Source organism: Oncorhynchus tshawytscha, linkage group LG07 (assembly GCF_018296145.1).
Source record: "Oncorhynchus tshawytscha isolate Ot180627B linkage group LG07, Otsh_v2.0, whole genome shotgun sequence".
Classification (NCBI taxonomy): domain Eukaryota; kingdom Metazoa; phylum Chordata; class Actinopteri; order Salmoniformes; family Salmonidae; genus Oncorhynchus; species Oncorhynchus tshawytscha.
The window spans coordinates 5,963,755-6,021,637 of NC_056435.1; the positions used below are offsets into that span (position 1 = coordinate 5,963,755).

A 57,883-nucleotide genomic window follows, 5' to 3' on the forward strand; every position below is an offset into this window, starting at 1 on the left:
GGCTTGATGGAGGCTATATGGCTAACACATCCATCCCATCCACCCCCCGCCATCCACCCCCCACCCGATCTCCCGCCCTCTGAACCCCTCAGGGGCAGCTGAGAAAAATGAATCATTTTTCCAGGTCACTTCCCATGGTTGCTCCTTGCATCGCAGCTGACTTGGCCTACTTTAATTACAAAGTCGACCGGGGGTCAAGGGAATGGAAGGTTGCTGAGAGTCGTAGTGACACGAGGCGGTAAGTGGTCATGGCATGCTTCTTCCCCATCCTCGCCCACACACTAAAGCCTGGAGGCATTGCCTGGCGGGCTAGGAGCCTCAGAGGAGACGCAGTCCTACATATGATAGAAGCTCCAGAAGTACTGGAGAGCCTGCATGCTGCACTGACTAAATGGGCAGAGACTGACGGAGTTCAACGCTGGCTTCCATCTTGGCACATGGCTCTGTTGGGGATGTACTGTACAGTATCTCACTGTACAGTTCATGGCCACTGACATGAGTGACTAGGTCATTGGTTAGCGTCGTTCTATGATCTTGAGATGTATGTTATATAAAAGGAATTGGTGTCTCCTCAATTCTCTCTCAATAGTCAGCTAAATTGCTAAGTATCTTTCCATTTAACTTGCAATACCGTAGTTAACGGTCACACTAGCAGTTTCCTTTCTACTGCTTCATAGCTCTAACAATCTAACACTCATTTAAGTGACAGACACAATACTCACGATGAAGAATATTCTTTCCAAGCCAACAACATAATACAGCATATATAATTCACCAATTTATGGTTGTAAATGTATGTAGTCTCAGGGAAAATATTGTCTGGATTATTTCAAATCCCATTCCATTGCTGCCCAGATACACCCTCAGGGACAGTATTTAGCTGGATGGATTGTGTATTGTCCTATACAAGCCGTCTTCATTTGATTCTGACCCACATTACACAAGAGCCTCTGGGATTGAGGAGGATGGAGGGGAGGATGGTGAAGATGGTCCACAGTTATGAAGGCTGGTGTTGCTCCACATGCAGAAATCGTGTCATGTTCATGTATACTGTGACACAAAGCATTAATGTCATGATCAGGCAGTCTTTGTTCAATGGCTTGTAGGTAACAGCATTGCCCGTGGACACTTTCCCCCATCCATTCCTCTGACACAGACTTGACCCTGAGATTTGTGCTGGAGAGTCATGTTTTAAACTTGACCCCACCACTGACCTGTACCAAAGCAAGCTGTATTACAGTGAACCTGTCACATCCACTTGTATACAAACTACTGCGAATTCACTGGAGGGATGCTATTCTCTCTTTAGAGTTTAGACCTGCCTCTGTTACTTTTGCTCTGACTCTTGGCCCTGGGTTTTGTGTTTTTGGCGCCACTGTGTATTACTGAAGTAGCTCTGAGAGACCATCATTCCTCTGCCCAGAAAAAGACTGCTGCATGTTGTCCATATTAGGACAGCCTCAGTCTCAGCAGGACTACTCTACTTCTGCTGTAATATAGATAAGAACAGCATGTTGTTGATACTTGATTAAAAAGGCTTTGCAAATAAGGATTGACGACCTAAATGTTCCTTTGTCCCTGCCCACCACTCTAAGATTAGCGACCCCCAGTATACGTGTACTATCTTGTCCTTTGGTCTTACTTGATTTAGGAACTTTGTGAGAAGTTCATTTAGGATTCAACTTTCACTGTTTCATGCCAGCAAATCCATTGGTGGTGAACCTCCGTTCCCCCCAGTTTAACCATACCTGATCTATAGGTGGTGAACCTCCATTCCCCCCAGTTTAACCATAACTGATCTATAGGTGGTGAACCTCCATTCCCCCCAGTTTAACCATAACTGATCTATAGGTGGTGAACCTCCGTTCCCCCCAGTTTAACCATAACTGATCTATAGGTGGTGAACCTCCATTCCCCCAGTTTAACCATAACCTATAGGTGGTGAACCTCCGTTCCCCCAGTTTAACCATAACTGATCTATAGGTGGTGAACCTCCGTTCCCCCAGTTTAACCATAACTGATCTATAGGTGGTGAACCTCCGTTCCCCCCCAGTTTAAACCATCTATAGGTGGTGAACCTCCGTTCCCCCAGTTTAACCATAACTGATCTATAGGTGGTGAACCTCCGTTCCCCCCATTTAACCATGATCTATAGGTGGTGAACCTCCGTTCCCCCAGTTTAACCATAACTGATCTATAGGTGGTGAACCTCCGTTCCCCCCTAGTTTAACCATAACTGGTGGTGAACCTCCGTCTAACGATAACTGATCTAGGTGGTGAACCTCCGTTCCCCCAGTTTAACCATAACTGATCTATAGGTGGTGAACCTCCAGTTTAACCATAACTGATCTATAGGTGGTGAACCTCCGTTCCCCATAACTGATCTATAGGTTGAACCTCCATTCCCCCCAGTTTAACCATAACTGATCTATAGGTGGTGAACCTCCGTTCCCCCCAGTTTAACCATAACTGATCTATAGGTGGTGAACCTCCGTTCCCCCCAGTTTAACCATAACTGATCTATAGGTGGTGAACCTCCGTTCCCCCCAGTTTAACCATAACTGATCTATAGGTGGTGAACCTCCATTCCCCCCAGTTTAACCATAACTGATCTTGGTTTGGTCTCTTTGAAGAGCTTTTTTCCAGCTATATTGAATGATCTCTTTTCTCTAACCAGAGCTTGCTTATGCTGCTTGTTTAGCATTTTAGCAATACAAACACTGACCCGATGGTAAACTTAGTGAGTCGTCTTTATCTAGCTAGCCTCTAGAGTACTTCTCAACTGATCCAGCTATCAGATTCCATGTTGCATCCCTACTGTGTAAACCCTATTATGAAAATAACAGTTTTATGTTGGGTGGGCCTATTCTGTTAGCTTTGTTGGGATAAGATTAAACCAACTGTAATCTAACTGAACACATTGTTGGGTTATCTCTCATGTGTCTGCACGTGTGGGTAGAGGGATACTAGCGAAATCAGTTCCACGTCCTGCCTTTGGGAAATTGGGCTGTCTAGTTGCAGCTTGACTATGCTCCTGATCTTGGAAGAGGTTTGCTCTGCTGGCACCGCTATGGGTAATTCAAATCCCCAGCCTGTGTCATCAGGGGGTACAACATATTATTGCTTTTCCCAGATGTCTAAAGCGGTCATTTTGGATATCGCTCCAGAACTACAGGACATTAAGCTGAAACTCTGGTGAGTAATGTTGAACCCCTATTGTCAATCAAACTGCAGGCATGCTGGGGCGGAGTGCGCCTCATACTTCTAATTCCAAAATCCTGCAATCTGCTGCAAAAATATTTTGGCCTAGATTTACCCAGAGGCAATGGCATGTTTTCCAAGTCAGTGGGCGACGCTACAGAGAGCTTGATTATCATCAGGAACAATAAGGGAGACTGTTGTTTGAATGGAAAGAAAACCCCAGCTGATCCTTCTGCCTTCAAGGACTGTCTGGAATACCTCATGATACACACACCTCAAGTTGAGGGAGTTTACACTTTATTTTCAGGTATAGTCAAGTTTACACTTTACAAAAACATACATTTTAAAAAGGTTTACAGTTTATTATAACAGTTCACAGCTAAGAGTTGTTTTATAAGTAGGTTTATAAGAAGCACAGGATAAATGTTCAGAGTTAACAAGGGTTTTAAAAAGGATCAAGGAAGAAGAGCTGGTGCACTGTGTCCACCATGTTTATGAGAAACAGTGATATAGATAGCAGACTTAGTGCCAATGGTTTGTCCTGCTAAGTGTCAACACAATCAGTAGCATCTCCCCTCTGAGGTTTCCCGCTCTTTTGTGTCCCAGTCTGAAGTCAACGAATGGGACAGTGGGAAGAGGGAAGGTGGGGGGGGAGTGGTGGAGGAGCAGGAGGCACAACGCTCAATGTTCCGCATAATGGGAATGAGAGGTCCAAACCACATGATAAAGCACTCAAAGCACTGGTCTCTCCAGCCTGCTTCACGCTCTCCTGAGCAACTTGACAAGTACGAGTCAGGGGAAAGGGGGAAGGGGGGATGAGAAGGAGAGGAGGGGGAGAACAACAGAGAGAAAGAGTCACTGAGGAGGCTTGATCACTCATGTTGTGTTTTGAGTGCCCGTTGGATACGTGGCTCCGTCTCTCTCTCTCTCTCTCTCTCTCTCTCTCTCTCTCTCTCTCTCTCTCTATCGTGCCGTGCTTCATTGTTTTCCCAGGTTGGTCATCCTACGCTTGTCTGTTCTCGGTTGGAGGATCACGAAAGAGTCTTGAATGTAAGTACTTCTTTAATTTGTTCAGGGCCATCCTTGTGAGCTATTGGAATTTGTTTAGTTAGTGGAAGATGCTGATGCACTAAGCTTGGTCAAACACGGGGAGGTGTGTTTTCGGGGGCTCCATGTGCTTGGGCATGGGAGGCGCCTGCACGTGTACGTTGTTGTTATTCTATCTGTGGCTTCAACTCTTCGGATCTGAATTGGACTGGGATAGACTTCTGGAGCATGGCATTGAGATGTACTTCAAATTGATTCAGATTCAGTAACACAAAGTAAATAAAAGTGCAAATACTTTGAGGTAACTATATGCAAATGTATGTCCAAATACAACTTTGAAATTGACTGTTTGGACTTTACACATCAGAGACTACAAATACCATAGATTCAATAATACATTAACCTATTACATTGCTGATTCATTTTGCAGTACAGTTATTGAGAACATTATAACACACATTTCAATGGAAAATGTGACGTCCTACTATTGTTGCTGAAACAGGTAGGCAATTGCTTTACATGTTGAAACAAACATCTAAGTGATGTTAGCTTTCATGCAGAGGATATTTTTCAGATGAATTCGTATTGGGACCATAATTCCAGTCTTGCCCGACTGATGTCTAATATAATGACCCAAGTCTTTGTTTCATTGGAATAAGGCTTTGGTCTATTTTGTATTCTCACAGGCAGCAGCCAGAAGGACTCTGAAAAGGGCAAATACTCTTGGAGCAATCATATCTTGTGCCTTTTTCAAGAGATTTATCTTCAGAGGTTTGCCAGAATCAAACCTCCGAATGACATGCTCACTGCTGAATTGTATAGCAATCTAATACAATAATGTACAGGGTACATTATAGGGCAGTGCCTTCAACTGCGCTCAAGGACAAATGTTTTTCATTTTGCACTCATCTCCAGGATCATGTTGTCAGGCTTTTTCTGAACACCTGCAACTGACCTGGGATACATTTAGTCGTACATGTTTTGCTGTTGATAGTTAACATTTATATTACGTTTAAGTCATTTAGCAGACAATCTTATCCAAAGCGACTTACTGTACAGGAGCAATTATCATCAGATTTTTCACCTATCCGGCTTGGGGATTTGAACCAGCGGTCTTTTGGTTACTGGCCGAACACTCGAAACCCCTAGGCTACCTAACAACAAAGGAACATTGAGACATGCAATTCTGACCTAACTTCTGGTCTTTTTTGGTCAATTATAAAATGAAAGATTGACCCATTTTGAATGTTATATTGTTTTTGTGCACCTCTGAGCGATGTACTATCAATTCCCGGGCTCATTTCATGTATTTAAAAAAAAAAACTTTATTTGGCCAAGATAAAGCAAAGCAGTTCGACACACACAACAACACAGAGTTACACATGGAGTAAAACAAACATACAGTCAATAATACAGTAGAAAAATAAGTCTATATACGATGTGAGTAAATGAGGTGAGAAGGGAGGTAAAGGCAAAAAAAGACCATGGTGGCGAAGTAAATACAATATAGCAAGTAAAACACTGGAATGATAGATTTGCAGTGGAAGAAGGTGCAAAGTAGAAATATAAATAATGGGGTGCAAAGGAACAAAATAAATAAATACAGTAGGAGAAGAGGTAGTTGTTTGGGCAAAAATATAGATGGGCTATGTACAGGTGTAGTAATCTGTGAGCTGCTCTGACATCTGGTGCTTAAAGCTAGTGAGGGAGATAAGTGTTTCCAGTTTCAGAGATTTTCGTAGTTCGTTCCAGTCATTGGCAGCAGAGAACTGGAAGGAGAGGCGGCCAAAGGAAGAATTGGTTTTGGGGGTGACCAGAGAGATATACCTGCTGGAGCACATGCTACAGGTGGGTGCTGCTATGGTGACCAGCGAGCTGAGATAAGGGGGGACTTTACCTAGCAGGATCTTGTAGATGACATGGAGCCAGTGGGTTTGGCGATGAGTATGAAGCGAGGGCCAGCCATCGAGAGCGTACTGGTCGCAGTGGTGGGTAGTATATGGGGCTTTGGTGACAAAACAGATGGCACTGTGATAGACTGCATCCAATTTATTGAGTAGGGTATTGGAGGCTACTTTGTAAATGACATCGCTGAAGTCGATCGGTAGGATGGTCAGTTTTACAAGGGTATGTTTGGCAGCATGAGTGAAGGATGCTTTGTTGCGAAATAGGAAGCCAATTCTAGATTTAACTTTGGATTGGAGATGTTTGATGTGAGTCTGAACCGTCCAGATATTCCTACATTGAGAAATGTGTAATTGAACAGGAGGTCCACCTAATATCTCCTATTTGTCGGCCTCTGTCAATCCAGGGCGCCTTATATGGTTCCGTTGTGAATGTCAGACTCCACTCTGCGAGGCACATTGATCTGCAGGCTGAACATGGTGAGATTGTAGACTCTTAAATAGCCTCCAGATTGTTTAGGCGGTTTTACAGCTAACTAGCTACTCACATGATGATATTGACTTTGGTGTTATTGTATGTAGCTATGTTTGCAGGCCAGCCCATAGAGAGAGTATTGCATTGTGGATTTTGTAGCCAACTTGATCTGGAACAAATTTCCACGATTTTCATGTTGCTACCATCTGTATTATAAAGAAAAAACGTGTTCGTGTTATTTAACACTATAAATTATAGGAATTAGTTGTTTGGGGAGATGTTTCCTTTAGGGGCTGAAGCACTTTGAAACTCCCAGGATAATGTATTCATCAATGCCTAATTGTAAATTCCACATAGAACTACAAATGAATCATAAATGTCTCCGTGACCCTTTTCCACTTGGCTGTCATGTAACGGTTGTCTTCGTCGTCTGACGACGAGTATGAAATATCGGACCAATGCGCAGCGTCGTTAAGTGTCCATGTTCATATTTATTGAAACTCAGAACACTGAACAAAATAACAAAGAGAATGAAACGAAACAGTTCTGTAAGGTGACATACACTAAAAATAAAATAACCACCCACAAACAAGAGTGGGAAAACAGGCTACCTAAGTATGATTCACAATCAGGGACAACGAATGACACCTGCCTCTGATTGAGAACCATACTAGGACAAACACAGAAATATAAACACAAGCACAAAACATAGAATGCCCAAACATACAAAAGGAACTAAGGTCAGGACGTGACATGTCATTATATGCAGGATGCTTTTATCGAGTATTTCAATTCAATGCAACTCAAGGACATTTGAAGTGAGTTTCAGTCAAGACGACTGATGAATAATCCACACGGTGTACATACATTTAAACAATAAGGCCCGAGAGGGTGTGGTGTATGGCCAATATACTACGGCTAAGGGCTGTTCTTATGGGCGCCTGGATACAGCCCTTAGCCGTGGTATATTGGCCATATACCACAAAACCCAGAGGTGCCTTATTGCTATTATAAACTGGTTACCAATGTAATTAGAGCAGGGCTAGACCCACCCAGTTTATAAATATCAATAATACACATTGCACATCAAATAAAGAGTCCGAATTGGTGGCTACAACCTAAGTTTTAATATTCATTATTGGTTGTTTTTCTGTGTGGCTGCTCTCTACTTTCACACGGTTCTGTCCTGGGCCCATTGTTATAGCATGGCAGAATGTGTCCTAACATAAATATTGGATGACAAGATAAGTGTATTGGTGCAGGGGCCTGCTTCCTCCTTCCACCCCTCATCTAAACGTATAACACCATCAGCTAGTCCCAAGGGAGTGATAAGATACATTCTGAAATATTTCTTAACACTTTGAGGTCAGGAAGGTAATATGCTCTTTGGAAACCGATGAAAGGTAGGAAAGCTGTCCGGAACTTTTTATTTACTTGTGAAAAGATGTACTTTCTTATTCAGACTTCTCAGTTGACCTCGAGCTAATGTTTGTCCTCTGAGAGAAACTGTGAAACGGGACTGCTTGGGCTCAGACATATAGATGTAGGATCTTAATTTGATCGCTGTTTTGTTGCTGAGAATCTTCCTGCATAGCAGGAAATTCTAACTTGTAGTGTATTCAAGGTTTAAAAAGGCTCCTAAAGTTAGCAATTTCCACTTTAAAATGTCAAACTTGATTTGCCCTAATGGCAAATGTATCAACCCCTACAAAAACATCCATTACTTATCATCTACATGATAATTCACATTTCCTGTTGCTGCAGGAATAATTTCCTACTGTAGCAAACTGACTCAAATTAAAATTCTACATTTGTATTTATAGATTTGAATAGCTTTCAGTCTGCCCCTGGCTTCAGAAAATTCCTGATTCTAGTTGACACACAGAGTTGAGGCAGTCGTGACAAAGTCAGGGAGTGACAGTTCTGGACCTGAGGCCTGGAACAGAGCTGTGGTTGGTCACACTGCTGAGACTGTTGACATAGAAACACAGAGAAAGTGATGCTGTTATACAAAGGCTTTGTCTTTGTTTACTTGCCAAATAAATTCCATCAGCAAGTCATGGCCATCCCCCAAACAGTAAAAACAAAATGGAGAATGTATTCATATTACCTTGGTGGGATCAAAATCAGTTCAAAAAACAACATGGTCTCTTTAAAATGTCAAAATGGTGATATTTAACCTCTGTACCCAAGCTGACCTATTAGTTATATAAATGATACAGATATTCCTTTACATAGACTGCTATATGTTGTTAGTCAAAGCCTACAAGGGAAGATACCACACTGGTTCGCAGTTGTCAACAAGGCAAAGGCGAGTTCACATCGGACCACAGTAATTAGACTAAAGAGGGACTGTCCCTATTTAGTCTAATTACTGTGGTCCGGTTTTAATAAACCAACTCCCTTGTTGCCATGGTAGAAACACCACCGTTTCTAAGCAAGGCCTTGGCATGGGCGACCAGCAGTGTCTCAGATCTATTCATGGCCAGCCAGTCTCCCAAATTCCTGCTGAAAATCTATCCTCTCCCCCTGCTGTGGCTTCCAGTGTCTGGCAGCCATTCTCTGGCTCCTCCACATCACACAGTTTCCCACTTGAGTCAAGAATGCTGGAGTTTTCAATAGAACTAAAAGTGGTTTGTTTGTGAGGGCCTTTCTCTTCTACACTGTGGGGTTACTGGACTGTGTGAAGGGTGGTTTGTGTTCCGTGTGACCAGACATGACACTAGAACGTACCTCTTGGCAAAGACAGACTAGAGAAAACCAAGCAAATCCAATTTACTGTGGTGGAGGGTGGATATTTAGTTCTATTCTTCCACCCGCACCTACTCATTAAAGTTTGTAGGCTTGGGAATGAGGCAGTGGCCACCCTTTTCCAGCTCTATGCTGAAGACAGTAGCAGAGGACATACAGTCGTAGTATAATTACCTCTGGGATGGCGTTGTGCAAACTTGTCTTTAGCTTCAATGTCATGGCTATTAAACCAGCTATGATCCTGCCACAAACAAAATGGTCAATGACTTTACTCTGAGACCGGTTTCACATCACTATCTAATGAAAGTGCGATGTCAGTCTTTGGGTATGCAGGGACATGATATGAAGCTGCTGTGGAGGTTTGTTGACTATAACACAGTTGTCACCTTCAATATATAGCAGAAATAACCTGAGAGACCTTAGAGCAGAAACTGCAAATACATTTTGTCTTGAACGTCTTGACTTAGGCTCAGGGCAAATCATTGACCTCAGACAGTACCAGTATTAGCCTAATCTGAGTATCTGAGTTGACTTACAAGGGCCTAACGCCATCGTGTATGGTTATTGTTTCTCAAGTGCACACTTGATTTGAACCGGTTGGTTTTAGGCTTTGTGCCAACATGATTTTAGAAAATGTTGCATTGACAAAAGGCGCAGATGGGGTTTGTGGACACAGCTGTCGGCGTTAACTGGATATTCGATTGGATGATGTTTCCAGTCAATGGCACTGCATTTATACAACGGAGCAGTAGATTGTTTTTCAAGCTGCAGTAGGCTAGATGATAGCCCAGGATAAAAGAGAGGAGAAGCGAGAACAGAAAGAGCAGTATTGATTGTCTCCTAGCCTTTCGAAAACACATGTTTACTTTAAAAGGAAAGAAGACAATCAATGTACTTCCCTATTTCATGTTACCACTGTGGTGAAACTGCAGCAAGGTTACACATTTATTCTTACCAGAACCCGAGCACTGAAACATCATCTTAGATAACCTTCTACTTGCTTTTTGCTGCTGAAAATCTGCTGTGCTTTGTAATTATTCGTTGTGTTTGTGGACCCATTTGACCCAGTCTATGGAGGGAGACCATAACAGTACATTGAAATGCAAGGTGCGTGTACACACAGCTAAACCGTGTTTAATCTCATTAATGCAGAGAGGCCACTATTGGTCCTGGGGAAATGTAATTTTGTTATCAATTTCCCCTAATCTCCACTGTGATAGAACAGGCTAAAGGGGACAGTATTATTAAATGCAAGGGCTTTGGTGGGCAGTCCTGGCATATTAGATATATCATTTCCCTGAAGGGCCTAACACCAAAGTTAATGGTCAAATAAATGGTAAATTAGTCTAAAGTAATCCATTTAGAATTCATATGGGACAGGTTACCTTAACGGGGTATATTTATGAAAATCAGGTAACACTATACATTAGGCTGCTCTTATACCCGTGTAGTAACACTGCAATTACACTAGTAACAACATTGCGGTAATGATGATCTTAACGCATACAGTATTTCAGCATTAGTACACCGGTAGAAGATCCACTTATTGCTAAATGTCACAAGAGCATCACAAGTGCAACTGTAATGTTAACACACATCTAGTCCAGGGAGGGTGAGACGTCTAGTCCAGGGAGGTTGACACATCTAGTCCAGGGAGGGTGACACATCTAGTCCAGGGAGGGTGACACATCTAGTCCAGGGAGGGTGACACATCTAGTCCAGGGAGGGTGACACTGTGCTGACTTGATCATGCTTTCACGCCACTCGTTCCACATTATCGACTATGGACACACTCTGTTGTCTCCACAGCTCGATGCAGCAACCACTCAATGTTGTTTTCCATCCACACAATCCATTTGGACTAATTTGATATCCATCCCGTGCATGAGCACACGCTGAGAGGAAGTGTCAAGGTTGCATTGCAAGTCCACCAATCAGAAAGCATCTTTCTTTGTTAGCGGATAACAAGTTGTGAGACAACAAAGCCACGGTGTGCCAAGGGAAGTAATGTGAAATCAGTATGTGGCCTATGGTGAATTCTGTAACGCGTTTCAAGAACAAAACATCACATTCTGTCTCGATAGAGGCTTACAATGCAACGTTTGCTGGACAAAGGCTATGCTGTAGGTGGTTTATTGATTTAGTTTTTCGATGTAAAAAGAATAGAGATAAGGTGCTTAGTTTGCCTTTAGTCTGAGTCAGAATCTGTTAAAGGCCCAGTGCAGTCAAAAATGCATTTTATATATATTTCCACACTATGAGGTTGGAGTAATACTGTGAAATTATGAACATTATGTTAATACCCTTTTAGTTTAAGAGCTGTTTGAAAAGACCACCTGAAATTTTAGCCTGTTTTGGTGGAATGGAGTTTTGGCCTGCCTGGCAACATCAACAGGCGGTAAATTAGTTTACACACTCTTAGAAAAAAGGGTCCTGAAAGGGTTCTTCAGCTGTCCCCATAGAAGAACCCTTTTTGGTTCAAGGTAGAACTCGTTTGAGTTCCTTGAACCAAAAAGGGTTATTCAAAGGGTTATCCTATGGGGACAGCCGAAAAACCTTATAGGTTCTAGATAGCATATTTTTTTCTAAGAGAATTGATCAATTAAAAGGGAGTTCCCCTCCCTACTCAGACCACTCCTAGACAGTCCTAGCTAAATTATTGCTTGAGAAATTTCCCTTTGCTAAGAACTTTTTTCGTTTCTTTTTGACCATATTAATGAGAAATATCACAGTAAGGTTTGATGTTGATTTGATATTGAGATAAAACGGCTGCATTAGACCTTTCAGACTTAACTGTTCAGGGTTAAAACTATTTCAGGTGAAAGAAACCCATTGTTTGACTTCCCATAGAGATCCTTAGAACTTTTTGTTTAGTTTCGACCCTATTCAGAACTTGTGGAATGCAGAATTTAAGGAAAATTAGTCATTCGAGATTTTGATAGGATCCACGACTATAGCCTGGCTCGAGGGCGTATCAATGGATCACGCGACCTAATGGTCGCTCATCACCATGTTTAATTCCTCTGCCATAGCTAGCCCGTGTCCGCTCATGTAAAATGCATGGCTCTGATGAATGTTCCTACGCCTTCATCTCTTAGCCCTGTTATGCATTTCTCTGCCGTCTCTCCCATCTCTCTGTCTTTGATGCCTAAAGATGATACATAACTTTCGTATTAGCGAAGAGCTAAGTGAGATATTCCAGTTCTCAGCGAGCCGAGGGTATAGACCTCTTGCTCTCTGTTTTGAAGGAGAGATAAATCACGTCTATCCCTAACGGGCCGTCACATTACACACTGCATTACTTCTAGCTCCACTGTTAGGGGAACAGCGAGGTTAGAGTGACTGAGTTATTCATGACTTATTCATGACCTTGCATTTTTATACACCTGGATATTTTTGCGTGTGATGTTGCTAGCGAGGGCGTATGGTACAGGTGGTAGCCCGCCTGGGAACTTAGTCTTCTCCCATCCATATTCGTCCTCTTTGGCTTATTCTTTCAAGGCATTATAACAATGTTATAAATTATTATAAGACGTGTAATAACTGTCTTATAAACCGTGTTATATCGTATATATCAGATTGGCTGAACAAACGCCCAGTGCTCACTCCCCCACACTGGATACGAGTGATGCGTTCATTAGATATCATTTCTCTTTTTAATCGTTTCATCTCTAATAACTTCAAGCGTCACAGCTTACATGGGCACTCGACAAATAGTGTCTCCGTACGATGCGTGTTAAAAAAGGATTAGCTGGCTGTCGTAATGGGTTTGGCACATCACCGTTCTGCTGTAATCATAGTAAGTCATAGTAAATACATTAAACATATACAGTATTTATGTCACTGAATTGAGGATGCAGAGGATTATAGCACATCACACCATCACAGGGTCCAAAACCTTATTTCACTCAATATGTCCTTGCCGGAGTCTAGATAGTGTCAGTGATGGCGAGAGCGGAGAGGACCTGTTTGACAGTTTGAGTTCTCGTTGGAATATTGTTCCTATTGTGAGCAATTGGTGATGCTGTGTGACATGCCAGTGTGTATGTTTGTCTGTGCACACGCACGTGTGTGTGTGTGTGTGTGTGTGTGTGTGTGTGTGTGTGTATGTGTGTGTGTGTTTGCCAACACTTCCAGCATCACTGCAAACTGTTTTCACTGTGCAATGCACTGTTCACCGCTGGATTTGATTCAGCATCAGGACGTCTACTGAACCGTATATTCATGATGCTAAAGATATTGATGTTGTATTTACATTCATCTCACTAGTTCGTATCCACTGGCAGAAAGGAGAATGCAGTCATCACTTGTTATAGTCATTATTGACCTCTTAATTCGTCCCTGAGCGGTCATTTCATTCAGTTTGTGTCCAATTATTGGTTATTGCCTAGCAACCACGGCCGGACTCAGAGGAAGTCCATGAACAACATAACACAACAAAAAGAGAGAATGTCTGGTCCTTTCAGCTGATAAATGTTATTTCTCTCTGTGTCTTGTTGAACCACGCAGCCAGGCATACCCGTGGAACTTGGTGATTAGATCTAAAATATTGGGCCATCCCGGAAAGCATTTTCTAGGTGCCTGTGTTGAGATGCCAGATGCAAACACTGGCCGTATATATCACTACAAAGAGTAAAAAATGCTCTTTAAAGGCCCATCTGAACTCAGTTAAAGGGGCAAAAGTCACCAAGTGAAGAAATGTGTTTGGGATTTGCCTGGAGGCCATGACGCCTTAGAGCGTGATGCCCCCAAGGCAGACGCGTACTTGTATTAAAGTGCCCTCCCTTTTCTGTGAGTGCTTTGTCAACAAAGCTATACAGAGAGCTTTAGATTTCCACTCAGCTTTATTAAACTACCACTAACATGTGTAGGAGCTCCCCTGTCAGACCATACCAGTTCATTGCAGGAGGGAGTCGAGATAGATTTGAGAGGTAAAGATATTACGACCAGGGAGGAAGATGAGAGATGATGATAGGAAGGGAGTGTGTGTGTGTGTGTTATCCATAGCGGCAGTGCCCTCTAAAAAATCTGGTAACAGCCCTGGTCAGGCTTATCCCTTTAATGGGCTCACTTAGAGAAAAGAGGCAATCTCCTGAACATTCCAATCATTCCACCATGTTAAAACCACAGCTCCCAGAACGCGTCCGAGAAAGAAATATAGAGAAACCCCAAACAACAGCTTATCATGCTAATCATGTTTGTCAGTTTCAACCAATATAATCGCCCACATCCGGATGAAAGAGCTGGCATTTTGACTTCTACACCATGACTTTGCACGAATGATTCCACAGACATTGTGTAGGTTGATGATATTACTTCCCTCTACTAATTCGATTGCAGTCCTTCCAGGAAGAACAGAGAAAAGAATTGAAACACAGCATCAATGAATAAAATCCTTTACATTGGAGGACGCAAGGAGCGACATTGTAATAAATGACCTTTTTGACTTGTATAAGAGTCTCTTGAACACTGAGGAGGCTGAAGAACGCTGAGCTCTGCCTGTGTGTGCTGAGTGGCATGCATTGTGTTATTACAGTGAGCTGGGCGCTTTCCAGCCAGGCTCTGTGACTGGAGGTCTATTGTGGGCTTAATTAAAGAAAGAGTCTGTACTGTGGGTATTCATGTGCTTTCTGAAGAGGCCTCTCCACCTAACAGCACATCCCAAAGCAAGCAGCAGCAGCAGCTCTCCAAAGGTTGCCCAGAGAACTGGGTTTTTGTTTGATTTTCTTTTTACTCTCAGGGAAATGGAGGATATCATCTTACTCTGGAGATGGGCACTTATTTACTGAAGCTATTCTGGCGTAGTGTTTTTCCCAAAGGTCGAGAAACCTCTCTCCTGCTCAAACCTCCTACATAGTCTTTGTCTTAAAACGTACAACTTTTTTTTCATGTTTCATCAAATGTGCTTAGCTGACATATACTGCAGAATCACATTTTGTGATGATACAAGAACTTAGCTTTTTCCGTTAAGATCTCAACTCTTGTCTAAAACTAACCTTAGATGGAAATGGATTTTCTTGTCTTTCTCAAAAGTACAATTTTTAAACTGTGCCTTACTCATCCGGTTTCAACTCTAAAAATAAGTGTCAGAATCACTGCCACGGTCAGGGTGCTTAACTAGCCCAGCGCCCTGATTCATTCCATTCAACCAAGGTCTTAAACTTCAACTCTTTCTGACTAATACAAGCATATTACATTCTTCTTCCAAACATTTGAAATGCACAGATTCTAGAGGGGATGTGGCAGATTTGAATTTTTCAAGTGACTATGGGGAATGTTACCCAAGATAAGGTCAGTGAGTGAGTCCCTCAATATCATGTAGAAGTTGAGGGAGAACGAACGCCCTACATGTCTCCAGAAGTAAATGACTGCGGACAGAATCTTTAATCTAACCATCTTTCATTTGGGGAGAGAAAAAAGCATGCTACAATGAACTTTTGCTAGTGTGCGTGTATGTATGTGTGCGTGTGTGTTTGAGAGAGAGAGAGAAAGAGAGAGAGAGAGAAAGAAAGAGAGAGAGCGAGAAAGAGAGAACGAGATACCAAGAGAGATACCAAGAGAGAGACGAAGAGAGACAGATGCAAGATTGCAACGAGCGTGAAAATTATAAGTGGGACAATACCAGGAAGGAGAGAAGATTATAAACCATTATAAATCGACACATTTTCATTTCACATGCCATAATCCCACAACAGGCATACTGTACTGTACCAACTGACTGCACAGTGTGGGCTGTCCCTGCTCTAGCTACAGTACCTCCCGATTGGCTCATCTAAAGCAGGGCCGCCCACTAAGCTATTTGAATACAGAGTGGAGGGGGAGGGGGAAGGGGAGGGGGAGGCGGAGCGGTGAGCTAGATTCCCTCCTCCTGCCTGCGTGTTCTCACTGGGCTGGGGAGAGGAGCGGCTTTAGGGTGCGAGTAAATATGCCACGAGAGGCGATGTGACAGCCAGAGACAGACGTACACTGACACAAAGTTCCCCCAGTCGGACTGGAGTATAGCAGGTCGACTATTGCTGCAGCTGGTCTGTTGTAACGGAGAATGAAGGGCCTCTTCTGACCTGACGGTTCAGCAGCTCAGTTCAGCTCTCTCATTTCTTCTTCCTCTCTTATTTCACTTTGTTGATGGACAATGGGATTTTAACCATGTGGCAGGTAAGGTGGGCTGTGATTGATTGTGTGGAAATGTTGTTGTGTGGTCCCTGAGGGTATGGGGTCTCTGGTTACTTAAAGCAGGGGTCATCAGGAGTTCTCTCCAAAGCTCTTTACATTTAGTGATGATGAAATCACAGAGAGAGCTGAGTTCTAATCATCATTAAACGTGATCACAGTTATAGAGCTGATGATAGTATGACCATGAGGTTAAGTAGGCAACATTTCCAGATGGGACTACCACGATATACTTGTGAGAGGAAGTTACTTTAGTGAATATGCTACTGTATCAATATAACTTATTGATCATCAGAATTTGAGTATGATACACTTTACTTCAGCATCTGTGTTCTGTGTTTATGAGACTAGAATAGGTTTGCTGTTTGGGGTTATAACATAAGTAGTTGTCATAGTGCTTTGCATATTCAGATGAGGGGACTGTGATATGTCAAATCTTTTTTGACAGCAGGAACACAGTGGGACCCCTAAGGGTGCACGTCGTGATTGTATCAGTGCAGGGAGTGATGCCTCTGTTCATTTCCACAATCGTTTTCATGTGACCTAATTTTGGGACGCTGATGAGCTCTTGTCCTCTTAGCAGACTTTATGCGAGTGGGTGAGAGATATCGATGGGGTGTTCACAAAGTTAGTGTGGTGTGAGAAACCTGAACTGTTGGGCTTTTAAAAATAAATCACTGAAGAGAATTTGACACACCGACTCCACGGGCGGCATGAGTGGGGAGGCATATTGGGAGGATGGCGTGTGTGCGCGTGTGTGTGTGTACCTGCATGTGTGTATGTATGTGTTTGTTTATGCTATGTTATTTCTGAGTTCCTCCAAATCCTCTCAGCATACTGCCGTCAACATGGTGTGATACTGATCACGCAGAGTAGGAGGGAAGCAGAGGTCACATCTGCCTATTCAGCAACATATCCTTTCCAGCCAAGCACACGTTTGACAACGCTCTTCTGAACCCTAAGCACAAACCTATCATGTTCACTTCCCTTCCCTTACTGTATTGTGGGTCAAAGGCACAGAGATGCCCCTCTAACCTTCTCTCCCCTGGTTCCAGATCTATTTGTCCATGTTTGGCATGACAATGACCATATGAGTTGACAGACAGCACAAACATATCGGATCAGACTTTGCGTTTATTGTCTTTGATAATGAAGGGAGAGCTGTGATTTCAAGATATGGTTGATGCTTTGTCAACCTGTTATAATGCGGTCCACTGTCAACTTGGTCAGTGGAGACGACTGCTTGAGGACCATAGTCTGATAAGCTCTCGTGGGGCCACTTTGACCTGCCTCAGGACATGACAGACTGTGGGAATGAGTCACTGTGACTTGCTCTGTGTTTGTCCCTGGGAATAAATATAGCAACAACAGCATTGTCAGTTTGTCTCTGCTTTCCTGTGTCTTTGATGTACTTCTGGTCATGTTGTGTGTCTTGTTGATATAAGGTAATTAGATGGATGGTGACCAAGCTGTTATCCTGGCGTTAGTTGTGGCATATTTTCAGTTTATTACAGTTGTGCTGTTTGCTAATTGCATTCTGGGTATCTCCCAGCAGGAAATGAACCACAGACATTTTTTTTTCTTCTCTTCTGCGCCTATGCTTATGCGTTCTTTGATTATTTGGTCCAATAGATGCATGAACAATATTTCCATGGTAACTTCTTCTGCAGTGAGCCTTTGACAACGAGAGACTTGTTTGGGATTTTGGCTCTGCCTCTTCGATCAGGGAAGTCGTGTGGACCGGAACACAGTTTTTCAGTTTCCAGCGATCAGTCATAGTCATTCGGCACAGTAGAGCGAGAACAATTGAAATAGGAAAAGTGTGACTTTAGTTTGGTGGTTGCCATTTTGGGGGAAATAATGGAATGTGGAGTGATGAGAGCCGTCTCTCTCAAGATCCAGAGAAGCAGATGCTCCAATGTATAACGATGTGTCTTTCTGCACGTCTGCATTGTTGCCACCAGAGAGCGTTCTTTCTTGAAACGTTTTACAAAGTTACTTTGACGATCATTTTTATGTGTAAATAATGATTTATTTTAATTTATATTTTTTATATTTTATTTTTTTAATTTTTTTAGGGGTGGATCAGCTTAATATTGCGGAAAAATTGTTGTTTCCATCAATGTAATTGTCTGCATAATTTACAATCCCCCATATCATTTTTCGGTAAATATATATATATATATATATATATATATATACATACACGTACATACTCATACACATACATACATACATACATACATACATACATACATACATACATACATACATACATACATACATACATACATACATACATACATACACATACCTATATAGATATACTTTTTGTGGAATTTTCCTTTATTATTCCCCGCAACCCCTACCAAATTGAAGAATTTGACAGTCCTCCCATTCATATCACAAGAATGGACAAACAACACTATTAAAACAGGCAAGAGAATAGACAGGCTAGTGCATTGTGTATGGTACATTGCCCAAAAAACCCTGAAGAAGAAGGCACTACGTGCTGAAACGTTGTTGCTATACCCATCAAATGTTTGGGAGCATAATTAGTGTGCAACTTTCTTTCTTTCTTTTTATAGTTTATTCTGTCCGTTTCTCAGCACTTCGACAAAACATTTTCGGGGTGTGTGTCAGCTTATGTCTTTTACTACAGAAAACTCAATAAAAGGTGTAGTATTTGAAGTGTGAAACATAAACAGATATCACTTACACATAGGCTGCTTAAACACCTCCCATAGTGGGTTCATAGAGCTTCTAACTTGATCCATGTGTAGGGTGTTATGTATGCTGTTATGACCTTATATGACTGTTTACCCGGTCAGGTCAAGCATGCCAAGAATAACCTGGGGTCAGCCTCTTGGGGTGTAACTGATGGAGCAATCAATGATCTGTGGTCTAACTGACATGTCAGGACGAAGGCCCCCAATCCCATGACTGTGTCTGCAGTCTATAGCGACATCTTCTGCTGGTAGAAAAGGATATCAGTATGACTTGATGATGCGTGTCAGAGAGAAGATAACCATACACACACACACACACACACAGTTGCACACACACAGGCGTTCACACACGCACACACAGGCGTTCACACACAGGCGCGCACACACACACACACACACACACACACACACACACACACACGTGCACACACACACATGTGCGCACACACACACACCCACACACAAACACACACAAGTGTATGCACACACTCACACAAACGAGTGCACCCACACACACACCTTTATTACATTCCCACCTCTGACCTCTATGTCTGTTAAACTCAGTACCGTAAGCTTCCTAGCTCCATATAACATTCCACAGACGCCAGGTAAAGTTTTCCCACTCTCCCCGCCCGGGACTGGGTCTTTGACTCTGATGAGTGGAGAGGCATATGTCACCCCTGACCCCTCTCTCTTCCCCTGTCACTGACTGACACTTAGCCATGTCTGTGGAAACTAAAGCTGGGTCTCGAACAGTATCACAGAATCACATCAACAGTCTCAGCTATTATGAAAGGGAGACAATCACACACATTTAATACACTGTCATGTAAACATGCACACATACTTGCATAGTCGCTTCATAAGACATCTCTCTCTTGTCATCTGTCTTGTGATGTAAGGGAGCGGAGCGAGGGAGCGGGGAACGGTCCTATACAGTATGATACATTATAGATGAAGGATTTGTGTACTGTTTACATCACACAGGACATATAAGATGCCTCCACCGTAAACTGGACAGACTCCCACTTTCTACACAAACTCATAACCTCACATATATGACTCGTTTCAGGAAATTAGGCGTATGTCGTGGGTCACTACTTCATGGGAGAGCCATTTTTTATGCAGACTTGCTGTGCAAACATGCACTCACACGTAAGCATGCAGGCACGCAGGCTCGCGCACAGGGCACACGCAACGCACACACACACATATGCTTGCTTGCTCGCACAAAAACGCATACAGCACACACATGCGTCATTGAAACTTTTCCATCTGGCCCTGTCAGCTTTATAAACACTATTATATAAACACATTCTTCCCCAATCTGTCCCCAACACAAATGTAATTTTTAATAACATTTGTTATTATTATTCCATATCTGGGTCAGTCAGGAGGGGGGAGCCAGATGAGGATCATAGCCAGAGAGACCCCCTGAGTCAGATGTGCCAGTTTAGGGTTCCAGGCCCCCCTAATCTCCCGGCTCGCACCCCAGCCTCAAACACAGCGTCCAATCCCATTAGCCGTGACTGACCCGATCTTCAACATGAAAGTCTCTGATTGGTCACAGACACAGTGGCAGGAGCGGATTATGGATAAACAGGCAGGGTGTCTGGGGCCGAAACAAAGACAGGCAGGCCGAGAGTGAGGGGGGCGAGTGGCTAAATGCTAACGCTAATGAGTCCGACGTACGGTCTGGGGCGGTCATTAGAGGTGATTAGGGGGGCACTGCATGCGACGGTCATGGGGAGAAGGGGACACAGAGAGAGAGACACTGGGTAACAATACACTCTATAACTGGTGTCAGAACAGTGGACTGGGGCTGTGGAACTGTAGCTGTGACAAATCCATTTTTATGCCAAGACCAGAGGGTCCAATTGCCATTTATTAGTGGATATTTTCACACTCTCAACAATGACTTTGGAAATATGCCTACAGTATATATTGACAACAAAAGCAGACATCAAAGGCATGAAGACCATGGACCAAATGTTATACTGTGGTTCAAAGGGTGGAGTCAATTTCATAAGCAATAAAAAATGTATAACTTCCAAGTAAATTGTATGAGGAGGTCAGCTCCCGAAAGAAACGTTAGGGTCAGTGGTTCATCTCAACCACTCACTGTGTGTCTGAAAGAGATTGTTATTACTCTCAACAGCCAATCCTCTAATCTGCCTTTAGGTTATTAAACGTGTTTGGAGAGAAGCAAATAAATTGTCAAAAGTCCTAGTCCTAGGTATCTTATTTTTGTGCCCTGGTTAGGAAACTATAGATTATGTCCTGGTATAGGAACTACGGACATGTGAGCGTTGATTCTTATTAGACACTGTATAGGGATTATAAAACCCAGAATTATTCATTTGTATTTTTTTTGTTCCTCTTTTTCAAATCCAAAATAATACTACCATTTGTTTTTACCATTAACAATTGCAAAATAAAACTGATATTGGAATTATGTATCTCACATCTAATCCCCAGAAATTAGGCGAGATGTAGAATATGTTTGTATTTACGCTACCTATAAATGGTTCATACTTTTGCCCTAAAAGTATGAACCATCTCCTCTCGTGCATCTCCTCTCGTTTTTCGCCCGTCTCAGTTCATTTGGAAATGAAAGTGCATATGCATACACACACTGATTATGTTAGGTAGGTCAATGCCTTTGACCTAGTTTGAGCGTTGCGCTCCGTGGGATGCCACAGTCGCTCACGTCAAGCCACCGGATGGACAATATTCCCCTCCATTTTGTTACAGCAGCTTTCTGCTGGTTCATTTATTTTTTTTGTACATATTATTTTACGTTTCAGCTGTTTTGGGATAACAAGCGTGGGATTATAAAATGGTATCCACTGTATGGGATCTCCCTTTTTTGATAGTCCTATTGTACTGAACTGAAAGGGAATCTTGACCACATATTATTGAATAAGGGGGGTTTTGTTTGGCTACTCTAGCTACAAACATTCAGTAGGAGACGTAAGCTTACTATGATAGCATAAGGGCTATTTTTACATCCAATTTCAATATACAGTAGCTTGAAGGTGTTAACTAATCTCCAATTGAATACTTTTCCTTTTTGTCTCAGAGCATCTGACCTTTGCACCCTTATACATCATACATCATTATACATCATCATATGCACCCTTATACATCATATTGTCTTGCCCTTTCATCTTTTCATCCACTCTTCATGAAGTGACTGTTTTTAGAAACGGGAGAGAAAAAGGATCTGTTTAAAATTTATGAGATCAAAGATAGTGAAAAAGCCACAACCTCTAGCAACTGAGTTGATTTAAAGATACAACCAGTACCTCCACAAACAGACAGGATATCCAGCGAGACACAGGGGGATATGCATAGTGCTCTAAATCAGGGGTTCTTATACTTTTTTCAGCCTGGGACCCACATGAGAAATTCTATGTTTTTCTGGGACCCAAGCTCATGAAAAGTGCCTTATCAGAGCAAAACATTTTAGTGTCCCCCCTCTTGAAGGCAGAGAGAACATTTTTTTGTTTTAAAGTTAATTTCCTGCAATTCTACACATTGTGCCATGGGCATGGATAAAATGTTGCTGTTTCAAAGCAATTTTTTCAGCGAATATACACAGTATGCCATGGGGCAGAAAGAATATGTTGCAATTTCATAACACATTTTGCCATGGGGAAGAGATATATATACGTGTATATACATATTTTTTTGCAGTTTTACAGCTAATTTTATGCAATTCTACACATTATGCCATGTTAATATGATATCAGAGTGAGAGTGAACATCAAAATCAAAGGCGGAACCGTGGAATTCAGGGCCCCTGGGACCATGCCCTACAACAGTATTTTGCCACGATAACAACAAGTTTAGATAGCTGGCTAGACTAACTTACCAATAAAAAAATGGTTAGCTGACAAGGCGAATTGAGTGACTGACATAACAAGAGAAGAACTGCTGATGCACAACCAAATTTAGAAATTGCACCATGTATTCTACTATTGTAACTCACAAAAGTAAGTTGACCCCCCCCTCTCATACTTTAAAAAAGGCTACTCTAAATGTTAGTTGGGACCATATAACTTACTCACAGTTCAGGCAAATTTAGCTGAAAGTGATAAAGTTTCCTTACCGGTAAATCCATTTTTTTTTTTGTTAATTGTTAGGTTTCAACTTGGTATAAAGATAGTGTAGCCTCGTCTTCATTGACCATGTTTCAGTCTGGCTAGCTGGCTGTCAGTGTGAGTCTCCATTCTTTGTACCTGTCCCCACCTGGCATCAATTGCCAAGCCAGCAACATTTAACTTTCTCAAACAAACCTGCCTGAGGCACCATGTTAGTTACAACAGAAAGGGTTAATGCCATGACCGTTAGCAAATGGAAAAAATACTGTAATTCAACTTGTGACTCTCTCTCACGCTGTATATCAGCACACTAACATAACTCCACACAGTATTTGATTGATCTTAAAGGTTCAGAGTTCAACTACCAACCCTGGTTAGGCCCTTTGGGAAGGTCATCACAGTCTATTTTTCACAGAGGTCAATAGGAAGAAGAGTCCAAGACTAGTGTCTAAACCCATTACATTTCATTGAACTCCAATGTATACAATGTGTGTTCCTCAGATTTGAAATTCACATGGTATTTTAATGACACGTGTTACATTAGTTATTCTTCTGAAACCTATCCCTGCTGATTTTTCATTGGACCACAGCTATAAATGAGCAGAAGGGAGAGAGAAGACAATACCCTCTCCCTCACCCCCTCTCTGCCCCTCTTCTCTTCTCTTCTCTTCTCTTCTCTTCTCTTCTCTTCTCTTCTCTTCTCTTCTCTTCTCTTCTCTTCTCTTCTCTTCTCTTCTCTTCTCTTCTCTTCTCTTCTCTTCTCTTCTCTTCTCTTCTCTTCTCTTCTCTTCTCTCCCTTCTCCCCTCCCGCACCTCCACTGTGAGGTCTGACAGATTGCAGTGTCACTTTTTTGTGTGAAGTGGGATTGTCCACAGAGCTAACCGCTCTAGTGAACCGCTCTATCTCGTTAACTTTGCTGGAATTGTCGGGACAACTCTGTCCTTTCCTGTTGTGCCTCCGTGGCTCCTGTGAAACTCCTGTGAAACGCTGGTCGGCAGCTACACTAGACGACTTTGCCTATTCAGTGTGTGCGTGAGGAGGATAAGGGCTAAGCAGGCAGCAGAGTGATGCCTGCTGTGGACCGATGTTCCACCCCGCTGTGTCTCCATGCTCAGGGATCTGTCCTCTGAGCTCCCTGCTGCCTGTGTTTCTGATTCGGGCTCTTCAGCTTCTGTAGCATCGTCCTCCTCCTCAGCAGAGATGTCTGCCATGCTGAGTACACGGGAGCGAGATCCATTGGTGGGTACTGAGTGGGTCGGCTAAGAGGGGATCCGCGTGCTAGGGAAGGGCAAAGACCATGGCAAAGTCTGACGGGGACTTCACTTCGAATCAATTCAAATTTTATTGGTCACATACAAGTGTTTAGCAGATGTTATTGCGGGTGTAGCGAAATGCTTGTGTTTCTAGCTCCGACAATGCAGTAATATGTAACAGTAATATCTAACAATTTCACAACCTATACCCAATACACACAAATCTAAGTAAAGGAATGGAATTAAGAATATATAAATATGTGGACGAGCAGTTTTAGAGCAGAATAGACTAAGACACAGTGGAATAGAATACATTATATACATATGAGATGAGTAATGCAAAATATGTAAACATTGTTAAAGTGACTAGCATTCTACTTATTAAAGTTATGACTTGCTTTGGACTTTTCCCAGAGGAATCTATTCAGCTGTTTCATGGTTTATCTGGTGTTATTAGGTTGAGAGCAGACACTTCGACATGCAGTCGCATACTTCAATACCGTACACCGAAGTCAAGGGAGCGATTATCTTCACTGAGTTCAGGGAAACAATTGGGTCACTGCAGGTGTCTCTGTGATAGACAAGTCATTGCTGGTACGGTGCGTGCTACATTGATTTATTCAGTTCTGTATCAGGTCAATTTAGGCATGTTTGGTGTTTGTGTGTTTAAAACGTACAACGCATTACACATTGTATGATCCTTCACAATGAATGTGTTTGGTCACTACAGCTTCTGTCCGATGCCCGAAGGTTGAAGCATTCTGCAGTTGACATTCAGTGAACTCACTGTCCCGAACAGAGGAATTCAGAGACCATTCAATGCTAAATAAGAAGTGTTGTGTCTGTCACTGTTCCAGAGGGGTAGGGGAGTGGCGTTGCTTAGCAGTCTAGTCCCACTTGGAACTAGGTCAGAGAGATGCATAGTACTGTACTTGCTGGACACACAAGTACAGAAAACAGTGACATCTGTTGAAAATACTACACCCAGGGACATCCCTGGAAAAACAGCTTTATTAGAGGTAGGATTATGCTTTGACTTTGAAGGATTGTTCACTTATTGACAGGAGACTTTGAAGAAGGGTTCAAATTGAACCGTTCAATTAAATCAGGTCAGTATTACCATGGTCAAGTAAAATCACATAATGGTTCTGGGTAGCTGTCAAATCATTATATTTCCTGGTAGACAGGTCCCGTTTCCTGTGCTCTGCTCAGCATCAGTTTATTGAAAATCATTTGCCCCTTGCTGTACTCGGGCCAACCTGAAGTCTGAGGGTACATTTTCACTGCCGCAGGATTGAGAGAAGGGCATGACGTCGGGAGAGTATTGTCACCCGCCACCTCAGACAATGGCATGGGTGTTTAGTTGACCTGTCTAGACAGCGTCGTGGGGGAGCAAGTTTCAGTTCTCTGTTCTGATGAGTGATTATCTGCATTCAGCATCAATTGTGGATGAAATAACCCACTTGGAGGCCTACAAAAAGGATATACAAATGTATATTGCCAAATGTATTGAGTTGTGTAACCAGGTTTTCGATAGAAGTAAAAAAAGACATCTCTCCTTATTGGTTTTGACAAGGGCTCTGGGTCACCGTCAGTCAGTGTGTTACAGCTTGCCATTACTGAGACAGATGTTTTAACATAAATTGTACTCCTGTCCTCTGTTTATTAACATTAAACAATTAAGACAAATAAATAAAGGAAACATAAAAAAACAGAAGAGACTTTTGCTTTGTTATTTCTATGACCTCACCTTTTTTTTTAGCACAGCATCCACCCATATATTGTGGACATTTCAAACAACACAAGCTCTGATCGCTCAACACTCCACGTTTTTGATGAATTCATTTATCGCTTCATTTTCATTGAAGTACTACAATTGATGACAATGGAAATGATCAGTCAACTGTAGATAACCATTCACGTGTATTTATCTGAACGGTTCAGTCTTTCTGTCCACCTCTCCAGATAGCTGAGCAGTTACCCTGGATTTCGCTGACACGCCCGCGCCTGAGTTCCACCTGAGAGGATGGACGCGCTGGAGTCAGAGCTGACTTGCCCAATCTGCCTCGAGCTCTTTGAGGACCCACTGCTCCTGCCCTGTGCCCACAGCCTGTGCTTCGGCTGCGCCCATCGCATCCTGGTATCCCACTGCGCCTCCAACGAGCCCGTCCAGTCCATCGGAGCCTTCCAGTGCCCCACCTGCCGCTATGTCATCTCTCTCAGTCCGCAGCGTGGCCTAGAAGGACTGAAACGCAACGTCACCCTCCAGAACATCATCGACCGTGTCCAGAGGGCCGCCTCCTCCGGCCCCCTGGCCCTGCTGCCCCACAGCGGGCCCAACTCCCCTAGCGAGGACGCCGGGCGATTCGCCCTGGCCCTGGTCCCCGCCTCCACCGCCATGACCAGCCCCGGGACGCCGCCCAGCCACGTGCAGTGCCAGTTCTGCGAGCAGGACCCGCCGCAGAACGCTGTCAAGACGTGCGTGACATGCGAGGTGTCATACTGCGACGAGTGCCTGCGTGCCACGCACCCCAATAAGAAGCCCTTCACGGGCCACCGTCTGATTGAGCCCATGCCGGACTGCCACCTGCGGGGGCTACAGTGCCTGGAGCACGAGGAGGAGAAAGTGAACATGTATTGCGTCACCGACGAACAGCTCATCTGCTCGCTGTGCAAACTGGTGGGCAGACACCGAGACCACCAGGTGGCGGCCTTGAGCGACCGCTTCGAGAAACTCAAGGTAAGGGATGACTTTTTGAATGTATGCATGAACCTGGTCACTATGCTCTGCTGGTGGACATGTTGTTTTGAGGAGGGGCGGCATCAGAACTGCTGTGGATAATGTGTGTGACGGGGTAAAGAATTAAAAGCGAGAAGTGAGGAGCTGTGGAAAGCTGTGTGTGAAGTTGAAAAGAGTGAGAAAGTGAGATGCCCGATTGTGCACCCGCCATCGTAGGTGTGACTTTGTAAGTGTAATGTTGTGGTGAAGAAATACAGCTACTATATTTTGTTTTTGAGTGCACTATAATCCTCACTAACTATGTAGCCTAGATTTCCAACAAAAATGATGTTATCATCTTTTTGTTTCATCATTAGCGGAGCGCCCCTAATCATACAATTAGTACAAGTACTGCACCGCCCCAAAATGCCAAGAGGGTCTCTCTGCATCTCTCCTGTGCAGGCAGTGTGAAAATAGGGGCTCATTAGTGATGAGGAAGAGTGCTGCATCCAGAAGGTTGAGGTTAAACAGTGGTAATCGCTCCGTTTGGTGGGGGTTGGTTTAATTGAGTGTGACTGGTAGGTCGTGTTAAAGGCTGTTAGGGAGGGCCCATTGGGAGATGGCCTGTTATTACCCCCTCTCTCAGGGGGGAGCTGAAGCACACTCGGGGGGGCTGTCGGATGGGGGCCTGCTGCCATGTGAAGAAGGGTGTCTGTTAGGGCATGGTGGTCCCGAGAAGTGTGGTGTTTGATGGAGGTGTCCTATATGGATTCTGCAGGACAAATTAAGACCAGAGTTTGATTTGTGATAAGGCCATGTGTGATCACTGATTTTCAGTTTGGCATCTTTTGCACTCTGGTCCATCTCTCCTGTGTATGTTAAGCGGTCTAGAAAAGTGTTCTGATTACAGAAGCAACACATGAAGTCCAAATGTAACTATTATCAATGCTTCATTTGTAAATCGGGAGGTTCTGAAACAGAATGTGAGCGCGAGAGGGGGGTGACCTGTGGGGCTCTGAGGTACAGGAATGCATGATAAAAACAGCTTTATAGTAAAGCATTGCATGCATATCATTGTATTTGCCTGAGTGGCACAGAGCAGTAGAGTAGAGGCACTTGCAGAAGTTGCACAAATGGCGACGTTATTTGTTGCCTATGGTCTGGGAAAAATGTGTCCTTTTCTAAAAGCCTTTCATGCAACTCTACGTCATTTTAAGTGACTGGTGACTTTAACAGAATACTTTTTAATACAGCACAAATTATAGAAATGACAGGCTACTTTGACACTGACAAAACGGATAATCTGAGATCAATACAAAAGACCTTGTCTTGAATCCATCAATAGCCTAGGCCTAGGTGTGTGGAGACGCACAAAGGCTGCATTTATACAGGCAGCCCAATTCTATCTTTTTTATCTATCTTTTTTTTCTGGAAAAGATCTGATGTGATTGGTCAAAAGACCAATTAGTGGAAAAAAATATCAGAATTGGGCTGCCTGTCTAAATAATGCCATTTTGTACAGTATGAGGAAGCATTTAAATCCTGAAAAAGCTTTCCAGTTTTACTGACTCACTCACCAGTCATGGTCAATGCGCTGGTGTCAACAGCCTCTCTCTCTCTATTGTTTTACTTTGTAAAACAATGCTGTTCACTGAACAGGCCTATTTGGAAGTTGATCAAATATTTTGGTATCCTACATACATATTAGAGTCTTCTCTTTTCAGCAGTAACCATTTGCTTTCCAACCTACGTTTTCCTGCGATTGTATTTGAAATATTGAGAAAGGTCTGTTTAGCTATTCACTGGCAGATTTGCCGCACATTCCCGAGGCAAATCCTTGTGTTTAGGCTACACACAATCCACACATATGTTATTTATTTTAAATAAGCTATTGATCCTCTGTGGCTAAATTATAGACGTATTCCTGGTGTAGTATTCTGAATTATTTCATTTATTTCAGAACAGACAGACAGCAGCAATTCTATAATTTAGTGCAACGCTGGAGAGGTGATAGTTGCAGGCTCGCGTCTATCAGAGTAAGAGAGAGAGAGAGATCATAGAAAATGAATATCATTCTAGTTCTGTGAGTGATTTAAGAGTACTTCTCTCTTTTCACAGCAACGGCCACCAGGCTACAATGTTGCGCGAACCATAAACCCGGGTCGGGTTTACCTTTCACATGACTTTTTTTTTTTTACGGGGCAGATCTCTTTTATTTGATGTTTACATTGTAAACAGTGTAAATAATGTTTCATGCCAGGAGCGGTGGGCTACCGGACCCTTGCAAAATTTAAAGGTCCCGATTCCGGCAGGATCTGGGCCAAATTAAACACGGACTATCATGTTCAGTGTGAATTGCAAACAGTGAGAAAAAAATGTCATGCCACGAGAGGTAGGCTACCGGATCCTTGCAAAACTGAGAGGTGTTGGATCCTATTCCCGGAAAGATCCAGCTCAAATGAAGCACTGGCTATTTTTGTTTTTCAGAGAGATGAACCATTGATGGAGCATTTGTTATTCTACACTACAGTGTCTTTCTGCCTCACTTCCATATTATGTGTGCCTTACGACAGACAGATGCATTCATATTAAGGTCAGTGGATCTCCCAATTAGTACACTGAATCATTTCATAGTGGTATATATGCATTACTCATGGATCTTCTGCACTTAAAAGGCATTGCACAAATGAGCATACCAGAGGATACACACTCATGTAAGAATGCAACGGCCGGTCCTTACCATTCTGCTGCCCCTAGGTGAGTCCAAAAAATGCTGCCCCCCTCAAAACTAGAATGGGTACCTGGGTGCATGATTACAGACTAGCAATGGGGCTTTGGGGTTCTTGGTTATAAAATGGAGATAATTCCTGATGCAGTGACAACACAATAGCACGTGTGCACTGCAATTGCAAAATAAACACATTTCTACCTACTGTAGAGGAAGAACATGCTGATCTATGTCCAGTGAAGTGGATCTTTTGGGGGAGGGGTAATATTCTCAGTGTTGAGAACCCTTTACATGTTCCTATATGACTCCAGTATCAATTAAGCAACAGAATACAAACATTTGCTTCCGTTTGGAGCCGAATGATCGCAACCCAGGATTGGCTTACGATGGGCTAATACTCTCACTCTGCGACAGACCTGCATCGAAAGGCCTTGTGCTATAGTCTAATCTCTCTCACTTCACCTTTTGAAGGATTTAAAGATTCGTAGAGTCATGAAAACACTCCTGTAAGGGTAGGCGAAGCTCGAATGTAGGTCACTAACTACCAGAACCTTTTGCACCATACCATGTAAAATTCATGCAGTATTGATTTGACCTTTAATTACTCATGAAAGAAAACATTAAGGATCATTAAACATGTACTCATATTAGGCGGAGCTACCAAACGATTGAAGGGAAATGACTGTCCTAAGATTGCAGTATTTTCAGTGGTGGCAGTGGGCCTCTGTGAAGGGGCTAGGTCATTGTGGCTACACCCTTTCCTTTTGGGAGATAAAATTACCATTTCACGGAAACGTACAGAGAGAGGAAATGGTTCAAAATAGCATCAGAGGTCCATGGATCTGGGTCATAGAGGAAGCTCTGATCTAACAATGCAGAATCACGATAAACTTGTTGTAGCTAAGCAAAGACCTTTGACTGTCCTCTGCCTTCCTCCCCTCCCCAATGGCACAGCTCCTGGCTTGGCCATAATTCTTCACTTTACTCAGCCCAACTACAACTTCTTCCCCCATGCCCTGGAGTAATCGAGTCATACTGTTACACGGTCATGACCCTTTGCCTGTAGCCTTGCCTCTGATCTATGACTGGCCATGCAGATGACTTTGTGTCTCAAGGGTCTAGGCCAAGGGAGGGACCACAGACAACACAAGCATTGACTGTTTCTGAAGTGTTATCATGTACAGTACGTTTATGCAGCATTATGGCTTGCATTTTGCACAACTGGCAGAGTAGTGACAGGAGAAACATTACGTTTATCATGGACACTGCAAATAGATGGTAAATAGTGATACAAATGATTTTGTATACATCATTTGTATACACAAAACGAATGGCACAAAATCACATGGAATTAATGCAGATGTACTTCATGTATGGATCCTGCAACTTTCCCACATGGTGTGCACATGAAAGCATGGATTCCATTAAGTGAGAGTAAATAACTCAAAGCTGCTTGCCTTTCTCCGTAAACAAAATCACTGAGTTTATATCAGACAGAAACGGCTTGGGAAAATGAAACAGGAGAAATGGAGAACTGATGGAGATGAAGAGAAAGTGTGCGCAAATATTGTCCAAGATGGCGTAGCAGTAAGTCGTCCTGTCTCGTCGTGTCCCGTGTCCCTTGTATATATCGTCTATTTTTCGTTTTTTACATATTTTTCTTCAAAAACATTTTGCTAAACCTAAGCTTCCAAATACTTCCAAATACTCTCCTGCAACCCGCCTCACCCAATGTAGCTATTTTTCCTAAAGTATTTATATTTACTTCGGAACCGGAACCCCTCAACTGAAGCTAGCCAGCTAACCACCAGCTATGCTAGCGGTCTTCAGCTAACCGGTCATCAGCTAAGCTAACCTTTAGCTCGGAAAGCTCTCGCCAGCTCGAACAACGCGACTCTATCCAGAGCATAACGGACCTATTTATTTTTCATCCCCGGATTCATCCCTGGATTCCCACCGCAAACGGAACATTTTTCAGCTGGATCTTCACAACTAGCTATCTAGCTAAACCGCAACCCCGGATGATTACTCCTGGCTAGCGCTTCCACCCACTTAGCGTGAAGCTAGCCCGGCCAGCGCACCTGTGTACTACCACCGTAGCATACTCCTGGGCTACAATACCCGGGCCCACGACCGGTCTATCGATGTCACCGCATGAAGAGGAATAAACAGACTCACCCCATCGCAACGTCCCCCAAAGGCCAACTCTCTAGCCCTCGCTATCTCCCTGCTTGCTAAACTCGGCCTGCTAACTGCTAGCTTGTCTAGCCCCGGTCCGCTAACTGCTACCTTGTTTAGCCCGGGCCTACGAACTGTTAGCTTGTTAGCACAGGCCTGCTAACTGCTAGCTTGTCTAGCCCGGGCCTACGAACTGTTAGCTTGTTAGCACAGGCCTGCTAACCGTCTCAATCGCCGCGTCCCAAACACTCACCGGACCCATATTTACTTTCTATCTCTTCTTGATTTTTAATCTGTTTATACCTTTCCGGAAACCTGCCTCACCCAATGTGATACGGAATCGCTATTATTTTTAATTTTTAGAACACACTCAAGAACCTCCAGAAGCTAACCAGCTAACTAGCTACAAGCTATTTAGTCATTGTTTACTTTTTTTCAACCTGGATAACACTCGCTAGTCCAGCTTCCCTGCCCCATCCACCGCTGCCCCCTGGACTCTGATCTCTTGGCTACATAGCTGATGCACTCTGGACTGTCCATTAATCACGGTACTCCATTCTGCTTGTTTATGTTTTATCTGTCGGCCCCGTTGCCTAGTCAATGCCATTTTACCTGCTGTTGTTGTGCTAGCTGATTAGCTGTTGTCTCACCTACTGTTTAAGCTAGCTTTCCCAATTCAACACCTGTGATTACTGTATGCCTCGCTGTATGTCTCTCTCAAATGTCAATATGCCTTGTATACTGTTGCTCAGGTTAGTTATCATTGTTCTAGTTCACAATGGAGCCCCTAGTTCTACTCTTCATACCCCTGATAACTCCTTTGTCCCACCTCCCACACATGCTGTGACCTCACCCATTACAACCAGCATGTCCAGAGATACAACCTCTCTCATCATCACCCAGTGCCTGGGCTTACCTCCGCTGTACCCGCACCCCACCATACCCCTGTCTGCGCATTATGCCCTGAATATATTCTACCATGCCCAGAAACCTGCTCCTCTTATTCTCTGTCCCCAACGCTCTAGGCGACCAGTTTTGATAGCCTTTAGCCGCACCCTCATACTACTCCTTCTCTGTTCCGCGGGTGATGTGGAGGTAAACCCAGGCCCTGCATGTCCCCAGGCACCCTCATTTGTTGACTTCTGTGATCGAAAAAGCCTTGGTTTCATGCATGTCAACATCAGAAGCCTCCTCCCTAAGTTTGTTTTACTCACTGCTCTAGCACACTCTGCTAACCCTGATGTCCTTGCTGTGTCTGAATCCTGGCTCAGGAAGGCCACCAAAAATTCAGAGATTTCCATACCCAACTATAACATCTTCCGTCAAGATAGAACTGCCAAAGGGGAGGAGTTGCAGTCTACTGCAGAGATAGCCTGCAAAGTAATGTCATACTTTCCAGGTCCATACCCAAACAGTTCGAACTACTAATTTTGAAAATTACTCTCTCCAGAAATAAGTCTCTCACTGTCCGGTCCTCTGGCAGTCTCTAGGTGGGGGGTGCCACAGGGGTTCAATTCTCGACCAACTGGCCGACTCTTTTCTCTGCCTGTATATATCAATGATGTTGCTCTTGCTTGACCTCATCCCATCAGGGCGATTCCCTGATCCACCTCTACGCAGACGACACCATTCTATATACTTTCGGCCCGTCATTGGACACTGTGCTATCTAACCTCCAAACAAGCTTCAATGCCATACAACACTCCTTCCGTGGCCTCCAACTGCTCTTAAACGCTAGTAAAACCAAATGCATGCTTTTCAACCGATCGCTGCCTGCACCCGCATGCCCGACTAGCATCACCACCCTGGATGGTTCCGACCTTGAATATGTGGACATCTATAGCCACACTCAAGGTACTAAACTAGGTGTCTGGCTTCAGACCTTCAAACTCTCCTTCAGACTCATATCAAACATCTCCAATCGAAAATCAAATCAAGAGCTTTCTATTCCGCAACAAAGCCTCCTTCACTCACGCCGCCAAGCTTACCCAGTAAAACTGACTATCCTACCGATCCTCGACTTCGGCGATGTCATCTACAAAATGGCTTCCAACACTCTACTCAGCAAACTGGATGCAGTCTATCACAGTGCCATCCGTTTTGTCACTAAAGCACCTTATACCACCCACCACTGCGACCTGTATGCTCTAGTCGGCTGGCCCTCGTTGGACACTGTGCCAGACCCACTGGCTCCAGGTCATCTACAAGTCCATGCTAGGTAAAGCTCCGCCTATCTCAGTTCACTGGTCACGATGGCAACACCCATCCGTAGCACGCGCTCCAGCCTTTCATCCCTAAAGCCATCACCTCATTTGAGTACTCTGTATACTGGAAACATCTCCAATTGCTCCTGAAGTTGGAGACTTTTATCTCCCTCACCAACTTCAAACATCAGTTTTCTACTGCTGTTATTGACTTTTCACCTACCTCATCCCCATACTGTTTTTATTTATTTACTTTTCTGTCTTTTGCACACCAATATCCACCTGTACATGACCATCTGATCATTTATCACTCCAGTGTTAATCTGCAAAATTGTAATTATTCGCCTACCTCCTCATGCCTTTTGCACAGATTGTATATAGACTCCCCCCTTTGTTTTCTACTGTGTTATTGACTTGTTAATTGTTTATTCCATGTGTAACTCTGTGTTGTCTGCTCACACTGCTATGCTTTATCTTGGCCAGGTCGCAGTTGCAAATGAGAACTTGTTCTCAACTAGCCTACCTGGTTAAATAAAGGTGAAATAAAATAAAAAATAAAAAGTTGATGCAGATAAAGTGAGGAGAACATAATGGCACACAAACAAACAAATTAACACTGAGACAAGACACACAAGCAAACACAAACACATTAAGAATGAAGCAAGATGTGAGAAGTTGATATACAGTACATCAGATAATTTGATACACAGTCTATAGCTGTTTCAACATTACGTATCCTCTGCTCAACAACCAACAAGATCTTATGGTCTCACTTCAGTATTCAACGTTTGCACAGGGGGGACAAACGTCAAAACTTGATAGCTGCGTTTAGGCATTAATTCCGACTGGTTAAAGTAAGGGTTAAGTTTTGGGATAGGGTTAAACCCTGTGAGACCCAAGCATAGGCCTCTTACTACGGTTTAGGGTTATTTTATATTTTTACAGAAAAGTTGCAAAAATTCACCATTGGGCATCAATGGTAGGAAGAATTTGTGTTAAGAAAACCGTAAAATTCTATAAAAACCACATAAAAATATATCAAAAGCATCGACGTGCTGGCGCATGTTCTGGTGGGTCCTGGATGTTTGACCCTCTGTAACTTTCTCACGCATCATTACTGATGATTCATTCAGGATGACCCGTAATCATGTTAGCATCCACATTAATGTAGAATTGTTTAGAAACATGTTCTATTCTCATTTACAATATAAGTGACTCCAAAATAAACACAAAACATGAATTACCATTTAATTATTTTGGGCATAAAATAATCTGAAACTCAACCAAAACGAACGGCAAATGCATCCAATACGTTTGTAGAGTCACAAGCTTGATGTAGTCATTCCGTGCTAGGAATATGGGAGCAAATATTAAACTTTCGATTACTTTATTTATAAGAATCATTTTGACACCTACCTTTTTGAGTGAAAAAAATACTACTTGTTAATCAAAATCTCTTTCTCTATGCAATTGGGTTAGTATACAATTATATAATTTCCCTTTTTTTGCATACAGTTTAGCTCAGTATTAATATGATTTATTTCAAACAGTCATTATTGCTCATCTTTATCAGGGATGTCAATAATTTCAGGCACAGTACATCTACAATGCAGTTATATTGTCTGAAATAGTCAAATGCATCAACGTTTAAACATTTTCAACTAGAACACCCCCTCGTCACACCCTGACCAACTACACCATAGAGAAACAAGGGCTCTCTATGGTCAGGGCGTGACACTATCACTAAATGTGAAGACTGTATATAATCAAATCAAGTATCTAGGTTGAATTATGTGATTAAACTAATCATGTAAACATTAATTAACTCGGATGTCGGGGCACCACTGGAAAAATGAAGAGTAAGAGTTATAATTTCCCGAATTTAACTCTTCAAATTGGTCTTCTATTAATGATTTATTATTATTATCAGTTCTCATTCCAAAAATTGTACAATTCTTGGTTATCTGCACAAACCCTAGTTTCCATAATGAATCAGAAATATACAAATTGGCTTAATTATTTATTTACTAACTAACTAAATAATCACACAGAATGACATAACAATCAAACAGTAGATATTGGTTACTAACAATGATAGAAAAGTCCTATATGATGGCTTGGTAGACAAAGGAAAGGGGACTGAGAAAGAGCGGGAAAGACTAAATTAATTCAATACACACAGTGGATAATTGCTAATACTTTGCACATGAACAGCCACTCATTCTGAAAGAAATTGCAATGTGGTTGTCTCTCCGTTGAAAACACTCTATCGTCCTGTAGAGTTCATAAGAGTCTCTGGTTAACTTTCCCAGATGTCACAATGTCTTTTGTGGTTGTAGGTGGTTGGGATGGACACTTCGGAGTACCATTGGGACATTTTCGGCAGTTGTCAGTATTCTCGTACTAGGTTTACGTGATTTCTAGCTGCAGACTAGTAGTTCGTGCCATCTAGAATTAGCTCCTTCTTCTGTAGTGATCGACAGTCTCAGAGTTTAAACATTTCCAGCAGTGTATTCAAAACTACAGCTGTATGGTCTCCGTGGCTTATAGAATTGTAGCCATTCCAACGTGGGGATGACATACCGGCATTCTCTGGCTTAATGTATATTTTGTAGGACAGTGTTTTATACTCTTGTGTAAGAAGGGGCAGTTCTATGATGCCTAATGTGATGTCTGGGCTCACGGGGGTGTGGCCACTGACTAGTTAATCATTATATGAAAATCCATACTCTCATTTAGAAGGTTAACATCACATTACATCTTTTCACAAATAGTTTCATGTTTAATCACATATGTTTCACAATATTTAGATGTATACTTGACAGCTGGGAAATGTACACTTTAAGAGATACAGTTATGTGTGTTTCCTGTCCTTCATGAGATCACCAAATGAAACACACTCGTCATGACTGTACTTTAAGTGTCCACGGACCATTCCCACATTCTCAAAAGTAGAAATATTGTTTAGTTCTCCTATTTTGGCAATTAGGAGTTTTGAACTAAGATAAGCTCTTTGTTCTGGTAGACTCTCTCCCTTAATAATGCATGGCAGTTTCTACCAGGTATTTATGACCTGGCGTAATATCATAAAACTTGTGGTGGGGATAGTGAGAGAGGGGGTGGGGCCACGTCGTGACAATTTTTACTATTTTCTAGATTGTAGAATAATAGTGAAGACATTAAAACTATGAAATAACACACACAGAATCCTGTCGTAACCTAAAAAGTGTTAAACAAATGTTTAAATGTTTTATTCTTCAAAGTAGCCACCCTTTGCATTGATGACAGCTTTGCACACTCTTGGCATTCTCTCATCCAACTCATCCAAGACCATCTCAATTGGGTTGAGGTCGGGTGATGCAGCACTCCATCACTCTCCCTCTTGGTCAAATAGCCCTTACTCCGCCTGGAATTGTGTTTTGGGTCATTGTCCTGTTGAAAAACAAATGATAGACCCATTAAGTGCAAACCAGATGGGTCGGCATATCACTGCAGAATGCTGTGGTAGCCATGCTGGTTAAGTGTGCCTTGAATTCTAAATAACAGTTACAGATTCACAGTTACTCACAGACAATGTCACCAGCAAAGCACCCCCACACCATCACACCTCTTCCTCCATGCTTCACGGTGGGAACCACACATGCAGAAATAATCTGTTCCCCCTACTCTGTGTCTCACAAGACATGGCAGTTGGAACCAAAAATCTAAAATTTGGACTCATCAGACTAAATGACAAATTTCCACCGGTCTGATGTCCATTGCTCGTGTTTCTTGGCCCAAGCAAGTCTCTTCTTATTATTGGTGTCCTTTAGTAGTGGTTTCTTTGCAGCAATTCAACCATGAAGGCCTGATTTACGAAGTCTCCTCTAAACAGCTAATGTTGAGATGTGTCTGTTGCTTGAACTCTGTGAAGCATTTATTTGGGCTGCAATTTGAGGTGCAGTTAATTCCAATGAACTTATTCTCTGCAGCAGAGGTAACTCTGGGTCTTCCTTTCCTGTGGCGGTCCTCATGAGCGGCGGTTTCATTATAGTACTTGATGGTTTTTGCGACTGCACTTGCAGAAACTTTAAAAGTTCTTGACATTTTTCTGATCGACTGACCTTTATGTCTTACAGTAATAAAGTGACTGTCATTTCTCTTTGCTAATTTGAGCTGTTCTTTCCATATTATGGACTTGGTCTTTTACCAAAAAGGGCTATCTTCTGTATACCACCCTACCTTGTCACAACACAACTGACTGGCTAAAAAGCATTACAATAGAAAGAAATTCCCCAAATGAACTTTTAACAAGGCACACCTGTTAATTGAAATGCATTCCAGGTGACTACCTCATGAAGCTGGTTGAGAGAATGCCATGAGTTTGCAAAGCTGTCATCAAGGCAAAGAGTGGCTACTTTGAAGAATCTGAAATATAAAATATATTTTGATTTGTGTTAACACTTTTTTGGTTAATACATGATTCCATATGTGTTATTTCATAGTGTTGATGTGTTCACTAGTATTCTACAATGTAGAAAATATAAAAAATTAAGAAAAACCCTTGAATGAGTAGGTATTCTAAAACTTTTGACTGGTAGTGTAGGCTTCCAAACTCTGTTTTAGACGATACTGACTTTATGACCAAAATTATTCTATTCACACTTTGTAGTAGATGTGTCCAAACTTTTGACTGGTACTGTATATATATATTTTTTACATAATCACTACATCTTAGAGAAGACAGCAAAAAAATGGCTCAAGTCATGTACTGCCAACATATGCTTTTGTAGGGGACCATTGTACGTTTCTAATGTTTCAGAGGCTACTAATGCCAAAGTAATCATACTAACACACAACGAATACTACTAAGAAATAAATATGGTTGTAAGGAAATGCATATAGTGTTTGACATGACATTTTTGACATTTGACAGTATGACATTTTTTAGTTTAGGACCTGTATAAGATGCAATATAGGTAGCGTTGCATTTTTGCAACTGTGGTTCTCAAAGGGATAAAACAGAAAAAAAACGTAACGGTTAAAATTAGGCATTCATTCCGACTGTTTGGAATAGGGATAAAACATAAAAAATATGAAAGAGTGCATAGCACTGGGATTGAAACCTCGGCGCCGTAGCTTGCGTTTCAAGGCCTTCCTCTATCTTAATCCACAACGCTTTATCAAGCCGCGAGCCTACTAGTTGGTAATAGGTGCTCACATTACCCCTAGTGGATGGTATCGAAGGCATCTCCCGACATCCTGGGAATCTGGACAAACGTTGAATACTGAAGTGGATCTGGTGTGACCTGGCTGCAACAACAGCGCTAGAGGGTGTTGTGATGTGTGATGACCCGGTGGACATTTTTCAGAGCATCAGACTGCTTGTTCAGGGACACCCAGACACAGAGTGAGCAGGAAAACACCATCCCACCTGCCTATGTGAAAGAGACAATGGTGTAGCAACGGTATAGGATCATCGCTCTACTCCCATGACATCACTGCCTGAGGCTAACTATGTCTAACACCACTGCATGTCAGTTGATACCACACACAGTGAGTTAAAACAGGGATAAAACATGTTTCTTGTTGTTATTCCGAACAGGAACCTGTTGCTCAGAGACCTTTGGTATTGTGTTATGTAATATTGGGGAATGTGCACTGACATGATAGGACATGTAGTTCTTGTGGGCCATTGTCTGCTAGTTTTTGTTCTTTTTTTCAAATCAGTGTCTGACCAGCGAATCCAGGTATATGCTTGCATGTAATTAAATGCCAGGCAAAGCACGAAAACCAGTCTAGTTGCCCTGATGTAGATGATGCAGAAGAAGTTATGTCACATGCCATGTTTTATCAGTGACCTTGTTTACAGCATAAAGGTACAGGACCTGACGCACCATAGAAATTATTCATTTATTTTACTCAGGGGTGTGAAGTGTTGGCCTCCAAGGACTCACGCATCTTTCGTGGGATGCTCACTTCGGAGTATGGGAGAAGGAGAAAAGGGCAAAGTCGTGATCCTAGTACTCCTGAGTCACACCGTTCATAAAGGCAAACAAGTAGAAAGTAGAAAGAGTAGAAATTGACATCCAAAAAGGTTCATACTTACAAATGTATAACAATTTTGGAATTTACAAACCACACATACATTATAGGTTGACTTTTGAATTAAGATAAAAACAGCCTTGCCTGTCCTCAGCCCTCTTTATGTTGTGATCTTATCACATAAATCGTTTTTTTTAGATGCCCTTGGTGTTTCCTCCCATATAGATATTATCAGATATTGAATAGTAAACATTTTTTCCTCATTGTAAAGGGTTCTTACAGGGATCTTAGAAGGTCAAGTAGCAAGAAGCCATTAAAAGTGTGGTGAGTGGTATAGCTTTCTTTTGATTAGATACAGATGCTGAAGGAAAGACGTTAGAATCTATTTCCTTTTGTAGAACTCCCTGCAACTGCCTTCAATGTCATCTGGCCACACTCAGGAGTAACCCACTTTTTTTTATAGAACCATATTTAAATCTCAAAAGTTTCCATATACCCTTCCACTAATGACCAGGGATTTCTCCCAGTTTGAGTTGTTAACTACACAAATGTGGCTAGTGATATTTTGCAATGAAGAGAACTAGTGTATTTGGTAAATGGATACAGTAGGCTGTCATTTCATATACTACATTATCTCCTGCTGAGAGAACATTTAAAATAGAAACTGACTATAAGGATTCAGGTATTCCGTCCGCTTTATTGGCATTTTGGTTTTAAAAACAAACCATTTGAAATATCTATGAATAGGACAATTGCATTGAGTTTGAGTTCAACCTCCTGCTTAATGTGAGTCTTTCCTTTAACCACCATAGACCTTTCTTTACTCCATACAGCCACAGATCTTTCAACAGAGGTCTTATCCACGTGATTTGTTTCTCGGTGTGTCTTATTTACTCAACATGTTTTCAGACAACAGGCTTGGATCACCCCAACGTTATCGTACATGATTCACTGTACAACAGTTTCAACAGATATGTAACAGATGCTTCTTTCACATTTCCTCTGACACTCTGATTTATTCTGACCTCTTACTAGGTGAAGAAGAAGAAAATGGTTGATAAATATCCTCAACCTAGAGCGTGTCCACTTTAAACTCAGTGAATTGAGAATATTGGCTATAAATACATGAGATCAAGAGTAATTTCTCCTGACCCGAATACAAATTTACAACAGGGACATTTCAATGAATCTTCTCTGGGCCGTGGGAGACAAATTCCATTGTATTAGCGTCAATTTCAATCGGACATTAGATTGAACATGCTGAGGAGACCATAATGGAGGGAGTCACATGGGGCATACTGTTTGACCCCTTAGTTTGGTTTCCAGTGATACCTATTCAATATGTCCAATCAAGCAAGAAGACACGCTAGTAGTCCTTGTAGTATTGCTGTTCTCCTGCATGGGTTCAGTTATTTTTACACCCCCGTTGATCATGCCATCCCCTATGGTCCTTAATGTGTTTTTGTTTTTGTATGTCATCATCGTATTAAGGCCATCCATTAGACTGGTAACCCCCCCCAACCATATTCTTCTGCCTGGCTCGTCTGTTGTTTACGTTGTTTACCCATGGGGCAACTCCATTTAATCCCTACCGAACATCACATTGTGGCTTAATATGGTCGGTTGGGCAATAATATGATAGAATGTTGAAATAAAGAAGACAGGCAGGCAGAATAGGAAGGGGAAAAGGGGGGGAAAAAACGTCAGGATGAACAGCTCACATAAAGACTCTTTGATAGGTAGATGGGCTGTCAGAGGAGCTTTTGACGCTTCATCTGCCGGTCGGGGGGGTTTATGCATGAGGTTTTTTTCCCGGAGTGGCTCAGGCTCTGGCTAAGGCTCTGCCAGTAGTGTTTGGCTGTGAGTCCTGCTCAGAGACTGAGTGACCGGGATGAGGCGGTATCGGGACGAGGGACATGGGCAGCGCCCGGAGGTTAGTCTCCAAATTGTCCAAAAGCAAGTGTGACAACCGTGGATGAGATTTTGGAAGGGGAAGAGGGGAGGTGAAGGAGGAGGAGGAGGAGAGGAAGGAAGAGGGGGAGGAGGAGGAGGAGGAGGAAGCTTCTCTGTTTTGGCTTCATGATTTTGCTCTCTCTAAAACAGAAATGTAGGACCTCTAACACCTTTTGATCAGCTTGGTTTAATGTTTATTTTCCTCTTGAAAGTATGGTAGGTTGCTTTTCAGGCTTGTTCATGAGACAAACAAGGACAAAAATTGTTGTTTTCTCTTCTGTCTTCAATAGTCATTTCCTCTTTCTTTTGCAGCAAGCGTTGGATTCCAACCTGAGTCATTTGGTCAAGAGGAACAATGAGTTGGAGGGGTTGATGGGAAAGTTGATCCAAACCTGTCAACATGTAGAGGTGAGTGCTCTATGCCACTGACCATGCCATTAGTTCAGAGATGCCCGTGCCAGGGGCATGCTGTATTTAGTTAGTCTAGTGCATGTGATGCACGCCCAATTCACCGTATGCTGTTCACCTCAGAGAAAACGACAAACTTTGTTCATTTTTGTATTGGTGTCAAATTTAAAATGAGAATGATGATTTTCCTGACATGCTTATGCCCATGTTGTCCTGTCGTCTTGAAGTAGTTTATGTGGCCACAGATGCTCCTTTGCTCATCTGAATTTGCATATAGAATCTTGTTCTACAATTTCAAAATGCACAATGTTTTCCTGATATGTAGGCTACTAATCATTGAGTTGTCAAGCAACACATTATAAAAATGTATTATATTATATATGTGTCCAATTTAAATATGCACATGTACAATACAATCAGATTATACTGATGTATCTATACGGAGACAAAAGATTGGTTGTGCCACTTCTTTAATGAAGGTTCTTCTGGATTAAGCCTTTCTGACCATTGCCACTTGTTCTTGGTCTGTGATGATTCAAATTAGAAGCGCCTGAGAGGAAAGAGTCACAGCCCCATGGTGGAAGAGTGGGCTAGGACATGACATGTCCTGAATCTTTATCTTTATACTCTAAGCAGAGATCGTATTATGTTTCCATGGCCACTGTCACCAGTACACTAAAACGTTTAAGGACAGGCCGCAGGTCCACTTTGGTCATTTCATTTAGCCTTTTAAAATCCACAAACCTGGTCCTTTCAAAACGGATGTATTTAAATAATGCATCAGAGAAAAAGAGGGGAAATATCTGACCTCGTTTTCATGGTGGATGTAGGTCGGAATGAATGTGTACATGGTTTTTAAACACACTTCCACCCATTAAATAATGTGTGTAGGCTAACTCTTGAGTGTTTCTGTGTTTTTGTATGTGTGTGTGTGTGTGTGTGTGTGTGTGTGTGCGTGAGTGTGTGTGTATGTGCAGCTTGTGCTCAGTGAATCAACTTTGCAAAAGTAATTCGCGTGAATAATTGAGGAATGTGGAATGACTTGCATAATTATTGTGCGACTCATGAAACAACTTCATTAAATCTGTAGATTGTAATTTGCTATATCCACCCCAAGGATTACAGTTAGAGTTATTTTTAGTATAGTCATCATCACTGTGCCTAAATGTGCAAGGGAGCGGAAAGACCCCCTTTCTCAGCACTTAACGAGAGTACACAGGACGCGTGTGTACTTTTTGGAGATCGCTAAATATTTTAAAGCCTTCTAAAGAAAATCAGCCTCTCTTCCAACTTCTGTTAAAAGTTTGTGCTCTTTTGACGTGCAAATTCCCCGGAAACGCATTTACTTCGGGTTAAATGAATCACTTATGCTCCTGCCCAAGACTCTGTCATGTCCGTCACACACCCTCTTGCCACGGCAAAAGGCTGAACCCACAGTGTGTCAGCCACGTGTACTCATGACGCTGTCATGGCAACATGGCCACAGCATGTGTGTGTGCGTGTGCTTGTTTGACTGTTTTTGTAGGTATATAGGGGGGCGAGAGAGAGAAAGAGACAGAAATGCGGGGCTAATTAATAAGTATTCATCTAATCTAATGAATCTAAGATTTCACAAGATGCTAGAATGATTTAAGAGGAATACAGTGTGTCCTCACTGAACATCTATCTCCTACTGTAACACATAGATGGTTCATAAGACCTAAACTCCACAAATATTCAATAGTAGATCAGAGGGGGGAGATGGAGTGAGGGAAAAAAGTTAACCCACTGTTCCTAGGCCGTCATTGAAAATAAGAATTTGTTCCTAACTGACTTGCCTAGTTAAATTATTATTATTATTTTTTAAAGGCAGCTGGGATCATAGTCACCAAGAAAACAATTGGTAACACACTATGCCGTGAAGGACTGAAATCCTGCAGCGCCCGCAAGGTCCCCCGTCTGAAGTTTGCCAATGAACATCTGAATGATTCAGAGGACACCTGGGTGAAAGTGTTGTGGTCAGATGAGACCAAAATGGAGCTCTTTGGAATCAACTCAACTCGCCGTGTTTGGAGGAGGAGGAATGCTGCCTATGACTCCAAGAACACCATCCCCACCGTCAAACATGGAGATAGAAACATTATGCTTTGGGGGTGTTTTTCTGCTAAGGGGACAGGACAACTTTACCGCATAAAGGACGATGGACGGGGCCATCGGGGACGATGAATGGGGCCGTCAAATCTTGGTTGAGAACCTCCTTCCCTCAGCCAGGACATTGAAAATGGGTCGTGGATGGGTATTCCAGCATGAATTGATTGATTGCTTCTGTGGACAGGTGTTTTTTATACAGGTAACAAACAGATTAGGAACACTCCCTTTAAGAGTGTGCTCCTAATCTCAGCTCGTTACCTGTATAAAAGACACCTGGGAGCCAGAAATCTTTCTGATTGAGAGGGGGTCAAATACATATTTCCCTCATTAAAATACAAATCAATTTATAACATTTTTGACATGCGTTTTTCTGGATTTTTGCTGTTGTTATTCTGTCTCTCACTGTTCAAATAAACCTACCATTAAAATTATAGACTGATCATTTCTTTGTCAGTGGGCAAACGTACACAATCAGCAGGGGATCAAATACTTTTTTCCCTCACTGTAGTGGCTCTCACCCAGGATCTCCTCTAAACCCTGTGAACGTACAGTAGAGAAACCCACTCACAAGGCGAAGGAACCTAATTACTGGCTTTGGAAAGACAGATCTGGTGTGCGTTTCAGTGAGTCCCTTTCATATCATAAACAGTCTGTCCACACCAGGGAGTGACCGTAACACACCTCGTTGGCTTGGCAACTCTCAAACAATCCCCTCTTTCACGACTCCCCTCTCTGCTTTTCGCTTTGCTTCGGTTGAAACTTGTCCAGGTGGTGAAATCTGTGTTTCACCAGGACATAACAACGGCCACCAAAGAGGCATCTATTTCAAAGGCCTGTGGCTAGTAAAGTGGATCTGAGTGTGCATGCACTCAACAATCACAAAGCTTCAAGATCTGTAGACTGATCCAAATGCTACATAGAATTGAGCACTGTTAGACTCAGCAAAACACAGGTGCAGGCATTCCCTATCTTCTGTAGTAGCCAGAAACAAACACAGATTAAGGTACTGTGTTTCAATGTTGATTCATTCACCTGGAGGTTATTATTTACTATGCAAAACCAACTGACATCTGAATTATCATTAGTTGAACTACAGCTTTAAATGGAGACTGCAAGATTCTGACAATTCATGTTTTTCTACTTTTTTCTAAATCATTGCCCTGAGACAGGTCGGACGTTTTTGATAATTACAAACCGTTATTGGGATACCGTGAGATTTGTCTTTTGACAAAGCCAGCGTCAGATGAACTTGTGGCTACCATTTTTATATCTGCATGCAGTATGAAAGAAGTTAGAGGTAGTTTTGCAAGCCAATGTTGAACCACTGCTAACTAGTGTTAGCGCAAACCATTCGCTAGCGTTCCAGTAGACTTCCAGTCATTGTGCTGCCGCTAGTTATCGTTGGCACTTGAAACTACCTCGAACTTTCTTCACAATGCACACAGACATAAAAATGGTATCCATGGGTTCGTCTAACTCTGGGTAAGTAGAACAGTACATGGTTTGTAATTACAGTTTACTTAAGGCTGTGAATTATCAGACGGATGAATTATGTTTCATTTGTGTTTTTCAGGTCAATGCATCGCGGCAGGAGGGAAAGCTGATGGAAGAATGCGACCTCCTGATTGACATCATCCAGCAAAGGAGACAGATCATTGGGACCAAAATCAAGGAGGGGAAGGTATAAGTTCCAGGAGTGGCCATGGGTCTGAAAGGGGAATCCCATCCAACACACACAATCCTCTGCACTTTCACTGAGCTGCAGTCTGAACTGTACAGCCTGGGAAGGAATGTAATAGTAAAACAACAGAAGGATAAATGTCTCTCGGGGTCTGCATTGGATCTGTTGGAAAGTCCACCATCTGTTCACTCTCAATCTGTTCATTTATGATGCAAAGTGAACATTTGAACAAGGTCACCAGGGGAATTGGACCATGCTTAATTATCAAAATGTCTGACCTACAGGGCATGTCTCAATTATTTTTACTGACTGACTGATTTGGAATTCGCTCAAAGCTAACTATTTGTAGTCAGAGTGGAAATGAAAAGGACTTCACACTTTGTGTTACTTTTACTTGCTTCAGTTCCCTTGCTGTATTTCTGTTGGCATTGGAATTACCAAAGCAGTCCAGGGTTAGTCAGAAACCAGGTTCCTGCAGTTTAAAGGGCGGGACTTCCTTCCTTCCTGGTCTCGTGTCAGGACTTGAGTCAGGAGCGGGGCATTACAGTAGAAGTACCAATATCAGGGGCCAAAGAGGCAGTTTAGCTCTGGCCTTTCGGCTAGAAATGAAAACCTACCTAAATGGAAATCCTTTATGGTGGTCGGTTGCCGCTGAGACGATAGAGAGACAATTTGGTATTTTTCCCTGCTCCTACTCCTCTGGTATTGTCCAGATATAGGATACAGGAGACAATATAAATTGTTTCATATAAATACCAGAAAATTGCAACAGAAATATACACATACGAATGACACCAAAGATTAGTTGTTTAGTGAGAGTGGGTCAGAACATGTTGATGAGGGTAGTGTGTCTGACCTAAATACAACATCCAACCAACCACATTTCAGAGCCCTCAATCACTCTCTCTAAACCTCTCATTAGGTTAAGAGAAAGCAACAAGCAAAAAACATCTGGATATGATCCCAAACGCCCCATCTGGGCTAAATCTCTACCATCCCTGACGTGGGATTCAATTAATCACCATCGACCCATTCTAACCCACCTATGTCCTATCTGCTCTATAGGCAGTCCGGATCAGGAAGCTAGCCCAGCAGATCTCCAACTGTAAGCAGTGCATCGAAAGGTCCTCTGCTCTCATCACCCAGGCCGACCAGACCCTGAAGGAGACGGACCACGCCCGCTTCCTCCAGACCGCCAAGAGTATCACCGAAAGGTGAGCCAGGCCAGCAAGGAGAGTGTGGTAGAAATTCACTACGAACACTGACTAACCATTGGCCATTGGCCATTCACAGTTAATCCAATGTGCAAAGTAGTGGGATAGTTGTGAACTAAACCCTCTGGGATATGTGTTTGCGTTAGGGTTTCCATGGCGACCGCCTCCTCTCAGGTCCTGATTCCAGAGATCAACCTGACAGACACATTTGACACGTTCGCTCTGGACTTCACCAAGGAGAAGAAGCTGCTGGAGAGCCTGGACTACCTCACAGGTATAGAGTACAATCAGCTCTGGTTACTAGTAGTGGTGGGCGCCAAAAGTGATAGTTCAATACAATGTATAATTTGGAAATATTTTGATATACTGTAAATTTGTTGCCCATATCATGGTTTTGCTTTATATCATGATATCTACTATATAAAAGCACTGACAATATATGTAGCTATAATCTATTGTTAAGAGCATGAGTTGGCATCTCTCTCTATAAACATAACCTAAAAATGTGGTCGAATGAACTTAACCTTACTGTGGTCCAAAGTTCCACATCTACATAATGTCAAAATTGTCTTTGTTTTTGTCAATGTTATTGCATGTTATTGCAGTCCACATATGAATAGGTTTCTATGAGATCGTGGAAGAGGTTGTTGTTAGGTCTTTGCGATGGCAGAGGGCTTCGCTTGAGCGCTGGCTCACTAAGTGAATTAGTCTGAGTCATCGATGTGTACTCACTGGCGGAGGGTGAGAGCGAGAGAGGGTGAGAGCGAGAGAGGGAGAGAGAAAGGGAGGGAGAGAGGAGAGAGAGAGGAGTTGAGAGAAGAGAAATATGTCATCAGCTAAAACACACTGTCAACCTCTGAAATATCATCTGCGCTATAAATGATCATTAGCAAACAAAAGCATGGCAATCAATATAAGTCACTAGCCTTCAGTCCTCCTTTAAGAGCCACAGTACCTTGTTTGAGGTCAAACGACATGCTCAAAGGTGAACCGCTGTTATTCCATTGTTATTTATGCCAGAGCACGCATAACATTTTCCATTCTTACCCTTCTCTAATTTCTCATTACCATTATCTAGCGCCAAGTCCTCCGGGCATCAGAGAAGAGCTCTGCACTGCATCGTACGACACCATCACTGTCCACTGGACCTCAGACGACGAGTTCACAGTGCTTTCCTATGAGCTCCAGTATGCTATCTTCACAGGGCAAGCCAACATTGTCAGTAAGTATCTGGGTGTCGGCAAAAATGCAGTCACACATACCAGAAACACCTTCAAGCACACAACTATCTTCATAGGTCAAGCCAATGTTGTCAGTATGTATCAGGGTGTAAGTTAAACTACCCTCTGGCATACCAGACACACCACCAGACACACAATGGTATCTTCACATGGCAAGCCAATGGTGCTAGTAAGTGCACAGAATGCCTTGAGAGAACACTTTATGCTCACAACTCTCTCCTGATGATACATTTTGTATTTTCCAACTCAAAGCCCCGCGATAAATCAAGTGCAAAGCCAAACAGCTGGAGGACTTAAGAATCAAAACCGAATCATGCGTATCTTCTCACCGAGCCGGTCGACTAGGGCCAATGGGGTGAGCTCAAATCTCAGGATCTCAGCTTGAGTTATTACAGTGTCAAAGGGGACAGAGTGGGAAGGAGAGAGGGAGACAAGCTGACTCGGAGCGAATTACAGTCATAACACGAATCAGTGCTCAGAGACCTCCTCCCCCACGGATCACGCCTGAACGCCACACTCATGCATACTTCACTGGGCAAGCAATATAAAATGAGGTCAGGGGATGGGAAATATAGCTTCTTAGATGAAGAGAACAGAGGAGGAAGTGTGGTTTGATGAAAGCGGACGGCTAGCAAACAAGGTTATAGGATGTCACGAGCATAAATAGGATATGATGTCTCGTATTGTGAGCATCTAACTTCACTTCAAACAGTAGCATTTAGCAACAGCTAAAAGAAGAAACTGAAAACTACCAGAACTATAGCTTTAATATTGCAATACATCCCCAGCGTTGCTGGAATTTGGAACAAGAGCTGCTGGCTTTTTACACGCTTTAATCATGTTGAAAACTCCAGTGCCCCCAAGTTTGAATGCCTTTTTGAAAGTCTTTTGATACTGATATACAAAATGAATGAACATAAATGTATAATAGAAGCCTCCCATGTTCACCCTTGAATGATAATTGAACATAACAATTGTGTCAGGTGCTGTCTTTGGAACTCCATTGAGCAGACGACTCTCGAAGGGCCTTGAAACATTTTTTCCCCCCCCAAGTCTACCAACATCAGCACTTTTCATGAGGGGTGGCGTAAACCCAATGTGACACGTGTTTTTTTCCCCCACTTCCCCCTCTCCTCATCCTCTGCACACGCTATGTTCTCTTCCCACTCTAGGTTCACATCCAATCACCAGGTCTAAGCTCTGGGCTGAGGCTGAGGTGTTGTCACGATGTCACATCTTAGAAATGTCTCCGAAAAACATGGCAGAGGAAAACGGGTGACGGCAAACACTGGTCCCATCGGGTCTCACTCAGGGTCATTTAACTGCAGGCCAATTTAATAACTCACTGTGTTTTCTCTCACCAATGTAAACGATGTGTGGGCGGGCACTGCGTTCCAAAATGGCTGCCGTGTGTGATGTGAGAAGGGCGCGTTTCCATTTAAAATATTAACAAACGTGCGGTACATTCACAGTGCACTACACATTTACAGCAGGTCAGCCTTCAGAACACACGTTAGACATGATGGTACATGGTAGCCTATAGGGAAGGACAAAAAGGTGTAACGGGTTTGCAGATGTCGCGTGAAGCTTACAGAGAGTACACGGTGGACTCAGCACGATGGCCACTCTGTCAGAGAATTAAGCCTACGGGCATCAATGTGGCACGGCACAGCTTAGTACAGGCCTATCAATGTACAGCACAGCCAGTCCCATGGAACAGCACAGCCATTGAGAGGTGAATGACCCCCCTAACACCCACAGTAACCACATGAAACAGAGTGAAAAGCAAGAGAGTGAACAGCAATGGAAAGGGAATGTGTTGGATCCTAATAAAGGAATCACTATTAATGGCATAATGCTGCGTTGCATTCTGGCTGACTGTCTTTTTGAACATCACTGGCATAATGGATTGACTTTATATGATAAATTACCCCTCAATTTCACATGTTTACTACACCCTCCCATGCCAAAGTCCCTTTGGACAAGAAACATTGTCTGAATACACTGATCATGAATTCTTCCCCTCTCACTTGGGTATGATTGAAAAGGCCATAGAATGGATTGAGGAAGTGACTGATTGTGGAATTTGGACCACTCCTCTCTATCCTATAGCTCTGGTCTCCTAGGATCACATGAATCGACTTCCTCCCCTTCTAACACAAACAGACTCAAATCTACACCTCTCTTACACTATAGATAAGACTTCGCTAACTAAAGAATGAAAAAATACAATATGTCGGGGGGAAATATGGACTTAATTAGGTGAATGTTGATAGTTGGTCCAAGTATGATACTTACCTTGGCTGAGGATTGGCTGTCTCTGAGGCAGGCAACGTAAATCATTTCCTCATTATGTGACAATGAACTTTGCTCATGTCCTGGAATTCGACAGTTTACGAGTGACCTTATTAATTGAAAATGTTTGCTCTTCAAAGTTTATCAAGGCCACAACACTTCAACAACAAAGTACGTGTACTGTACATGTGTAGTCTGTGTTGTGGGTCTGTTATAGCCACTCTGTGTGTGTTTATGTGACTACGTGTGTGCAAACGGAGACATATGTGTGTTCACTCATACGCACCAATGCATAGCTGAGTGTGTATGCAGGACAACATGGTAACTGTGAGTCTGTTTCTCCCTCCCAGGCCTGTGTAACTCAGCAGACAGCTGGATGATTGTGCCTAACATCAAGCAGAACCACTACACCGTCCACGGCCTGCAGAGCGGCACGAAGTACATCTTCATCGTCAAAGCCATCAACCAGGCAGGTGCCCGCAGCAGTGAGCCAGGGACACTCAAAACCAACAGTAAGGGCTCCATACATTATGCCATAAGGAAACTTGGCATAATGACATGCAGTTTTAGAGAAGTCTCTTGTGATTCTTAGCTAATATGGTCACAGGATTATGTATCAATACAGTGTCCATATTAGGACAGCATCACATGTCGGGATGGCGTCCTAATATGGACACCATACATACAGCTACTGCCTTCATAGCCTATCCTAGCCCCTTGCTAACTTAACCATGTTGTCTCTCTCCGTCCTCTTCGTCCAGGCCAACCATTCAAGCTGGACCCGAAGTCCGCCCACAAGAAGCTGAAGGTCTCCCATGACAACCTGACGGTGGAGCGCGACGAGACGGCATCGAAGAAGGGACACGGCCAGGAGCGCTTCACCAGCCAGAGTAGCTACGGAGTCGTCGGCAACGTTTACATCGACAGCGGACGCCACTACTGGGAGGCCCTGATTGGAGGAAGCACATGGTGAGTTAGACCTGGGTGACCTGATGGACCAATGTCTTGCTCTGAACCACATGGTGTTTGGCGCGTTGAATCTGGCTGGGTAGAATGACAGAGATAGAGGGGCGGTTGTGTTACGCCACTTTCTAAGTAACTTTAAGGCACATTTATACAATGTAGACAGAGAAAGATTCAATGCACATTTAATAAGTATGAGTTTTTAACACTTGGTAAGTGTTCAAAAGTTGTAACGGTTCTCTTCTTCCTCTTCCTCTGAAGAAGAGGCGTAGCAGGGATCGGACCAAGACGCAGTGTAGTTATAATTCATGGTTCTTTTAAGAACGAAACTATACATGAAATAGACTACAAAACAAGAAACATGAAAACCCGAAACAGTCCCGTGTGGTACAAACACTGACACAGGAGACAACCACCCACAAAACCCAACACAAAACAGGCTACCTAAATATGGTTCCCAATCAGAGACAATGACTAACACCTGCCTCTGATTGAGAACCATATCAGGCCAAACATAGAAATAGACAAACCAGACACACAACATAGAATGCCCACCCAGCTCACGTCCTGACCAACACTAAAACAAGGAAAACACACAAGAACGATGGTCAGAACGTGACAAAAGTGTTGAAGTGTTTGGGGTTTAGAGGCTTGTTAACAGTGTCTTCTTACTTCTTTCTCCTCAGGTATGCGGTGGGCATCGCCTACAAGTCGGCCCCCAAGCACGAGTGGATCGGCAAGAACTCGGCTTCCTGGGTCCTGTGCCGCTGCAACAACTCGTGGGTGGTGCGCCACAACAGCAAGGAGCTGGCCATCGAGCCTTCGCCCCACCTGCGCCGCGTGGGTGTCCTGCTGGACTACGATGCCGGCTCGCTTTCCTTCTACGACGCCGTGGGCTCGCAGCACCTGCACACGTTCCACGTGTCCTTCGCCCAGCCCGTGTGCCCCGTCTTCAACGTGTGGAACAAGTGTCTGACTGTCCTCACGGGTCTGCCCATCCCTGAACACCTAGAAGGGTTGGAAACCCAGAACTGAGACCCCCTGGGAACTAGAATTCCCCCTGGCCAAACCAGACTAAGTTGGTTTGGGTTAGGTTAAGCCATCTTCAAGGCACTTTGGGCCTCTATGAACTAGCAAAGGTCGTCTTCAATCTTGAATCATCTCAGAAAATGTCATGCTACCACCTCATTTCATTTCATTTTAGGCACTTTGGACCACCCCTTGGGCCAACGTCAATCACACAGACCACCCTCTATTCATCCACAGAATGCTGTTTGCAGTGGGAAAGAAGGGAAAAAGCTACGTAGCTGTACAGTTGTGAATTATAGCATTGCCCAACTCCCGCATTCATGATTATGGAACCAAAGTAGACATGAATTTAAATGATTTTATTACTATTTTCTTGTGCTTATATGATAGATATTCATTATTGAAGTGTAAGAAATTAGCCTAGATAAATTCCAATATGTACAATTTCCCTTATGTTTACACATTGTTCATACATTATTTATGGTCAGTTTACCAGGGATAGGAGACATTTATAAATCTAGGGAAATTATTTTGATGCAATTTATCGATGTTACTTTCTAATCTAGAAAAGGTATTGTGTCCTAATACAGTAATGTGTAAATTATACATATTTGTGACAACATAATTACTTTCTTCCTTACAGTACCTTAAACCCACAAGTGTAAAAGTACCGTCGCATTTTAGACAAGCAGGGAAACACAACAAATTGCGTCTTTAATTTTTGTCATGTTTTGTCCTCTTTGCAATGGGATAGGTCATGCATGTTAGTGAGAATCTCTCAGGTCTATTCCAAATCCTGTTTTCATCCATGAAAATAATGCAAACTACTTTGTCCTCTCCTGAGTGAATACTAACTTCATACTGTCCTTAGCAGTTGTCACAAACCTAAACTGAAAAACACTTCCACTTTGTTGTTAGGTACAGTGAGGACAAGACTATTACAATAATTTCTCTATTCAGGTTCAGTGGCCGCTGGGAGGTAAATTTCAATGACAACAACTATGCCTCTGGGCATTTGTCATCCATATGTCACACAGGGAAGCACCACACTTACAAACTCGGTCATTATTTCACCAAGGTCGATGCCACCACGAGCCACAGCTTGACCTCAGCTTGACCACTGTATGACCCAGTGACCAGGAACTCACACGTTGTATGATACGTCTCGCCACCACAAACAGGCACTCCATGATGTACATAACATAATATGTTCTCTTTTACTCTGTCTTCTTTCGAAATAAGGACCATCTGGATATTTTTGTTCAGACCATCCTTAAGTTTTTAAAGGAACACAATGGATTGGTTCACTCATTAATATGTGTCTTAGGTTTGGGATGATCTGTTTCCTTGTAATGGATGCAGCGATTATCTGCTCTTTAATGTTGCCACAGAAACTGTTTCGATTCAGTTGTATGTTTGAATCCGGTGGACACTATTTTAGGAAAGAGGATCGGAATGCTTGTGTCACTGTACAAATATGAAGTAGCATTTGTCGATTGTCAAAGGTTCAATAAAGAAAGATACATTTGAACTTGTTTACTGCCTCCTGTACTGTATATTTTATACACACCGACACGCACGCACACACGCGCGCGCACACACACACACACACACACACACACACACTTTGTTGTAAACATCACTTTAGCAATAGTTACCGACCACCAACGTAGCCTAATATATCGCTTTTTCTCTTTCTAGAGCCTTGCCTTCCCACCATAAACCGGCCCAACCAGCCATCTATGTCTAAGTTTAGCCTACAAGCTGGTGAATTTATCTTGAGAATTTCCTGTAGACAACAGGGCCTCTTCCTGGTCCGCTAGAGGCTTTTGTCTCTGGTTCACAGGGGCAATGGTGTGACCGGGCAATATGGGCCTTACCCAAAACAATATGGGCCTCAGACAAAACAACAAAGACCTGAATACAACTGACTGGGGTCCTTCCTCTTACAACTAACATACATGTTTGACAACAGTGTTTGGGAAGGTGTGTGTGTGTGTGTGTGTGTGTGTGTGTGTGTGTGTGTGTGTGTGTGTGTGTGTGTGTGTGTGTGTGTGTGTGTGTGTACTCCCTGAGTGTTTCAGGGTTGCCATCCCGCTGGGCAAAAACTGTGAAAACGTGGAAAACTGATTGGACTTGCAAAAAGTAATCATTTTAGTCATATATATTTTAAAGCTGAAGTCAATGACAGGGTGACATCTTTGATTGATTTCACACTTGCATCATTTAGCAGACACTCTTATCCAGAACAACTAGGGTTGAGTGCCTTGATCAATGACAGATTTATTTTTTTATCTTCACCTAGTCAACTTGTGGATTCAAACAAGCAACCTTTTGGTTACTGGCCCAATGCTCTTAACCGCTAGGTTACCTGCCGTCAACATATCACATTGAATTCACGTTAGTTGACAACTCAACCAAATGTAAATCAAAAATAGATGTTGAACTGACATCTGTGCCCAGTGGGATGGTACCATGATTCTCAAGAGGCAGCTCTTGCACCAGCCCAGGAAACTGTTAGGATGACATGATTTTCAATGACATCTCTTTTGGTACCCTGATAAAAAGCCTTTAGGGATTTCCTGTGTGTTTGGTGTGTGTGTGATGGCATATGTACGTTGTGCATGAGTGAATGTATATGCGTGCATGCATGCATGCTTGTGCGTGCATGCGTGTGCGTGTGTGCAGACAGGTGTGCATGCATATGTGACTGTGTGCGTCCATGTGTGTTGTTCATGAACTTACAGTGACCCTACACATCAATTACTGGTCAGTGGAGGTCATGACTGAGCAGGAGCGCTGTGACATTTCCCTCATGGCTGGATGTTTGGCCAACACACCAGGAATCTTAGCTACCCGTGAGAGAACTGCCCAGAATCACAATCTACAGACACAGGAAGTGAAGGATAGTTGATAAGAGGGAAATAGGAAAAATAACAAAAACAAATGTCTATATCAACTGCCTTCATACAATGTGATAAACATTGTCTGGTTTCATGTGGCTATTTAGTTGTATAGCAAGCATCTACACACATTTCAATAGGACACCCATATTGCTGGTCACGTATTGAAAGGAAAATAAGAAAAACTTGGCCACATAATTATACTTTACATTATGGCACATGATCCTCTTTTCTTTGAAGAAAAAGTATTACATCAACTGTGGATGCCGAGTCGAGTCAACTCCATGAATGGCCAGCAGAGGCCAGTATAATGTGAAAAGAAAGTACTTCATCCATAATCCATAACATCATTTGGAAAAATGATGGTCTCGTGCCAATGTCTAACGATCAGGGTAGTGATATTAGTATGATTCATTACAATAGGACCACACATGCTCAGTTGAATCTGTGTAGTCTGGCTCTTAGTATGGGTTATGGTGATGGTTAATATCTCTGATACAGGCGTCCAGCTATCAACAATGATCTGACAGTACTGATTGTGCTTTATCAAAACAACATCTGTGAATTTGGAATACTATAACATAAACAAAGAAAACAAATAAGGGAAAGATCCTATTAATTCACTGACTACAGTTGTTCCATTAATCAACGTTGGATCCTAATCAAAAGCTTACTAATTCCTCTTACACACTGTTTTGCTTCCTGCCATGTGTAATAAATTGCCGTTTGATTCGCTGTGTGCCGCTGATCGATCATATGAAGGCTGGGAAGCAATTCAATTTGATGATTTAAGTCCTCCTGCAATGGGCACAGTTTTTCTCAAGTTATCTATCTGGATTTTGCCTAAATGCATGGAAATAGAATGAATAGAATGGGAGTCCCCATTCAAGTAAACTATTTGTCAGTTCTATTCATCCTATGTCTATGCATTTAATCCTATCCGATAGGAAAAATCCAGATGGACAACTTTTGAAAAACTGGGCCCTGTGATTACAGGATCATTAGGATAGATAAATGAGAAGGGAGGAGTTTTGGAGTTAGTTGTAAACAAGCATCATTCTTGCTTCCTTCTTTCCTGGTCTGATCAGACATGATCGGATGGCCTAAATGTTCACAATGCGTGATTACAATATACAACAAATGGCATAGCGTGACAACCCTGACTTGCACATAACACATAATGCATAATTCATAATTCACTGTGTAAAAACACATGGTGACTTTTCATCAGATTGATATGGTTTGTACCAGCATAGTGAGACAGAGCATGCTCTGTATCCAGTTACACCAGTATTCACCGACAAAAAGTTAAGAGAACATGTCAAAGAGGATAGAATTTCATACACTTTCTTGACATCATCATGTATCAAGTGAAGATGGTAAGGTCTGTAATCACAACTATTAGTATATAAATATGATATCCTCCTATGTTCCCTCCATCAATCCTAATCAGAACTGGGAAGGTATCAGGTCTGTAATCTAACATCCTAATAGTTCTGATGTTCTTTCATCAGACCTAATCATAACTGAGAATAGAGGGGGAGCTCTTTTAGAGCTGGGTCAGAATGACAAATGA

General features: G+C 42.7%; 1 protein-coding gene across 1 annotated transcript; it reads left to right on the plus strand.

Annotated features, from left to right (window-relative positions):
* Positions 1-16,245: 16,245 nt before the first annotated feature.
* Positions 16,246-54,941, plus strand: LOC112253738 (E3 ubiquitin-protein ligase Midline-1). The gene is made up of 10 exons (XM_024425707.2): positions 16,246-16,533; positions 26,603-27,377; positions 42,756-42,851; positions 46,555-46,662; positions 47,728-47,876; positions 48,023-48,150; positions 48,955-49,098; positions 51,763-51,924; positions 52,174-52,381; positions 53,062-54,941. The coding sequence occupies exons 2-10, from the start codon at positions 26,664-26,666 to the stop codon at positions 53,408-53,410; spliced, it is 2,058 nt and encodes a 685-aa protein (XP_024281475.1). The 5' UTR covers positions 16,246-16,533; positions 26,603-26,663; the 3' UTR covers positions 53,411-54,941.
* Positions 54,942-57,883: the final 2,942 nt, after the last annotated feature.

Excerpts from the sequence above, each read along its gene's own strand:
- LOC112253738 (XM_024425707.2), top strand. The coding sequence starts at position 26,664 with ATGGACGCGCTGGAGTCAGAGCTGACTTGCCCAATCTGCCTCGAGCTC. Across the intron at positions 42,852-46,554 it reads AAACCTGTCAACATGTAGAG|GTCAATGCATCGCGGCAGGA; the intron begins GTGAGTGCTCTA and ends TGTGTTTTTCAG. Across the intron at positions 51,925-52,173 it reads AGGGACACTCAAAACCAACA|GCCAACCATTCAAGCTGGAC; the intron begins GTAAGGGCTCCA and ends CTCTTCGTCCAG.